Below are 52,409 nucleotides of genomic sequence, written 5' to 3'. Positions count from 1 at the left end.
TAACTCGGAAATAATATTCGTTGGCGCAACAATCCATATTGGATCCGGGCCTTGAAGTGTGTTAGAATACTTCATCCAAGACCGAAACGGTACACTACATTATACTGTAGGAGGTAATGCGGTCAGCATTGCGCTCGCCCGAGATTATTACCCTGATTTGACTCAGGTACTCATTCACAACTGAGTCGACTGGTATCCGACGTCAAATCACGATACAAATTCCACTGCCGCCAATGAGATTTGAACAGAGACCTTCCGTACGATAGCCTTGTGCTCTAACCACTCAGCTATCCGGACACACACACAAAAAAAAAACCCAAAAAAGCGAAAAAACGGCTTCACACGGGATGATTCCTTTAAGCTCGCAGTAGGCACCGATCTCAACAGTGAGACTCCAAGTCATCTAGTATCCGAAAGATATAATAGATTGAAAGAATGAACCTTACGCTAATTGATGTCCGCAACTCATATGTCGTGCCCGATTTGATTAAGGATGGGCATTGAATTTAAACATTTAAAGTAGCATCCTTAGCAAACGGTTGCGGCAATACTCTTCGATTACCAAGGGAAGCTTATGTTAGCCAACACATGCACAGTTTTTCATCAAGACATTGAGGGGATAGGATTGAAAATTCTCCAGAACTTGCACAAGCAATTTAAAAGTGATGAGGAAAATGAATGAAAGGCAAAAAGAAGATCGAAAAACCACTTCTCAAATTCAGCTTCAATGGCATAACCGGGAGAGTGGAAGGGAATCCTAAACGCAAATACCATGCGCCAGATGGGTGTAGATAAAAGACAATGGTGTTTGACAGAGCCGGGAAGTTGTGTATTATCATGAGATATTAAAGCCTGGCGAAATTGGTATTTAAAGCCGTAGGAGAAAAAACCCAACCCTGTAGTGAAAATTAAACGGCCCTCTCAAAATCTCTATTCCGCCTATTTTATTTACATTTAGCATACTACAGTAGGATAAACAAAAAAACAAGGACAAAGGAATATGACTGAAGCTAGGACTCAAAACTGAGAGCCGAAAATCGAGAAGAAAAGAAGAAGTGATTATCTTAAAATATACAAATGCGGCAAGAGGTTAGGTGATTCAAAAGTTGACTTAATGCGAAATTGTGTAAAACGATCTTTCAGAACAAAGCTCAAGGAGTTTAATGATATTCTATAGGTGTGAAATGTTCAGTGACACGATTGGCAAAACCAATTCGGGACCGTTCACATTTTGTCTTTATTCCAAGTCATAAAAATTGAAAGTTTTCTCCTTATACAATTATTTGACTCAAATGTATATATTCTTAAAAACTAATCAGCCTTTTTGCTTTTACTCTTTGACTGTTTAGTGGACGTTTTATTTTGTTTGTTCTTTCCTTGCTTTGCTTTGGTTGGTTTGTTCCAGTAGTATAGCATTTGGGATACGATAACTCCATTTGCGAATGTGGACACTGAGTACGTTAATACCATCATGAAGTCACCAGTTTCTTGAACGGATGTGAATATTCTGGCCACTGAACCTGCAAACAGCATAAAGCAGGTTGCCGCCGATAGCTGGCCGGTGCTTTTATTTTGAAAATTCGTCCACGCTTGCGATAACTGTAAATTTTTTTTCAGATTTTCATTTTCATAGAATTTTATAAAGAAAAAAAGTTACCTTTCCAAGCACTAAAACTGGTATATTAAGTGCCTGCATCGACCATAAATATTCAATTGGAGTCAATCCTCCCATTAGTACAAAACAGGCTCCAACGTAAAGTAATACAAAGAGGATCGATTTGAGGAGAGATCCACCATAGAAGAGGATTAAAGCTGCAATAGCTGCGGTCTGCATTCCGAGAAATGTACCATCGCCCCATGCCGTAAAAGGAAATCCGTTAACAAAACTATACGATACATGGCATGTTATTGCAAAAAGGTCCAGTAAAACGCTGAATAAATTGATTCCTTCGGCGCTTTTATTTGAAAGAATTTTCACTATTTGCGGCACTTTTACCAATAAAGATCCACCAATAATTCCAAATCCAAGACCTTTACTCAGAATCACTTTGAAACATTCACCTGAAATTAAAATATTTGCTTAAATTGCTTCTAGAACAGAAAATGCAAGTGAATTTAATAAAAATAACCAAATGATTTCTTTTTATATATGGTGGCCAATATTTCGTAAATGGGTGCATGCGCATGCACTATGTCTACTCGAAATCGCTGCCAATTTGCCGAAAAGCACTTCACTTCTCTCGGTCTCTCCAAGAAGCCTACACTCTTCCTCTACTGTTGTGCGTCATGTGTTTCTAAGGCGACCTACTCGTTAATGACGCTAGGATATTGGATTCCACTTCATGGCATAGTCAACAATGGAGTTGCTGCCCTTTCATAAAGTGTGAGCTATCTACTGCCACCTCCACCTAACCAACACGGCTATCAGTACCTGACCCGTACACCGGCGCAGGATTGTTGTCGGCGACAGAATGCTAACTTATTAGAATTCGATTTGCATTTGAGAGTTATCCGAAATTTTATCTCGAAGCAACACATAGCATTTGGCAACCAACATATGACGCTCTGATAATAGCTACTAGTATTCCCGGAACGCTCCCTTGCGTAAGGTATTTCAAATACAATCTTTGTTCGCAATGCCGAAGGTTTTCTCGAACTCAATGAGGAGCAGATGAGGTGAATGTTGCTTCAAAATGATCAGTGTTCATGTGGTCATAGCAGGAGGATCCAAAGCGGGAACCAGACTCCTCCCCGTCAATCAGCTTTTCAGGTTTTTTTTGAAAATTTCCAGGATGACTTTAGCTATTCTCTTCGCAACAATAGGAAACACGCAAATACCCCTCCAATTAACGCAGTCAAAACAAGTCACTTTTTCGGAATCTCGACCTTCATCATTTGCAGGAGTTCCACCCTAGCTCACCGTCAATGAAAGCGGTGAAAGCTACAAAAAGCCATAAACCTCTCGCCATTGTCATTGAGCTACCCACCACTGTTTTTTCCCCATCATACGTCCCAGCAAGGTGTTATCGGAGTTTAGGTGGGGTTACTCTGTGCTAAATTCGTTGTGAGTTTTTCTGGTCCTAAGACGGACCAACGTGGAAACACCTTGAATGTCGTCGTGTTGTCGTGGTTATGTCTTCGGAAGATGTCTGGAAAAATACTGGGGCGTCTAGAACAGTGGCCTGGCGTGGCGGGCCCGGTCCTGCAGAGAAGCGTACAATGAATTTTGAGGCTGTTCGAGAAACAAATCATCGAACAGTTTTCGCTGTATAAATCAAAAGAATTAATCCACATTAAGAGATAAACTGAATGAAATACAAAATGTAAACAATCAAAATCTATTGCAACAATTCTTGCCGGGTACTAGCAAAATCCAACAACCATTGCCCAAACAGATCATCAAACATTTTTCGCTTCACGGCAAAATGTTCATGATAGATACACGACACCCGTACAATGCCCCCTTACCCAAGTCAGCGACTTCCACCTTGCACCACAAAACGTGCTAGCCAGGTACGAACAGGTAATCGACCCACATCAACTGTACCTGCAATAATATAGGGAACAAAACGCTGACGGGAGTTCATCACGGTTAAGGCGACCGAATCACAACCAAGAATTTTTGTTGAATATGCAATTTAGCTTTTTGCAAAGAATTTTAAATTGTCGGTTAAGCATTTAAACTAAGAAATAATTTTGTATATAAATCAGAAAGAAATAAATAAAGTAGGCTAGTCATAATCAATCAGGCGCATTGATATTCGCGCGTTGCAAAAAACTGTATGTATGGTGACAATAGTTGCGAAACGGAACGTAACCTGGACTTTGATACTTCACTTATTATGATCGACATTGCTCTCTCTTTAAAGGTTTTCGCAAAGTCGCCAAAGAATAGTATTTATTTTTAGATGACACTGGCAAGTTCACCGTCAATTCCGCTACAAACCATCGGGACGAGGTATTTCATCACCATCCGGAGAATATGTTTCACCGAGCATATAGCTTTGGAACCAGTCCATTGCTTGGCTCTAATCTGGAAATTGTACTGAAAGGCACTATCAACAGGATTTGTAGATTTCAGAGTGATTGTTGATTATCTGAGGTCCTGCCATTCCCATTCCTAAATCCTCACTGGATTTCATATAATAATTTTTTGTAAAGGTACCAGCATTCTTTCAACTATGAGCAATGGCATCTGTACACAAAAGAGATACTCCTCGAGTGCCTCGAATTAGTCGACCTTCAGAATTTCTGAAAAACTAAACGTTGGTTAGTCAAAGTATTTCCCGTTTGCCTTAAAAGGCGACTAGAAAATTGTGGACTAGCAATCTGCTAAAGTGCTACAACTCGACTGAGGTATCGAAGTTTCCCACATTGCTCGCTTTCTCCAATTGGAGTGAGTATATCAAAAATACAAGCTGGACATTCTGGATCTATGTAAAGTGAGATACTCTGGAGAGAACTCCTCTCCCCTTGACACACTAATAGCAATGTGCATTTGAGCTCATGAAAGCCGGTCTTGGTAACCGTAACAATAATATTGGGATGTTTGTAGATTTCTGCAACTTCCACCACTTTGTCATTAGTGGAGCATTGTTCGAGCACAGAGCCTGCCATAAGATCAGTTGGGTTTCAACTAACCGACACCGCACGACCATTAAGATCTTTGTCTCCTGGATACGCGTAAGGTGAGAGGCGCTGACATCGGCCTCAAAAGGAGTCTGATGGTCACTGACCTTTGCTTGCGTGTTGCGTCCGCCACCTCTTGCAGGATTGCAGCGCTGCGACCATGGGGTGCACGCATCAGCGGAAATTCCTGGAGGAGCTGAAGTGCATTTAACGAAACCGTAAATGATGGCGCGCACAATTGTTTTTGCGATTTATTGCTAACGCAATTCCAAAACAATTACTGAGAGGATTTGTCAATGCAGATAACGGATCAGGAAACAGCCGCTGAGGGTAGCTATGCCATTCCAATGGATAATAGTGAAGGAATCTTGTCATTTCATAAGAGAAGTAAAACCAGCGACAAAATAAAAGAATGAATGTTGACGAAGAATATTATGAATGATTTTGCCTTTTCCCAAAAAACGACTCCGACGATAGTTTTACTTGACGCAAAATTAGATTCTTACAAGCAATGACGTGAAATATTTTACTGTAAAGCTGCTATGTCTTTAATTTAATTGGGTTCGATTAACAAATATTTTTAGAATTATGTTGACTTAATGAATATAGATAGTTAAAGTAGTGATCAATACTTTGAAAACTTCTTATATTTAAACAGTTTTTACCTAACTAAATGTATGCGTGCGGTGTTTCCAGCGATTTAACGAATTTGTAGTTTAGTTCACATATAGTGATATTTTGGGAACAGTTCAAGTGATATACATCTGCCCATAGTTAGTTTTTCTATAATTTTGTTTGTACTGCTATTCTAATTAACCCTAATTACAAAACCATTCTAAACTGAGTAATATATCCTACGAAAGGGGATTTTTATTAGTCTGATTAAGGAAAAATGCAATTACCTAGAGCTGAATCCAGTCTAGTGTCCGTATCTGTATTAAATACAATCAACACACTGCATACAAAATTGTATATTTTACCTGAATTTATCACACTCTAAGACGTGTATGATGTCATCATCATTATAAAGGGCGGAGTTTGGAAATACATATATCAAGGAATATTTTGAATTGGAGGTATGTACGAATGGGAGAACGTTCAGAAGATGAACACAAAGCCTACCCTAAACGTCCAGATTCCAATAAGATGCAAAAGAAGTAATGGTAAGTACCATCAAAAACGGTAGTATTTTTGAAGAAGTCGTAGTGGTTTTTGGTGTCACAAAATATGCAATGTGGAAAGCTCATAAATAAGTCGAAAACTAGATGCTCGGTGCTTCAGGTGTGAAAGGTTTTGCGTATTCTATGGATATATATATTGAGTGTATATTCGCCCCATTTGCAACTAGCTCCTAATATCTATGTAGTTACTGTGCCAGACTATTCACGTTAGTGTGGTACTGATATTCAGTATGAGATTGCGGTCAATTTGTACATATAGACAATTTTGACCATAATATAGCTTTCTCAGTAATGTTGTGATTTCGAGGGTTTTCAGCCAATTTCTAAAAATATATTAATATACTCTTATTAACTTCATTTAAACAAATATCGGTGTGCATTGTATTTTGAAGCCTAGAAACAGCTTCGTGATTTTTTTCAAATTTTTCGGTTAAGCAATTTCGGGGCACAAGTCCGTGAAAAAATTAACACTTTCTAGTCTCCGCACTCTCTCGTTGTGCATCAAATGTTAAAAGGGAGACCACATATAAAACAGGAAAGTATTAATCGGGTCCTTTCATTTAATACCTAACATGAGCAAACATATTCACCTTCTTTCGTATGTATGGATACCCCCTTAAACCTACCGCAGACGATGTTACTCACTGCATGCGAGGAGATTCACCATTTTCACCTTTCAACCAAATTTCATATCAATAGGAGTAACCGTGTCTGAGAAATTGCATTTGACAGGCAGAAAGTAAACCTATTTTAAATTTATTTATTTTTAAACAAAACCTCAAAGATGGATGAAGAGAAATACAGCAAAACTTTTAAAAGGAGGTTGACAATAATCCAACTCAATCCATCCTTGTGCGAGAAAATCGTCGCAAATACTGATGCCCGAAAAGAAGCTGCTCTATTCAGTTCAAATATCGACATCAACTGCTCAGCGCCTTTCGTGGTAATGCAACTATGGATTTTTACTAATATTGTCTACTTTTAATAACTTTTAGTAAAAATGGATTAATAGGACGAAAGCCATTAAAAAATTTAAAATTTAGAGAAAATTATAGAAATTGATTAGAGGTTGATTAGGGTGGCGCTATGTGAGGAGACGGAAGCAAATTTAATCCATTTTGAAATGATGGAATTAGATAGGTTCGTTATGGAATTGGGGCCAGAAATGATTCCAAGTATTAATGGTGAAGTATGGGGGTCGAAGTGTAATGGTTTGGGATTAATATTACTTTTTTGGAGAATTTTCAAAGCAAACATGTTTTGTTATAAGGTGATTTTCTCGGAATGGTGTCGACCAATTGATCCAAGTTGAAGGTATTATGAGAACGACAATATATAGTGACATATTGGAGAAGCACGGAGAAGCAAAAGCACGGTAACATACCGTGTACTTATGATAAAATGGCAAATACTGGATGGGGATTTGAAAGCCTCGAGATTGCACCCAGATCAGGCATTCGATAGAGCCAAATGGCGAAGCCGATCACGACGAGCCGACCCCGCTTGTGAACGGGACAAAGGCTGAAGAAAAAGAAGACTAAATTTTCGAACAGCTTAACGATCCTAAATCCACATCAAAATTCGTCTAGAAATGGCTGATTGATAACCAAGCTACAAACACAACATGATCATCTCAAAGTTTTGACTTCAACTCCATTGAATATCTTTTGAAAAGAGTGTGTCCAACTAGAGCTATATTATGCAAAACAGTAGAACAAGAATGCATGCTTTTCAGAAAGTCGTGCAGATAGCTAAAGGATATTAGCCGCCAGCATTTCCAATAAATAATAGGGATAAAGTCAAAATGTATGGAATACTTAGCCATAATGTTCAAAAAAAAGTATTAAAAAATTACATATTAAAATATAATCAAACATAAAGCATAACATAATTGGATTATGGTCACAAATTACACAAATTATCATTATTCATGGCTATATGAATCCCTACATTATCGAACAAGTAACATAAAACGCACAAAACATCTATTAAACTCTCATGGAAATTCCTATAACTTTGCACGAGTGTAAGTTTCACGAAACCGCACTAACGAATACAGAATAACTACAGGTGTCAGGAACTTTCTATGGACGCTTTTTTCGTACATAGCCAAAAAACCAAAATATTTATTTACATATTTCCAAACTTTCACGTATATGTGTCGCGCAGCAGGATTGGCAGCATTCGAAAATTTATTTCGACAAGTAGTCGTTCTCATCCCACCCAAATTTCTCGGAGCCTTTAATAAAATTTTTGTTTGGAATCGGGGGAGCCCGAGTCAATTGGAGACAAACTTACTATCGCTTTCTTGGCCTATAAGCCCTTTTTGAGCTAACACCCAAAGTTAAAAAAACACAAATGACTACGGTTTCGTCCAGAGAAGAGACAAGTCATCAGAGCTGTCTCATCTTTGCTGCTCCCAGATGAGAAGCAGCGTCTGATGTGTATGCCATGGAAGAAATCTTAGTCATCTGTGTTCCTTAAAACAATTTGTAATTATAATGATAATAAATCGTGGTGCAACAATCCATATTGGATCAGGGCTTTGAAGTATGTTAGAGGCCTTCATTCAAGATCGTAATGGTACCCTCCAGGAATACAGTGCCCTGTAGGAGACAATGTGGTTAGCATTGCGCTCGGCCGAGATTCACTGCTGAGTCGACTGGTATCCGAGGTCAGATCACGATACAAATCCCACTGCCACTAGTGAGATTTGAACCGCGGCTTCCGTACGTCAAGCCTGTGCTCTAACCACTCAACTATCCGTACACACACATTATGATAGGCGTGACTAAAATCTTTCTGATTCTACTAAAGTTCTAGAATTAACGGGCTAAGTGCGGTCGAAAACAATGACGTCGCGAAACCTGCAGCTAGCCGCGGTCGCCAAATGAAACGGCAATGGAGGCGTAGTGAGTGCTAAATGGAATGCGCTAATGGGATTGGCAAGCAAGAATGAACAGTACTTGGGCCAAACATTTGTTCGACGCCTTGGATTTTGATGAATCAACATACTTGCAAATGTATAGCCATAATTCCCAATTCCTCATTGAATTAACTTTTGAAAATATGCCAGTCTTGTCTTCCTTACAATGGTGATATAATCCAAGAACTGTCAAACTCTTTTTTTCGGTAATACGATCCCGATTATATTATTCTTTGGGACAAACGTTTCATCAATTTGGAGCCTTGGGTGATAAGAAAAATAATTCTTGATAATAGAAGAATGCCGTACCAGAGCAGAGGTGACTCATCAGATGTTACCTCATCCCTGCCCTAGGAGTAGCGTGACTGAAGCGCTTCCCAGGTGTTAAACGCTCCTTTATATATATATGCAAAATACGATGTGAGTGTGAATTATGTTGAACGTAAATCATTCCATACTTCAGACATAAGTTTGGTTGGAGCTAGAAATTTTTGTGAAAGGATTTAAGTTGATTTCGGACCGGATTAAAAAAAGTCCAATTTGCTCTCACTTTTTCTGTTCCGTGGGCATCTCTTTTCGAAATTAGTACCCAAGTGATCCAAATTCAAGAAGCGAGGAAAATCGATTACGGTTCCCTAAACAACAATTTAATCGTTGTAAAATGTATTTTTTTAGATCCGTACGCAGACATTCGCCATCTTATGATACAAGAACGTTCTGCCTAGAGTTTGTGCCTGCCTACTTTCTATACGTTGTGTTCACTCCTTTGTGGATTGTGCACACCCTTCACTTTTCGTTGTTGTTTTTCATTTTATTTTCAATGAGGCTGCGAATCAGTTTCAGTACCATCATACTTATTGCTATACAAATGATAAGCTTACAGTAACAAGAGAGACAAAAATGTCTATAACGACCGAATTTCGAACCCGAAATAACGAGGTTGAGAGACTGACGCTCAAATTCGACAAAACACAACAATGTATTTTATAAAAACTTTTGTTTGAATTGTATAGAAAATGTGTGACGTCAAAGTCGTAGTGACAAGTAGCAGGGACACAAATTTTATGTCTGAGGTGCGCGCTCAGAGTCAGTCCAGTTTCAAAAAAAAAAAAAAACATTACGCGTCAGTTATAATTTAATTTTCTATAATGAATTATTTAATAATTATCTCGGGGAAGAATAAAATAAACGAACGAATGTATTCACTATCCCTTCATTTGCATATACATTCGGAATCTTCCTGTGGACGAAGACTGATCTGGAAAACTTCCGGAGGCGGACACGAACTACTATGTCCAAATTCCGAATGAGTCATCCAAATTCTGCATTGAAGCGGATGAACCTCCGTCGTGACATCGAATACAGGGACGTGTTTGACGTCGCGGCACAATGTCAACACCAAGTCGGATCGCTACGCGCTTATTTTTATAGCAAAGAGCAGGCGAGTCAATTGCATACGACTGTTTGTGGTTTGACTTCACTTTTGAAGAATCGTTTGTTAAATCCTCTGAGTGGAGTGAAGTCAGACCAAGCGGGTATCAATGAATGGAAGTCGAGTATATTTTTGATGTTATCTCCCATGATAACAACATCGAACCGAAATACGTGGAGAAGAAGGTGAACTATGTACTACTGGCTCGGGAAATCAAAGAAATTTGGCATTTCGAGAGGTTGGTTGTAATTCCCATAATATTATCGGATCCATGCAGGAATTCACTTTTTTGCATTCGACTTTGAAATGTTTTCTGTATTTGTTTTGATAACGCGTTCACCCCGTTTTTTGTTAATCCGTTAGTGGTAACACCTACAGCATTCTTTTATTTCAAATTGTCCATTTTTTGGACCTTTCATAAATAAATTCTAGTTGTTTTTGGCAGTATATGTGATTTTAGTGATTATGATTATAATACACATTAGTAGACTTTTGTAAAACAATGGGAAAAGTGCGTTAAAAGAATATGAGAAAGACCAAATTTCTGCGCCTCATGGAAGCCAAGGAATTGTGCGTAATGATTTGATACCATATTTGATCTACTAAGCCAATTTTTATGCATGATAATGCGGCAATCTATATGTCGGGGTCCACAAAAGACTAACTGTGATCATAGTTCAGCATATTTACGACGACTGTCGTTTAACAGCTTTGAAGAGTGTCTAACGATCAATAATCTTGTTTCTAGTTTGCCAACACTTACCTACTTAGTTATTAAGAGAAATATTCGACGATAAACGGACGACGATGTCCGGATAGCTCAGTGGTTAGAGCACTAGGCTGTCATACGGAAGGTCGCGGTTCAAATCTCACTGGTGGCAGTGGAATTTGTATCGTGATCTGACCTCGGATACCAGTCGACTCAGCTGTGAATGAGTACCTGAGTCAAATCAGGGTAATAATCTCGGGCGAGCGCAATGCTGACCACATTGCCTCCTAGTGTACCGTTACGGTCTTGAATGAAGTGCTCTAACACACTTCAAGGCCCTGATCAATATGGATTGTTGCGCCAACGATTATTATTATTATTATATTCGACGATAATACAGTGGTTCTATTGTTATTTGATTATTATATTAAAACATAATTTATTATGATCAGTTATATTTTTCTTAATTAAAATTTTTACAACTTTAAGTGGTCAATTCTCAGAGAAGAATTCACAAAAAAATATGGGGTTTTAATTTATATTATATTGGAAAAACTTCGGGTCGGTGTTCCAAACTTGACGGCAGAAGTCCAGAAATTATTATTTTCAGACATTCTGCCGTCAACTCATGGCACTCTGCTCTCCACTCCTGTGGCGAGCTGTAAACTGAGTGAAGAGCGCCGGTGGCGTCATCTGACCGCTCGCATTCGCAACATTCGAAATAAATTTCGAATGCCGCGAATCCTGCCGCGCCACATCACTCCGCCCCCAGATGAAACCGAGGGGTTTCAGCGACCGGATCCGGAACTGTGTTCCCCATCAGTCCGTGAAGCGAATGCGCCGCTGTTTTAGGGCGTGAACGGTGATCGGCCTGGACGATGAGTCCAGTCTACTGGTGTCCGACGTAGTGAAATCGGCTTCGTACTCGCTGCTGAAGATCGAATTGATCAGGCGCCTGTTAGTAAGTGAGTCGGCAAAACTAGATCACTTGCTGGCTGGCCTAACGTTGGGAGATCGAACTCCCAGCCAATTGCTGCGCGAAATGAAGCAATTGGGTGGAAGTATGATCGACGATGAATTGATGAAGTCGCTTCGGCTGCGTCGGCTCCTGGAGGGTACTGGAGCGGAAATTTCGGCTCTTCCCGTACCCCAGCACCATCGACTATTTCCACAACCTCTGAAATTAGCAGCGGCAAATACCTCCCGTATCAACACCTACGGGTATAGGCAAGTGGACGTGACTCTTGGCTTGCGTAGGACATTTTCGCTTCCCCATACTAGGTGCAGACTTCTTGTGTCAGTATGGATTGCTGGTCGACCTGCAAAACAGGTCTCTTATAGATTCCACGTATTTATTTTTAAGTAGGTAGCATCGTGCGAACTCAAATGCTTGGCACTTAGTGTGATATTCGATTGTGAGATTCTGACAACTCGGAAATAATAATTGTTGGCGCGACAAACCAATTTGCACTTCATCCAGGATTGTCGACGAAACACGATATGACTACGATACACTGTAGGAAACAATGTGATCAGTATTGCGCGTTCTCGTGATTATTACTCTGGTTTCAGTTAGGTACTTACAGTTGCGTCCACCGGCATTTGACATCCAGTCGGGATACAAATCCTTTGCCAGTATTCGGATTTAAAACGCGACTTTCGCTTGTAACCGCTCAACTATCCGAACACTTGTAATAAAGTTGTAGAAAACTTGTAGAACGTGTTTCTTTTGCAACGTCCAATGATATGAATTCACGGGAATAGTGTTAAGTTTCGGCGTTTCATTTAACAAGAGGCTCGGAAAGCCTCTCAGAGTGTTTCAATAACCAGTTCAAGTATGAAGGCTCAGTTCCAAGTAACGACACACCCAGCAATATTCTTAATCCGCAATGATCACCCAAGTTTCACTGGCCTAATAGGCTGGAGACTAATTTTGCGGCAACATATTTCAGATAAAGGCTACAATCTTGTGGTACTATCTGTTAATTCAGCATGGCATCAGTCAGCCTGCAAAAATCGAATTGTACGAATGTGTTTTCGCGAGCAGTCCAAAACATAACATATAAAGAAGTTGGTAACGGAATCTCCGAAGATCCTGTGTATTCGGAAAATCTAGAAAATGCGGAACATGAAAGCATGCTTTGAACCTTTTTATCAATAAAGTTATTTTTTAATGCTGTTAAGAATATATCTTCCAACTTTTTAATAGTTTCTTTAGTTCTTCGTGAATATTTAAGGGAATGATCAGGAATATAGAATATGTATGTTATTTATTTTATACGTAAACGATATTTGCAAATGCAATCTTTTTGCAATATGTAAATTTGATGAATTTTCGGACAAATGGATAGTCAGTCTTTTATTAAAAAAACAAGTTCGTCTGTCCGCCCACACGCATTTGTTTCGCAGTGGGCCTTCTTACTGTTGGCTTGTAGCCCAACCGACAATAATCGAACCATTTCCAAGCACTATATTTCCTGCATCGGATCATGTTGATTTCCCCCAAGACTCAAAAACAACCCATTCCCACAATTGGAATTCCAACGAACCCTTGAATGCACATTTGTGTATTTTATTAATTCTTTAGAAACTAAGTGGCCATCGCTTAATAATATACTTTACGGAGCAAATTAGATTTTCCCGTGTAATCACCAGATAAAACCTAACGCGGTGAGTATCGAAACTGCTGCCACAAGAGGGGTTAACTAATAAGTGCACAACTTTTAGGTTCTTGTACCGAATTTGAATCTTTGATTTGATATGTGTAAAGTTATCCGGTTCGAGAACCCGCTGTCCGGTATCTCAGCGCATTTCCTACGTGTGCCAATCAATTAGTTAATCAATGCAAATGGGATTACGCGTTCACCATGCCACAAAGCATAGTGAGGCACTGAGTAGATGTGCGCCAGATCCTTAACGTGGTATCACTAGAAGTGCCAAATGTTTTCTATTTAAATTCGAGTTCTGACGCAACTGCGGTCAATGTGTTTTAATCTAAAATCTCTCAGACAATTACCATCGAAAAAATCATAGTCGACTAGATAGCGTTCCGTGCAGTTCTCTCCGATCACTCGGGACAAAATACCATTCATTAACTCCACCATTTCCAATATCACTATAGAAAGCAACAAAACAGATAAACAGTTAAAGACGAGGTTGTAACTTTTCTACATTCACGCGAGCCAAAAAAAGCCAGCATAGCATGCAAACCGGGAATAATTGCAACTTGACAGCCGGGGACACCTGCCGCTGATATAAGTCAAAATGACATTTAGATTCTATGTTTTTGGATAGATGTCAACTCAGCACTGCCAGAAAAAATGAGCTGATAATCGCGGTGGGCAATTAGTAGTCTCGCGTTCACGAGACTACTAATATTTATGAATTTCACTTGTTTTTGAAAATAAAATCTAATCTAAAATATTTTGTTTTTGGCTTTAGCTACTTCATGGAAGTTCCATTTTCTATGTTGCTCTAGCATTCTCCATGACTCGTACTCGTAGTTCAATGAACTGCATCACAAGTTCGCTGAGTGCCGTTTGGCCGTTTGACCCGTTTGACGTTCACGACACTCGCCAAGTGTGTTTGCGGTTTGCGTCTAACAGCGAGCATTATGTTAGTTTTTGATCGCCTTCGCATTGCGACGAAATGTCAAATCAACTGAGGAACAAAGAGAATATTCCATTAAATAACGTTGCATACAATGTATCCAATTACATAAAGTATTTGCTAAGTAATTACCTCTTCAAAATTGCGTTTTGTCAATTAAACGCTCAGACGGCAAAAAGAACGACATTCGCTGCGCTTGTCATCGTGGGCTTCGCGAGGCTCGCAAACCCCATACGTCACGCAGCTGTAATTTAACAGTGACAAAGTCCAGAGCTAATTGTCAAATCTTCGTGAGTGCACCGTATGGTTCGTTTGGAGTCGTCGTGTTTGTTTCTTGTTGCTTTCTATTGACCTGTCATGGCGTTTGTCATTAGACAGGGTGAAAATGTCAGTTGGTGCAGTCGTGGGTATTGTGTCTGTTTTGGATAAGTGAAACTATTGACGGGAAAAACTTTGAAAACGCGCGGTACAAACAAGTGGAGCGATGGTGTCAATCATTAAGAATCAGCTCTTGAAGCATTTGTCACGGTATGTCATGGGATTGGCGTCATTTTCTGGAAAATATTGTGTGACTCGGGAACATACGATTGATTTTTCCATAAAGTCGGATCTTCGCCCTGCTGAGTGTCAAATTAGGAATAGACCAACTAGAAATTATACAGTTTGTAAGGGTATGACTGCACAACATCTTTGTTTTTCTTGGTTGGCATCGCAGTTGAGAAATTTCTTTGTTCAACGCCATGTCTTGAGAACTTATCGCCTAAATGGCATAACATTCCTCGAATAATACCATTTTATGCATTGGAAATAGCTTTAGGGATTCCCCGTGTACTACGTGCTATGTATGCAACAGATGAAAATTCGCATTTTTATGTAAATTTCTTTTCCTTTGACTGAATTTTCAGGATTTACAGAATAACGCTTTACCCATAGATTGCTTGAGAAAATCAGATAAGGTCAAAAGTAATTAGCGTGTATGAAAATGGGAGCGAAGAAGAAATGCTAAGTTAACTATGAGTGTCGCTTCCATCTAGGTGCCCTCACTGATGTAATTCCTCGATCGTTGGAACAAGAAATGTAAGCGAAAGGGAAGGGCTCATTCCATCCCATCCCGTATTGGTTGCTGCGAGATAAGCTTCAGTTCCGTCAACTTATTTGCTCTGATAAAGAAAGATGCTTCTCTTTATGCATGAGTCATTTCAACAGCAAACGGTTTTTAATCCGCCAATGCACATGACAATAAAGTAAAATGATAACCCACCCAAGTTGTAAAAAAACGTCAAAATCAGAGAATGTTATATTATTGAGTATGGAATGAGTTTATCATCTGCAGCAGGTTCAAAACGGAAACTTCTCTGTGAAGAGAATCAAATGCTTCTGAAATTTCTATTTTTTGATGTATTTCAAAATTTTTTTTTGCACTGAAGCTTTTTGCATATTTTTTCGCATATATGTTTTTGCTGTGAATTTAAATTTTTAAAAAATAAAACAAAATCAAGAAAAATTAAAATCGTACAAATTTTAATCGGTCAAAACTTTATAAGCTTTTTTCTTTAAGTTGGATATTACAGTTTTTAAAAGATGCCTCGTACTAAAATAATTTCAAATGAGATAAAGGAACCTATGATAAGTGCAATCGAGAATGGTAACACTTTATGAGAAATCGGAGTGGTTTTTGGTGTCACAAAATCTGCGCAATGGAGAGGCAGTGGAATTTGCATCGTGATTTGACGTCGGATACCAGTCGACTCAGCTGTGAATGAGTTCCTGAGTCAAATCAGAGCGCAATGCTGACCACATTGCCTCCTGCAGGCTATTCTGAATTACGGTCTTGAATGAAGTGCTCTAACACACTTCAAGGCCCTGATCCAATATGGATTGTTGCGCCAACGATTATTATTATTATTAATGGAGAGTCCATAAAAACGCAGGGAAAGCCGTACGGTGGATCGTTCAAAAGGAGGTGGATGAATAACTAACTTAACGAAATCAATGCGCAGATCCTTGGTTAACGTTGCGCGAGACAATTTGCACAAAAATAGTACACATGTTCGAAAGAAGCTGCTGAATTTTACAATGTTTAAATATCGACACCAGCTGCTCAGCCTCTTTTGCGGTTGTGAAACAGTTGATTTTTACTAATATGGCCTAATTATAATAACTTTTAGTAAAAATGGACTAATGGAGCGAGGACCATCAAAAAAACCTTGTATTTCGAAGAAAAATATGAAAGATAGATACTTGCGGAAACTCATAAAGATTGATCAGTCGCTGATTGGAGTCGTGTTTTGTGGAGCAACGAAAGCGAGCTTAATCTCTTTGGTACTTATGGGATTAGATATGTTCGCCATCCAGGTGGAGTCTGCAACTATCCAAAGTACCCATAAAGAAGCATGGGGTAGACGCGTAATGATCTGGGGCTGATATCACTTTTGCGTGAAATTTTCGGCACTAACATTTATTATAAGGTGCTTTTCTTAAAATGGTGTTGGTCCGTTAACTCAAGTTGAAGGAGTTATGAGATCGTCAATGTATTGTGACGTTTTGGGAAAGCACATGTTATTATATGCTCATAACAAGATGGGAAAATACTGGGTCTTTTCACAGAAAAGCGGTCCTAAGCAAACGTCCAAGTTTGTTCAGAATGACTACCAAGTTACAAAAATAACCTGGTCTTCTCAGAGTCCTGAACTGAATCGTAATCGTGATGTAATAATGAACTTAGCTCAATCTATTCCGCGAAGATGTGAAATAGTAAGAAAGACTAAAGCCTATTCAACAAAATGTTACAAAAAATTACTCCATTTTTCACATTGTTATAGTTGTAAACTGCTTTTAAAACAAAAGTTTCCAAAGTTTTGACGGGTTGAAAAAATGACCACTTCGGTTTTTTAACTGAGAGTTTTTTATTTTCATTTTAAATTAACAGTAATGATATTTACTTTTAAAAAGATAAAATAAAGGCCCACTATAAATTTTTTTTTTAAAAAAACCGAAAAACAAAAATTTTACAAGTATTTGATTCATCAAATGTCGGGTGTGACCACAAAACCATTAAAATGTGACGTGTAAATGAAGAAACTAATAACTTCACTCTCACTGTTGCCTGTATTATTATTATTATTATTCTGTTAAGGGAAAGTCGCACCGCGTCCTTGAAGAACTATTGTGCCCCTTTTACTGGTTATAGTGTACCTATTGATCATAGTATCTCAAGCAGGCCTGTAACCGTTAGGAACTTTAGTATGTTCCCTACTTCCAGATCTTTCAGCTTTGCATCTGGTATTAAGTGTTCTCCCAGATGTCTCGACCTACTTCGCACAAGTGACACTGTGACACTGTCCCAGGACGTGTATAAAGGTTTCGTCCTCCTTCTCACAAAACCTGCAGGCAGTGTCCGTAGATATCCCTAGCTTCCCTAGGTGATAGTTCAGCCGATAATGATCAGTGAGAATTCCCACTATGATTCGGAGGTTCTTTTTGGTGAGGTTTAAGCAATCCTTTGTGCGCATGGGTTCGTATCCCACAATAAACACCCTGGACTGCTTCATCACTGGTAGGCCCGCCCAATATAATTCCCTTAACCGTTTCTCTTCATTTCTTAGATTCATGGCTATGAAACCGTTTCCGATTCCACAGAAGGGTTCTGGCCCGTGTAAAGGCGTCCCTGCTCCCTTCTTGGCTAATTCTTCCGCCTCCTCGTTGCCTTCCAACCCAGCATGGCCTGGAACCCAAAGTATTGAGACCTTGTTGGACGAGCCGAGTGTATTCAGTCTCTTAAGGCATTCCCATACCAGTTTAGAGTTCACCTGGTTGGACCTAAGTGCCTTGATCGCTGCTTGGCTATAGGTCAGAATAGTTATGTTCTACCCCCTGTAGTTCCTTTGCAGATTAAAGTAGGCACATTTGTCTATGGCGTATATTTCCGCCTGGAATATGCTAGTGTACCTGGCCATTGGCTCAAAGTACATTTTCCTTGGCCCAATGACACCGGCACCCGCTCCTTCTGCTGTGAGGGATCCGTCAGTGTACCAAGTAATCAGTTGCTGGTTTAAGCTGTATGTCGCAGCCACGCTCTCCCAGTTTGCCTTGTTACTCGAACGTGTTTCAAACTTCTTATCGAAGTGAAACCTCGTTGTCATGTTATCCCTTGGTATCAGTAATTCGGGATACCGCCTAGAAAGAATATTAATCTTCCTTCGATTTAGGCAGCTCCCCGCCTCACTCATACTACCGGCCATCCTGAATATTGATCTCCTTGCCTGCATCTGTATCTGCAGATGGAGAGGGGTTAATCCCAGAAGGACCTCCAGGGATGCCGTTGGGCATGTCCTCATTGCCCCACTGATACACATGCAAGCCAGCCTTTGGAGCTTATGTAATTCCCTGGATTGTGTGCTGAGTTGGGTTCTTTCTGCCCAGATTACCGCTCCATAGGTAATCATTGGCCTTACTATTGCAGTATATATCCAAAGTAATATCTTTGGGCTACAACCCCATTTTTTTCCTGCTATAGATCTGCAAGTCATCAGAGCCCTCGTGGCTTTCCGACATGTGTCTTCCAGAGTAATTTTTGGTCTAGCGTAATTCCCAAATATTTGACCTCTGTTTCTCGTTTCACCTCCATATCATGTAATGTTATGGCTCTCAGGTGATCCAGCTTACGCCTCCTAGTGAATGGTACTATGGTGGTTTTGGTTGGGTTGATCCACAGTCCCACCTTCCTGCACCAGGCACTAGTAACCCTTAATCCAGTTTGGATGCTATCACATAGGGTATCTTGATATTTGCCCCTACGGATTAAAACAATGTCGTCCGCGTATCCCTGGACTTGTATTCCAGTATTTGTTAACACGTCCAGGAGTTCATCCACTACCATACTCCACATCAGCGGCGATGGTACTACTACACCCTGTGGACAGCCTTGAGTTGTGTTCATGATAATAGAATTTGTACCTGTCGGTACCTCTATTTGTCTGCTTTCTAGCATTTTGCCCATCCAGGGTGCCAGGGTGTTTCCCATTCCTTTGCGGCTCAGGGCATCCTGTATCTCTGTGTGCGATGTGTTGTCGAATGCTACAGTGCCATTTCTTTTGTTTCTATGGCGTCCCATAGTACCTCTGTCAGCTGATACAGAGCAGTTTCAGTTGGCCGTACTGCCCGATAAGCGTGTTGACAGTGATGTAGGGGATTACGCTTTAGAACGTTAGTTCTAATATAATTGTCTATGACCTTCTCCAGCGTTTTGAGTACGAACGATGTAAGGCAGATTGGTCTGAAAGATTTAGGGTGAAAATGATCCGTTCTACCCGCTTTTAGAATAAAGACCACTTTTGCCCGTCTCCATGCCATTGGTATGTAACCCAATGCTATGCTCCCCCTTACCACCCTCAGAAGAGACTCTAAGATAATTCCTAGGCCTCTCTGGATAATTGCTAGGAAAATGCCATCTACTCCGGGAGATTTCATTGGTTTAAAAGTTCCCACTGCACATCTTAGCCTAGCTTCTGAGCATACCTCTTTTGCTAGTTTCCAGCTCTCCTTCCTTCCCCTTTTATTCGTTGTTGGGGTGTCAGGCAGACGGTTGTCGCCTGCCACCGAGGGGTAGGACCCCGGGAAATGAGTTCTGAGGAGCAGGTGTACCCTGTCCTCCTCATTCTCGGCAAATGTCCCATCTTCCTTTTTCAAGCAGACAGAGGAAATTCCCCCGTCTTTGGCTATAGCCTTGTACAGCCTGGTTGCTTCTGTGATCTGTTCAATCCCTTCACAGAATTCCTTGAAGCTGTTCCGTTTCGCTTCCCCCCAGTCCCCGGTTTGCTTTGCCCGGTTAAAGAGTTTTCGTGCTTCTGTTTTCATTCTGGCTAGGTTCTTGTTCCACCTGGTACATCCCTTGATGACTTGACTGTCTTAGCCGGACAGCTGGCCTCATATGCGTCAATGACGATTGTGTTGAGGTTTTTCACCACCGTTTCTAATTCCAGTTCGCTCTTGATGTCACCGCCCCCTTGAAGGTGGGCAATGTTGTTGCTCAAGTGCGTTGTGTAGGATTCCCAATCCGTTCTCTTGGGATTCCTTATTATTCTTTTTATTTCGGAGTTACCCTCAATGTCGAATCTGATTATCCTGTGATCAGACATCACTGCTAGATCCCACTGTTACCTGTAGGTAATATCTCATGTCTTACGAACCAAGATATTTATTCTATCAAAATCCTATCCTATATTTTGAAATTGATATCAATTCACATTTATGACTCATAACTGCAAGTATTTAACGAAATTTTAGCCTCGTGCTAATTAAGTGTCCGGATAGCTCAGTGGTTAGAGCACTAGGCTGTCATACGGAAGGTCGCGGCTCAAATCTCACTGGTGGCAGTGGAATTTGCATCGTGATTTGACGTCGGATACCAGTCGACTCAGCTGTGAATGAGTACCTGAGTCAAATCAGGGTAATAATCTCGGGCGAGCGCAATGCTGACCACATTGCCTCCTAGTGTACCGTTGCGGTCTTGAATGAAGTGCTCTAACACACCTCAAGGCCCTGATCCAATTGGATTGTTGCGCCAACTATTATTATTAGTTAGGGACGGAGAAATCATAAAGCTGCAATGGTGTCAAAAAGATACTACATTAACACAAGCCGCGATCTTCCGCTGCGGCAAATCTGCGAAGCACAATAACTTTATAAAGAAAATATCAAAAGACTAACGTTCTCCCAATTTGAGGTCACCTTATTTACCTGTTGTGAGTTGCAAAATTGTGTGAATATCAGAATTCAATCACATTAAAATTTCAAGCGTGAGTTTAACGCAGGCCGACATTTTTTCGCAAAATAAAATCTAAGTTTGAGAATATATATGTATATTCAGGGGTGGTACTTTGAAATTATTTGCGGCTTAAAAGGGATTCATGCTAACTATGCTAAATACTAATGAAAATCCAATAAATTCTGTATTCTTACGGCAAATAGATTCAGGGTTTAATTTTTTTCATCCCCAGTTATACAAAAAACTTATCGCCCGACAAAATAAACCTAAGTACGTTCCGTGGAGAGGGCGACCTGTCCAATTTGCAATTAGATGAAAATGTACTGACTGAATTACTAGAACTTCCGTCATGGCTTCGATTAACGTCAGCTTGGTGCAATCATGTTTCGTTCCGAATCAGTTGGACCAAGCTGAAAAGTGTTCCGATTACTTTGGTGAGTACTGAAATTCAAGGAACAGTTATTTTGGAGTTCATAATTACCGTGAATAATACAAATGTTTAAAGCTTCTAGACGAAGTTAATATAACAGTAGAAACATGTGAAAGAGCACGGGTTGAAACGCCTGGAGTTGCTGGGTTGCAAGGACTAAGTGTGCCACAAGGAAAATATAGTTTCATACATAAAGTCATTGATGGAATCACAGTAGTAGTGAATACGGTGAACGTTAAATTTAAAAGTCCTGCATTTACAGCTTCGATTCAGGTGAATGATTTCGAAATTACTCTGTTAGAGAAGGAAGTATCGAATTTCAATTTTCTAGATGTCTCGTATTCGTGTTGAGTCAAAAACGCCAAAATGGATGAACGGAGATTTACGAATGACTCGTTTAAAAGATGCGCAACGCGGATTAATTTTGATATTCAAAGAGCTTTCCTGGCAAACTGTTCGTATTGAAGCAAGTTCCACACAGGATACTTCACTAACTCCTTTAAGACTGTTAACCAATCAAGCCCGATGTAGAATTACGATAAGGAAAAAGTTGTCCGGTAAGCCAACAGTACTGTAGTTAGTTCACCATGCTAATGTCATATTCTAGATTGCAGTGTTTTAGCGTCACGACTAGTATTAATTCTGGATGATCTGCTATGGGTGTTGACGGATTCACAACTAAAGGCAGCTTTACACTTCGTGGATTCTCTCTATGACTTAATCAAAACATCAACTCATGTCTCTCAGAAGACGAAAGCTCAGAAAAAGTTAGAGGTGAAGTTATACTCCTGACTAGTCGGACATTCAACACAGTTAAAGTGATTTTAAATTTTCTCTTCAGACTCTTCCAGAATATCAGGCACAAATAGCTCAACAACATCGGCAGTCACATCAAACGGCTGTCTCCTCATCACAAAAAATGTTCAACACATTTGACGTTCACGAAACATCCTACCATTTTTTCAGTCAGCGAATCGATCTACATTTATGTGACGATGAAGGAGGTATGTTATGTTCTGTTGATGTTCATGCATATTGTGCATTCTTGGAAATATTCGTAGAAGGGCGTTCATGCTACCCTGAACTGGCTGATGGTGGAGCATTGCAAATATCTGTTCAAGGATTCCAAGTGGATTACTATCCATATCATTTGGCGAAGTCTGATCGAACACATTGGGCGAAGTAAGAGAAAATGAAAATTAGATATAAATTGCAATTCTATGAAAATATTATATTCTTAGATATAAAGAAGCGACTGTGCCTCCAGCGCTTTGGTTGGAACAATCGTTAAATGTATTCCGCGAAGCTGTCCTTAACTTATGTCAACCGAATCGTCCTTCGTCACACGCACCACTGGAACGAACAACACCTCTTTCTCCTCAGCAACCTCTGTCCCCTTCGCAATTGCTGCAAAGTCAAGCATCGCAGTCGGGCGCATCTACTCCATCCAATGGTGTTTCTTCATCAGCTTCCAATGCCAATAAAAATGTGCTAGCAAATTTGGCGAAATTGATGAGTGCTTGCGCCGTTTTGCGAATTGAAGATTTTACTTTGTACAGAGTGACTACCTCAGGGAAAAAGCAAATGCCAAAGGAATTTATAGCAGGTGAGTTGGTGATTAGTATAGGGCATGCTATATGACTATATGATATTTTGTTTGTTTTGGAAAAAATATAGCAAAACAGAAAAGGAAAAGTAAATCAGGTATTGCTAATAAGATATAATACAGTTGCTTTCGATCGCTTTAGGGGTTTTATAAAGCTTTGAACTACTGTTGAGTATTTTGTTAGTTTAATTCAATTACTCGCACAATCAGTAAACGCACGACAGGCACACTAGATGTAGCTTTACAGTAAGGAGCGAATGTCAATGAGAGAAATTCGATGGAATCATAGAAGTATCCAATAGTTTTCGGGGCGACTCCAATTATAATATTTCAGTTTAACCCATGCACTTTCGAGAAACGAGCGTATTGCTTCTGAGTAACAAAGTCTAAAGTCTTTATCATACGGTGTTGAGTCTGTAGTTTAAACTGTGATAATTTTTGATGCATCACATCGATCTTATACTAAACTGGAGATGTCTTTTTAAAGCAAACTTTCGAATGTACGCTATCGATTTATGTTGCTTTGGTAGTTAAATATGGGCTCCGTTCAGCTTTTAGCTATCATAACGTTCTGTGCTTGCAGTTAGTTCTTTCGTTTTGCTGGCGTTATGTTTTAATTTTTATTGTATATGTTAATATGATTACATACATAACCGTAGTTGTTACATGACCTAGTGTGATATTTCCAAAGTACATATTTGTCTTAATTTCTTCCAAGATGATGTTAATTTCAATGGAGCATGGAGAAAGTTAATTTTTTGAGATGTGCATGAAAATTGGGAAAGATCCTTACTATTTGTCAAATAAAATTAATTGTTATTTACAACAATTTTTCCTGTAGGAAGGAAGAAACACCAATAAAAAAATCTTCTGTTTATCATTTCTCTTCTGTTACAGGCGACAAAGATCGATATTCATTTCCTCCCGAAATGCCGATTATTCATGCAGAATTCACTTATTTTTATTACCCAGGAGATTTTATTTTTCCTCGTAAGTTTACATGGGAAGGTCGAATTCTCTCTAAATATTCTTCTTATATTACAGTACCTCCGTCCAAAGTATTCGTTTATGCGAATCCAGTGCAAATAAATTTCGATCTTAGCAGCGTTATATGGTTCAACTCCTTTGCTTTGAACTTACATGAAAGTCTTCTCCGTACAAGCGTTGTAACGAAAACAAATTCAGCTGTTCCATCAAAATCATCATCATTAGCTTCGTCGTCATCAGTTTCGGAAGAACCGAGTCTGCTGTATATGGATGTTAAGGTGGAAGCTATTATGCCGCGAATTATTATCGAAAGTTCTGTGGACGTTTCAAATCAACGCGATAGGCCGAGGACAATGCAAATTCAAATTTCTCGTTTTACGACGACGAATATTCGTGAAATGGGCTCTTCAAGAGCTGATTTGGCGCAGGCATTGCAGTCTTTGCAAGAAGGAAGTTTAGTGTTTGGTTCGGGCTTTCCGAGTGCATGTGGTGATATGTGTATTGTGACTGATCGAATTCTTTCACATGTCGCAGGTGGGTTCTCTGCTGAAAATACAGCGTATTTTATTGTTTTTTCTCCACCTATTTTACAAGCATTCAAAATATTATGTTATCAAATGATATTCTACTGCCGGTACATATATCACACTTTTGCAGCGAGCGATGTTACGCCAATGTCACAAGATGATCTTACAATAAGCAGTTTTTCACGATATGCTATGTGGGCGGAACCGAGGGACGTGTGGTGCATGAAATTAGATCCTGTGTGGATTGAGTTTTTGGGTGCGAAATCATTAGGACAGGGCAAGACCATCCCATTTGTCGATGCCGTGCCTATAACACTTTGGATTCATGGCAAACCAGAAACTGTAAGGACTGAGTCCATATGAATAGGCTTAATACTTTATTTTCTCTCCTGACAGGTAAGAAACCAATCTACAAACCCTTTTGCTGATTTAGGAGATGTTCCTAACGCTACGCTCGCTGGTGTTGTACGTCCTGAATACTCGCCTCAAATTTCTCTAGACTATCACCATAAAACAGTGGCAAAAGAAGATGAAAACGTGGCAGACTTGCATGCGATTGCCCATGTGTCGAATTTGGTTAGCGTTCAAATTGACCATTATCAATTCTTGTTTCTACTACGGTTGGCTGAAGAAATGACTGAATTAACTACATTTTTATCATTGGATTCACAAAGGATCTTGCAGAAGGTAATTTTATTTTTACTTGATTAATACTATAATATTAAATTACTCCCATACCCTATTCAGCAAGACGTGAATAAATCAATTATATTCGGTTGTGTTATACCACAAGTCGAGGTAACTTTGGTGATGCCGTCCCAAACACCTGGTAAGGAATCAAGTGGTGGTGATGCTGAAAGTGTCTTACCTGACTCGGCTAGTTTGGGTGATGATTTACACATGAATAGTAAGATTTTAGTTAGCTTCATTTTTTATTTACCTTTCTCGAAATTACATCTTATTATAGTTTATCTCAATCTTCGTTTTCTTTGTGTATTAGAGCTTCAATTTCCAAATTTCACATTTGACCTATTTTGCAAATCGTGTGAATGTCTTGTAGATCTTAGCGTGTCTGAGGGAACTTTTTCTTTAACTTTATTCCACACTGAAATTGTAACGTTGCTTACAAAATCTCTTTTGCACTTGAATCTATTAACGAAAATCAATTTAAAATGATAATAATGAAAGCAAAAAAGGCATTGATTTTGATTCAGTGTTTTGCCTCGGGAAAGTTAATCCACAATTGGCAAGGTATAAATTAAATTGTAATGATTTTTCATATATCATAATATATACTTGCTGACAGTAGTAATATATAGTATAATGCACGCTATGAATTTTTTATCCGATAAATTCACAAATATACATAAAAATTATATTCAATAACGTGTGCATGGTGTGAAAAAGAAATTGTGTCCAGATATTACATATTGAAAAAATGAAACCGTTCATTCAAGGTGCGAATACAACATGGCAAACACCGCTATCTTTAGATCAAGTGAAGCAAGGAAACAATTATGGTAGTGTTGAGAGTCCATCTCCTATAACCAATGAACCACCGTCATCATTAGAAGTTGCTCATGTTTCCAATCCAAATACTCACGGGTAGGTATCCATTTTATTTTTTTTTACTATTGAGCAATTGAACTTGGGGAATATCCATATTTAAATGCTTAGTTGCATTGAGGAAAATGGAGTGGTTTGTGTAACCACCTTAGACATGGATAATGTTCGTGCACTTTGAAATTATGCACTACGATTTAGGTACTGTATCCTCAACTTACTGTAGGCAAGTTTAGTGAGGACGATCGTTAGAAACTCGTTTTATTAAGGTTTTGTGTGAAACAAAACCTTATTAGAATCGATTCGATGTCTGTCTGTTTGTTTTTTTTTTTTTTTTTTTTATGGATGGAGGTGGAAATTTTAGAAAGACACTGCCGCGCCAGGTTGCAGCAGCGTGTGGGATTCTCACCCACTAAAACCACCCCCACTTTCTCCTTGTTCCTTCCCCGCGGGACCGCCGCAAAGCATTACTTCGCGGGGTGGATTGCGCTTTACGCGACCACGCCTTCCGTTCTTCGCGTCCTCCTTGCGCGCTCCGCTCTTGCCAGTTCCTCTTGTATTCGTTTGATGGCGGTGTTCACCGCACACCAGTTTCCCTCCGATTTCAACATTTCCCGACGATGTTCTGCGGGCTTAGAGTGGTTTTCAGGGAGTTTCCAGACTCCTCCTTTCTGAGAGAAATCGTGGACAGTGTCTGTCTGTCTGTCTGTCACAGCTGATTTATTCGAAAACGGCTGAACCGATTGTCACGAAAATTGGTAGGAGTATGTGACCTGCCGTTCCCTTTACATGCAGCGACTGGCGCCATTTTGTGTTAAGTTTAAGGGGGGGGCTCCCCATACATGTGAAAGGAGGGTGCAACATTTTTTTTCATAAAATGTGGCCATGTGGGGTATCAAATGAAAGGTCTCAATTAGTACTTTCCAAAACTGGTTCAATATTTGATATTGGGCGAAACATAGAGGAGTGAGGGTTCAAAATATGACTTCCAAAAAGTGTAACAGGTCTCGTTCTCAGAACCTATCCAACCGAAAAATCTGAAAAAAATCACAGTGGTGCATCTCTACGAAATCTAGGCCTCAAAATATATCCGGTTCCGATATCTGCACCAATAAAGTTAATAATAGTGTATTTCCACATTTTAGAAATTTACCCGGCACCCCCCTTATGTTCATCCCAGAAGTACAAAATTTGGCATGCGTGTAATGAACATAATGCACAATTTGGTCAAGTTTGAAGAAAATCCAATTATTATTAACAAAGTTATAGGGGGTGAAACTTTACAATTTTTTGTGAATTTCGTGCACTCTACAACCTGCATGACGTCATCATCAGATATCAATTAGTCAATACCACAACGAAATGAGTTCATATGAATGGGGTCGCAAAGAATTATTTTGTTTTAGTTTCTTAAGCATTTGTATATGAATATCAATTACTCGAAACAGACATATGTGTATGTAGGCTATATAGTATATGCGTGCTAATGAACTTTGCGGGTAGTGCCTAATTCAAATAGATATAAGAAGTAAATCGGAAATATGGGTACGATCAATTTATATACGTGCATATATGTGTACAGTATTCGGAAATAGGCAGTTTGATTGTTTAGGGTGAGCTTAATATCTATGGCTGTAATATGTGGGTATGTCTCGTAGTTTGGAAAAATATGAAGGAGTATGTTGGATTTGTAGCTATATACAGATAGAAAAATGTGCGTTGGAATTTCATACATAAGATGAACACAGAACCTTTATATCCGAAGCGCGAGCTTCCGGTATTCCGACTTGTTCACATTCAATGGAAGACCGAGACGAACATTCCACTTTTTTATACGTTACTTGAGGTCACCCTTGTTGCGAGACACTAAAAAGACATCATCTGCAAAGAGCAGCGTGTTAGTGTCAATGACAAGAACGTAGTGGAGTGGCGAGAAGAGACTTGCACCGATAGAGACATGTTGGGGTTTGTATATACTTGACTTTTTCTACTAATAGATATTGTTGAAATGCACACCAGATGAGTATGTGCGACACATGGTGGCCGTTATTGTTTGGATAAGTATCCAGCCAGAATTTTGCTTGCTAAGAACCCAAGTCTCCGAAGAATACATGAAGACTGACAAGATCATTGCCTTGTATACTAGGAGCTTTGACTAGTCGATGAAGAGATGGTGCAACTGATGTCCGCATTCTAACAGTTTTTCCATTGCTTACCGCAGAAAGAAAATCTGATCTGTTGCTGATTTGCCTGGAGTGAAGCCCCTTTGGTATGGGCCAATGATGGGGCTAACCGGCCTAGCAAGATAGCGGAGAATATCTTATAGATGGTACTCAGCAACGTGATACCTTTTTATGTATGAGACAAATAATGCCCCTTTGCTAGTCCTCAGGCATTGATTCGCTGTCCCACACCTTGAGCACAAGTTGATCGCCTCAATATTTAACCAATTCGGCTGTAATTCCATCGGTTCCTGGTGACTTATGATTTTTAAATGATGAATTGCACGGTCTGCTTCTCCTATACTTGGTGGTGGCAGTATTTGTCCGTCGTCTTCGCCGATGTTCCGGTTATTCAGTAGTTCATCAAAGTACTCAACCCATCGCTCCAATATGCCCATTCTATCGGAAATCAGATTTCCCTCTTTGTCTCGGCAGGATGAACAGGTGCGTAAGGCGCGCCTGGTGCGGTTGCTCCCTGTACTTTTCTAGTTCACAGACCTGTTGGTTTTCCCAGGCTTCTGTTTTCCATCTGTGAAGTCGTTTCTCCGCTCGACGGTGTTCGTGATAAGTCTCCGCGCATGCCCGCGTTTTTTGAGAATGCAACATTACTCGGTATACAGCATTCTTTCGTTCCGTTGCTAACTTACATTCATGTCGAACCAGCTGTTCCGACTCCTTTTGCGACTGGGGCCAAGTATGTTTGTAGCCGTATTTATGATAACGTTCTTCGGGGGATTATGAAGATCATTTGTTGATGCTTCATCTCCAGGATCTCTGTTGACTGCGGTTATTGCGGCATCCATTTCCCTTTTATAGGTGTTGCGGAGCGCTGTGTTGAGAATGGCTTCGGTGTTAACTCTCACCTGATTATCAGTGGGGATTCTAGGTGGTGTTGTTTTTCGAGCTCGGAGCACCATGCCAACGAGATAGTGATCCGAGTCTATATTGGCCCCCCTATATGTTCTGACATTCATCAAGGCTGAGAGGTGGCGGCGTTCGATTAACAGGTGGTCAATGTGGTTGAAAGTGGTCCCGTCTGGAGAGGCCCACGTATGTTTGTGCACCGCTTTCCACGCAAACCAGGTACTTCCAACAACCATTTCGTGTGACACTTCTAATTGAATAATCCGCAGTCCGTGATCATTTGTATTATAATGTATGTAAGATGTGGGAGTCAACGTAGCGCCTGAATACGGGCTCCTTCCCTACTTGGCTGTTAAAATCCCCAAGTATGATTTTGATATATCTGGGACAGGCTTCGAGGGTTCGTTCTACTGCCTCGTAGAAGGTATCCTTCTCCGACTCTGCAGTCTCCTCTGTAGGGGCGTGAACGTTAATTAGGCTTATATTTCTAAATTTGCCTCGAAAGCACAAAGTGTATAGCCTTTCGCTTATGTTTTCAAAGCTGATAACAGACGGTTTCATTTTTTGGCTGACTCAGAAACCTACTCCGAGCGCTGGATAGCCGCTATAATATATGGAATATATGGACCAGGAAACCGGTCCCTGTCCAACGCATCTCCTGCAACGCTATTACATCATGACTATGTTGGGACAGGGTATTGGTTAGCTGCTTGGGAGCTCCATCTCTATACAGGCAGCACACGTTCCATGGGAAAATGCGCAACTCGTTATTCCTTTGTCGTTGCCGGGTTCGTCATTGTGTTATCGGTCCAGTCCTAGACTCCTGTTGTGGCTTCGTAACACGTTGTTTTCCGTGTCCGTGTGTGGGTTGTCAGCCCTACCCAACCCCCTACTATGTGAGATTTGTGTTTGTATTGTAATTGAACTTTGTTCGTACTAGCTCGACGGCTAGTGAGCTAATGTTCAATTCAATGATCCTAACAACTTGGTTGAGTTCCAATAGAAGTGCCCGGTTTGATTGGTGTAATTCGTGTTGTTATGCATGGTATGATACATGGGTGGATGGTTAATTTTTGGACATTCCTTCTCTTCATAACTTTATCGAGGCTAGTGAATTCGCGGTAGATGGTGGCATGGTCGCTTACCTTACTGTTTACGAATTTCGTACTTTCGTCCCGCACTTTGGGACACTCACCTCATGTGGGCATATATGGAGTACATTTTGCTATAATGGGCTGATGTGGTGCAATTTTGGGTACGACAAAATTGTGAGTATATACTTCCCGCGTTGAAAAAATAACCATATGTTTTTTTATGCCGAAATAGTAGTTTCACCTGCCTAATTACCATAATGGTTATAATGGTTTAAAAATTGAATTCTGACAAGGCGGAAAATTAATACGGTGATTGGTTCACACTTCATATGACGTCAAGGAGCGAGGAATTTGAATCTTATTTACGTGAAAGTGTACGGTTTAGTGTTTGTTACTTGTTACTTTTGAAGCAGTCAATCAGTTTTTAACAGAAAAGTGGGAAATTGTTATGTGAAAGGAAAATCCTTCAATTTACCTTACGTTTCGGCAGTAATGGTAACAAACTATGTTGCAAATTCTGGCAGGCACAACGTCCCCGAATAAAAAGGTGTCAAAACGGGAAGTTCAATACGTTGTTTACTGCATATTCATTATACTAAGTAGAATGATAGTATTGTAGCGCTGATTAATATTTGCCTCCATCGATTGTTTTAACACATTTTGTATTTCACAAGTGTGAGAAATTAAATTGATGCATATCTTCACCATATTGTTACATAATTGATCTACATGTGCCAACGAAAAACTTATAGAGACAATGCAGTGGGGGGAGTGCAGTTAATGTGTAAGGACAAGTTTACGGCTTTGTCGAAAATAATGCCCGAACACAGGTGCAGAACTTTCACTCGCATCTGTACCTGAGTGGAGATAAAACGTACGTAAGAACCTTCGGGCGGTTCCGGAATATTCCGCGGGATCTCTTCTCTTCTGACTTAATTTGAATTGGGCCCATTTGTCTGCTGCTTCCTTTGCAATTCAGCAGCTGCAGGTCGAATTTTCTTAGGATGAGCCGTTCTGAGATTTTGGAAGTGGGATCTAATGAGAACTGCATAAATTCCCCAAGATCTTCTTTCAACTGAAACATGAAAAATGAATAATAATGACACGAAATTGTACATTCTAATTCTAAAATTCAGTCATATATTTAAGATTGTTTATTAAATGTTAACTCACATTGAAATGATCTCCGCAACAATATAAACCTGACCGCAAAGAAACCGTAGTTCGCCGGGCGGAGGCGATCCACTTTTTTCGAATATCTCCTTCCGGAACAGCTAAAAAGTTTTTGATATTTCGCGAGTGAAATTAATTTTGACACTTTTATATTTTTATGAGTAACTGCCAGTTGCCGGTCTACTGGGCTTGGTGCGGCGTGTGACGCCATACAAGATGATGCGGGCTTTTCAGTGCTTTTGAATTTTATTGGAATTTTAAATGTTAATAATTTCAAACAATCATGTTTAATTTAAAAAATAGAGAGTTTTGTTAGGTTTAGAAGTGATTTCCGTCATGTGCAGTGTATGTGGATGGATGGATGGATGTAGACATAAAATTACAGTGGGCTTCGGTTGTTGATAGAGAGATCAAGTAAGGGAGGTCGTTTTTTTCGACTTCCATGATGATCTTTATCCTGCTATGCATCGCGTTTGATCGTTTTCGAATGTCTTCTAGTTCGTCTTTTTTTGCCAATAGTGACGACTTTGTCCACATATCGTATCCATTCCCTAGATAGATGGTATTCTTCCTCCCATCAGTTTTCAAGGTATCCCACAAACACCTCGCAAATGGTGGAGAGGGGATTTCCCAGGATTTTTGTTCGATATTTCGCCAGGCGGCGACCCTTTGACTATTTTTGCACATATACAATAACACCGGCAAATAATTCGCTTTTCGTTTTTCTGTCATTTTCACTTTGACTAAGTGAAGCACATGCTGCCTTTGCGTCGAAACTTGTGCTCCCTCGCTTTATTCCTCAATTACATGAAGCTTTTGTGCGGAGATGTATTTCTGCTTGCTTGGGCTGGACAATACTTTACTAAAAATCGGTCTGTCTGTCACAAACACTTTTCTCGAAGACAACTACATCAATTAAAAACAAATATTAGTGTTGCAAGGATGCAGGGGGGGATTGCCGCTCCGGGGTTCGAAAAATGTCAGTTACTTTAAGGACCTGATCACAGATACTACTCAACTGAAAAAAATTGCGATGGTGCACACATATGGTGTTTAAGTCTCAAAATACTCTCCATTGCGATATCTTTTCAAATTAGGTTGATAATAGTATGTTACTATACTTTAAAAATGTACTGCGAACCACCAAGTTGATCCTAAATTCGTAAAATATACTTTTTAATATTAAATTAAATGTAGGTTTCAATATAAAGCATTATACTGGAAAGTTTGATGGAAATCCTACTATTAATAACAAAGTTATAATCGGTCAAAATTGCCGCCTTTCCGTCGAATTGCTACTCTTTAAGAGCTAAAATATCAGTGCAATATCGAATTGAATACCGGATGTATTCAACGTATATCCACTACGAGCTATGCATATATGGAATCATAATGTATCCAAACACCTTGCACAAAAGGTCAACAAAATATTTCATACGTGAATCGTTGAGCCTCCGGTTTCCGACTTGTTTTTCTTGAAATTCAGGAATAATGAAATCGAAACCATGTGGTATTATTGATTTTATGCGAGTTTTATCTCTGATTTTAGGTATAATGTACAAATTCAAAATAGTCCAGTTCAAAACCAAAAACCGGAGCCTCAAGGTGTATCATCCACTTCGAAGGGTACCCGAAATCGGAACTCCCTTACGGATACAAATTTTTCGAAAGAATTGAATTCAGGTTGGGCATAATATAAGGCAGAGATATTTATGAGATATTTGAAGGCAGCTCTCATTTCAGGGTTATTGTCTATGAAAAAAGGATTCTCTAACTTCATGACATCAATTGATTCTGCTCTAAAGCAAGGAGGACCTGATGACGCCAGTGACACATTTTCCGTTTATAGTGATGTGAGCTCGGATTCTGAAAGCTTTACTATTATAATGGGTGAGGATAAACCGGCAGATTGTATGGATGTTATGTTCAGGTATATATATATATTTGGGTTCTTTTTTTGTTTTCTGAAAATATTGTGTGGATGTTAATGGTACAGGTTAAATCCTTTCACAAATGACGTAAACTTAAAAGTTTCGCCTGTGGAAGTTGCCAGCGAAGTTTGCGAAGAGCCGAACATAAAGACAAACATGTCGTCGCCATCAGAACCTTCAGAAGGAAGTAGCTGGCGTCGGCGAGATTTGGTGTCAATGGCAACATTTAGGTGAGAGTTAGTTGAACAAGTGATTAGTATTTCTCTTTAAAAGCGAGCATTCTTGAAGATTAACAACAGTAGAAGTGATAAAGGAGAACAAGGGATACTCATCTTCTATCCGGCTACAAGTATCGGCACTATCATGTGATGAATGTGGTGCTATACCCTGGGATGAGTTACAGGTAATGTCTACTCATTGCGTTAATATTTATGTTCGGAAAGTGTAAATGTCAGAAGCAATTGAATTCTATGCTCTTAACTTTTAGATAATATACTTAAAAATATCTAATATAATTAATTTATTTTGTTGGAGAGCCCAGTTCTCGTTTTGTTTCATTTTCCAAAGAAAGTGCTTCCAAGTCTTTGCTTTTCAATCACATTTCAAAAAGAGGTTTGAACTGTATCTCAATCATTATCTGTAAAAATACATACAAGCAACCAATATTTCCCTGGACCTCTTCAAAGCTATAGGTCAAATGAATGGTGGAATTCGTTTTCCCCTATTTCGTCATAAATGACTCTTGAGTATTTCCTCGATGCATAGTTGCATCCAATGATTACAGGGAAGCTTTCCAGTTGAGATCATTCTTATGGTCTTACAACAAAGCCTTCTCTACATTGTAAATATTTGCCTCTTTTTCGAAGAATCCACTTTCCTTTTATATCTAATATCACGAGAACCAAGAACAACTTTGCTCTAACTTTATCTTGTTCATTTCTAATTTTCTTTTAAGTATATGTCTTATCTTATAATATGTGTATCACTCTTTTAATAATATAAATATTTCCATAATAAGTAATCGAGCAAATATATTACTGAACCATATGTTAATGTGTTGCCATATATTTTTTGCATGCTTTCTCTTCTCTTCTATAACAAATATGCATATGTTAAAATAAACTCGAAACAACAAAATTGACAAATAAAAAATAATAATTTCTGCCACGGAAAAACTATCAATCAAATATTCATCCATCGCTCCCAATTTGACTGAAATGCGAATCGAAAATTTCTGCTTTAACAATATTTGAAAATGTTTTAATCACAAAAACCGAACACACTAAAGACTGCTCACCAATCAACAAAGGTACATATATTAGTTTTAATTTCTATAATTTGATTAAGGAAAATGTAGTTGGTTATTTTCGGTTGTTCATTCTGTTGTTTATATTCTACATTTGGTTCGTCATTATCCTTATGAAATTCAACTTTTTCAATTGCTCTTTTTGCTCTTCATATATTTTGCGAAATGCATATTCTGATTCTTGAATACATTCGTTATTCTTTGGGTTCAATATGATGTTAATTTGATTTGATTTCAGTGATTACAATAGTTTTAGCATGAATTGAAAGTCAATCTGGAAACCTGAATATACGCGAATTCATCTCTTTTGTGAAGTGTTCAAAAACCTTTGATATATGTGTGGAATTAGTGGTGGAAAATAACGATTGTATTGAGTATATGGTATCCCGAAGTCACTATTTGTTGGTGATGGTGTAGGTTGCATGCACAAGTTACACTACCATTACGTATCGACATGGAAAGCATGAAAGGATTATTATTTTGAACATCAAGCCTGAGTGTTCTTGGAGAAGAATAGTTTCGGTGCACAGAAACGTCGACGAGTTTATAATAATCATGCAAATAAGGATCAAGTCAATTCAGTTGTGTTTTTATGCATCTTGTTAGTCCAATCCAAAATCCGTGAGTGAATAATCTTATTCTCTTTCCACAAACAGATTCATTTTTCTTTTTCTTCAACACTATTCTACACTTCAACACTATACTATTCGGTAAATTTATTGTCCTCATTTTTATTAAAGCCAAAACCTTATAGTATTTATGTCACGACCTGCCCCGCTTGATTGTTCAAATTGTGCTGCATTTAAGTAAATGCGTAAATGCAGAGGGGGACTCCTCGTATTCTTGCGATGGAAATATTTTAATTAAAACTACTTTGATTTCAGAAAAAATGACTGTTGCCGAGACTTGGTTGAACATATTCCTCATTAAATTTTTAGAAAAATATGCCTATGTATTTGCAAAATCCTTGAATGAAAAAGTTTCGAGTGTCTTGATTCACAATCTCATGATGACTATGTTATACATCGATCCTGGACTCATTCAAAAACAAATTAATTTATGGCGATTATATGTAGCCCAAACATAGTCGAATGTATGTTTATCAAAAGTGTGAAGCATGTTGTGGGGCAGAGAGCCTTCTGTAAAACATAGTTGGTTAGTCATCGTAACATGTGGATACGGACGGTTCCTCCAAGCAGAAGAGAAATAATTTCGGACATATATGAGAGAGAGTGGAAGAAGCGGATTATCGTTAAGATTCCAAAAAAGGGCACCCGTTTTGAGTGTGATAAATGTGTGGCAAATATAACAACTAAAATAATCCTGGATCATATCAAAGAACATCTCGAAAACTTGATCGACAGACAGGCTCGTTTCCGCTCCGGATCCTCCTGCATTGAGCACATCAACACCATACGGATCATTTTAGAACAATGTGCGGGGTTTAGAGCTTCGCTGCACCTGCTCTTTTTCGATTCCGAAAAAGGTTTCGATGCCATTAATAGGGAGTCTACCTGGAGGGTTCTGCGCAGGAGGGGCATACCGGAGAAACTAAGAGCAGCTGGTTTAGAAAAGTAGAGGAGGAATGTGGACGTCTCAGGTAGTGATAGGGGAGACTGAAAGGCATTTCAAGTAACCAGGAACGATGGCGCATAAGTGTGGTTGATGTGCTATACCTCAACAGGGGGTAAATGGTTACCATATATATGAATTTCCTATAAAACTCAAAACCTCCTCTTGCCCATCGTGCTCTTCACCGAACTTGGGTAAAGTCATACTTTTTGTTGGTGATTTGTTGTAACGGCGTCATGGATTTTCTTGACCATCTTGTTTGTTGAAACGGTTGTTAAACAGTAATACATGGACGATTACGCTGAAGAGGAAGCATTTTATAAGTGCCAAGTACTTCATAGCACCTTAAACTTAACTTTTTTTCATCTTCCATGAATTACGAAAACGCGTTTGTTATACCGTAAAGGAGTAAATAACGGAGCAAAAATCTAATTTGAAACTTTTTGATGACGAATGACCGTATCATTTTTCGAGTACGCAAGTTTGATAATAAAATAGAATTATGTCATTATTGCTAATTTTGTATTCCACCTTGGTCTAAAAATTCTCAGAATTACCACTATGTGGCGCTCCTACTGACCCGATTTAAGTTTTATTCCTTTTGATATTTGCCACATCTGTTACTGATATTCCCCCAAAATTTCAGTGTAAAAGCTCAATAGTTATAAAAGTAACGCTGTGTTGAAATCAACGTTAAGTTGCAGGCAGCGATTGACTATTTTCTCTTATTACAATTGACACGGCGCGGAGGCTGCCTTGGTTGGTCGTCACCCTCTACATGTCATTGTCCCGGGTTCCAATCCCGGATCATCATAGATATTTATATTCGATTTTTGCTGCCCCATAATAAAACTGAAGTGCAGTCTTATTGAAAATCAAATAGGAAAATAAGGATATTGAAAAGAGATGCTTCTCTATATTCCATATAGAAGTGAACAGGAGACATAAAGGATTTGACATTGTTTGTGAGGTAATGCAGGCAATTTGGAGTAAAATCAACTTCTTCCTATTATAGTGACCTGAAACGAATACCTTAAATAACATTTCCCGTAACATTTTTTATGTTTAATATCAGCTCTTAGGCCTGACCTATGACTATGACTGCTCGAATCAATGTGTTTTTCTAGCGCCTCTTGGCCCCCTTTTCTTCCTTATTTAGGTTTTTCAAGACTTCATTCAAAATTTATTTTATTTCATTTTCCATGTATAATCTATGTGAATAAAAGAATGACTTCACAATAGACGACAAATGCACTTGATAATAAGCATCAGGTTAATCGACATTATATCATCTCATTAGTCTGCTCCCATATCCATATCTTGATAAGTAGGCTGCTGGAAACTTAACTCAATTCACAATTTCCCCTATACTAGTTATCATGGCCGGCTTTTGCTTTAATCTAATTTTTCTATAGTCCTGAGAACTTTGAACAATGACAGACGGATGAGTATTCTCCCCATCCAATCCCCTATCCTAAGAATTTTACGGGGCTATAATTTTCTTCAATTTAGTTCTCTGAAAACCTCGCTTTATGCATCCGAAGAAAAAGATATAGGAAGGAAGATCTCCTGTATTGTAAGTTTTTATTAAATAATGAGTGATTGGTTTCTCTCTGTATATTGTCTATAATCAAATCAATAAGAATCAAGGTTTGATCGATTTGTATATATATCTCAACACCAACGTCAAGTTGAAAATGTTCTGGGCTAATGTTCTCTCGTTGCTGCTATATAGGAGCAATGTGACATGTAGCCATTATTCGAAAGCTAAAAGCTCTCATCAACACCTGTATGCATCGTCATCCGGTAATCCGGACCGACTAAATTTCGAACAAACAATGTCATGGGCGTACGGGCCATATATCCGTAAAAAAATAAGTTTGCTTGTTGGTTTTAAAATTTTGCCAGCTATTATAAAGGTCATTAACGGGCAATCATTTATGCTACAAAACTTTTTTTTTTGGTTTTTGTTATACGGCTTGTCAATACATTTGGGCATTGCAATTCTGCGTGCAAGATTTTAGTGTGACAAATTAACTGGGAAAAGTCTTGTATCGAAAAGGATCTATTAACATGGACCGCCTCTGTATCTGACGCTTTCCACGACATAACCTCAAAATCCTTTTTCGGATGATTTTATTTTCCAGTCCAAGCCCTGATATGTTTAATGATAAGCCCACACCACGGTCATACAGGATATCTTTGTCTCGACTAAATATTATCCAGTTATTTTTTAAGAACAACTTTACGATCAACTTCTTCTAATGTTTCGTCATCGTTCGTTTTCGCCTCTCGTTCCTTTTTCGTCGATATTACCTAACTTATATCTGGTGAAAGCCTCTGTCACGGTAAATGAGGCACGCCTCGAATATGTGATACAAAAAAGGGGGCGGGGCAATCGGGTAATTTTCCAGTTTTTCCGATTATGTGATCATACTTTTTAGTTCCGCAGTTTTTTTTATCGAGTCGAGTCGAACTCTCTAGATGGATATTGCGAAACGAGTTCTTGAGTTTTTCATTTCCCCAAAACGGCGAATATTTTAAATAAATATTCCATAAAACTGAAAAAGTGTGGAATTTATTTGAATGCACTTTCGGATATGCAAGAATCAAATGCTTAATGTAACTATGAATGCGCTTGAACTGCTTGTCAAATTTTCGATATTCGCTTTTTATCTTGAGTTTTTCATTTCTTTTGCATGGTGATCTCTTTTTTACCTTGTGCTTTAATTTGAAATGTAACTAGCCCCTATCCAATAATATGTTGCATATGATTAATGCCTATTGCAATTTCAGATGAAATTTGGGGCAAGATGTCGAGCGTGGAATATTGCTGCTTACAATCCAGAGGCTTCTCCCTGCATTCAAATGCGTCTTGAAGAAGTTCTTACGCCTCCAGATAACATAGGTCCAGTGAAAGATAAAAATATATTTAAAAGGTACAACATCGATCATATTCGAGTTAGAAATCAATTTCAGCAACTGAATTACTTCCAGTTGGTTTTCCAATCATGCTGATATCCGCGTGAAAGACTTAAGTATGGATTTATCGATGAGCACAGTGATTGGGCTAGGAGACTTAGTTGAAGATGAAATTATAACGAAACCTTTGCCGCTTAACGTAAGATAGATTATATTATTATTTTGTATGAATATACTAATCAATTGCTGATCAATATATTTTTAGATTCTTTTGGATAATGTCAAAATAAATCTGATCGAAGACAGACCACCGGTTAATATAACGTCTCCTGGTCCGGTGCCGATTAATTTAGCTATCGGTAAAATGAAATTGATTCGTGATGAATCGGGAATCATCCATATACAACCAGAAAAATCACCAAGTGAAAATTCCACCGCAGGTATATGCTAAATATAATAAGCTTTTTACGCCACTTACTCATTCCGGTATTTTTCACTACAGATAAAACACCAAATTCCTTGCAAAAAGAAAAGGAACGTGATAGAGAATTGTTATCTTTACAGTTGGTGATGCAGCAGCTTAAATTAGATAACGAAAACTACAAGAAACAATTAACGAGCGCACGTGAAAGTTTAGAGTGCAATAGGTGGAGCAATCAAAGAATGTAAAAGAATTAATATGTAATATTGCAATTTTTTCAGACTGAAAGCAAGGCAGGAGAACGAATTGTTACGAGCAAATTTGAAAGCAGCTCAAGATGAGAGAAATATGCTACTAGAAACGGTTAAATCCTTGCAGGTGAGAGAGAATTTGTATATTGGGTTCTCAGCAGAAAGGTAGATTTGCATGAGAAAGTGCACTTGGTTTTTTAGTTTCGGATTGGGCGATGATTATGTTAATATCTGTCCTTTTATTTTTGCTGCTGATATATATTTGGGTGTATTCAGTGTGTCCCGAGCTCGAGAAGGGCGAGGTGTGAGGATGAAAATTAAGTAAAAACTTTCAATCAGTTTGATAAAGCAAATATGACTTTCTTCGATTACGAAATTGCAACAGAACGTGCTACCGAACGCAGCGATGCTTCGAGCTTTTATCTGTGTAGGCTATGAATGATTTGTCCTCGGGGATCCTCTGCTAGTTTTCAATTATCGCGTAGTTAGCCAGAAGCTCGCGACCTCAGGTGCTATAGTGTTTCCTGAGGAACGTGCGGGCCGCTTCGAAAAGAGCGACGTTGCAACGGAGCAAGGAAGCGTTTACTTCGGGGATCCATTTGATCTCACTTTTTTTTTATTTTCTCATGCGGAAGACTTTAGAGCAGTTCCTTGGGCGGCGTGAAAACATTTGCTACGCTTGGGATGCATCGTCGTTGGTAATTCCACAGTTCCATATAAAAGCGAAGCTGGAAGCTGGAAGCTGTGGACAAGGAAGCTTGATAATTGCCTTAAGTAGTGTAGTGTGACGGGGGATTTATAGCTACTGGGGAAAATACTTTTTGGTGTTTATGCGGGATTTGTATTGTGGAGGAGTTGTAAGAGTTGACAGAGATGTTAAAGAAGTATTTGGTATTCATTAGAAATGATGATGATGTGCGGGTAAATTCCGGCGAAACATATTCGGTTGGATAGGGTCTGCGAACGAGACCCGTTGCACTTTCTGAGGGTCATATTTTGAGCCCTCACTCCCCTATGTATCACCCGATATCAAATATGGAGTCAGTTTTGAAAAGTACTAATTGAGCCATTTCATTTGATACCCACATGGCCATATTCTATGGAAAAAAATGTTTTACCCTCTATTCATATGTATGGGGAGCCCCCTAAAACAAAATGGCGCCACTTGCATGTAAAGGGAACAACAGACTGCATGCTCTCACCAATTTTCGCGATAATCGATGTAGCCGTTTCCGAGTGAATCGGGTGTGACAGACAGACAGACAGATATCAAATAAACAGCACAATAGGGAGGAGCGGATCATTAAAAAACTAAACCAGAAACCAGTTTTTTACCTCAGAGCAGATAAAGGCAACAAACTGGTAATACTAGATCGAACGGCCTACGAAGACCTGGCACTCCAGAAACTAAATAACGGCAACTTCTTCAAACTAAGAACAAATCCTCTACCAAAGTCGATCAAAATAGTGGAGAAAACACTAAGGGAATATGTTGACCTTGTCAAGAGCATAGCCGCATTATGCATGCCTAATCCCTCTTTGCCTAGGTCCAGAATACAACCCAACGAAACACGGGAAATTAGCGCGGACACTAATTCCCCTACCTAAAATATTGCGAAATGGTTACTACAAGAAGTGAATGCTGATGAATATCATAGCAAATATGCCGTAAAAAACAGCCTGCACGTGATCGAGAAGCTGAAGGATAACATGACAACATGAGATCCTAGTTTCGTTTGATGTGAAAACACTTTTCCGAGTATCCCTATTTTTCTTAACCGTTTGAGTGCTAAATGTTTTGGCTAAAGGCAATTAAAGATGCTATTAGAATTTTGAAAAAAATAATAGTTTATAATAGGTTTACAATAAATAACATACTTCAATCATACTACTTAATTTACTTCATTAATAAGGTTTTGGATGGAAAAATATATTATTTTTTCGTGATTTCCAACAAATGTGCCATGCACTCCTTTTTTTGTACAAGTTACAAATCAATCTGGAACGCTTTGGAATTTTAGCCCCTTTCATAATACACACGACGCATTTATGCAGTTTTGCACCCGGTAATTTTTCCAGATTGGAATTTGGGTTAGACGCGGATGATATTTTATTACATTTTTTCGTCAGCCATTCTATATCAATTGATTCAATAATTTTTTATGTAAACTGTGGTCTGCTCAATGATTTGCTTTTATTGTGGCTGTACAAAATATAGACGACATTCTCCTGAAAATGATGAAAACCACCTTTTTCCCGAACTTTCATTGTTATACACCTAGAGTATTTTGTCCGACTCATCCATACCTCCCATATACTTATTGTAATAATGAATTATCTTTGGCTTCTCCTTTACATATGCAAATGTACTGTTCTTTTTCTTAATCGTGATCACATCCGCAGTGCTATTAGTGGATAGTAGAATTACTGGTTACTTTTTAGACTTCTTGCCTCCGTAGGCACACATTAAAATATTTTTGCTCTTAAGATATTTCGTTTCCAACTTTAATATTTTTTTGTTACATGTCCGTATGTATGTGAGTGTCCGTGATATAAGTTGCTTATATCATGTACATGCAGAGCCTTAGCTAGGGAATACTTGTGAAAAAATTATAAACATACAGATTGTACCCCTTATTTAAATTTTTCAACAACTGTATAACCGAACCCATATTTTTTTAATACTTTCCATATTGTCTTGATGTCGTGACCCTTTATAGCAAGCAAAAGAAAAACAATACCTGGACACTGCACTGCAATAATGATAATACTGCATTCTGCACACGTGCTCGATGTTGCGGGGAGTACTCGACGGATTCTCCTACTGACCTACCACCGGCCACCACCACCAGTGCCCCTTTAATTTTTAAGTAGGTCGGATCGTCCGATCCTAAATGCTTGGCACTTAGTGCTAGTATTAGGTAAAATCCGGCATCTGCCGAGATTGTGATAACTCGGAAATAATAATAATAATCGTTGGCTGTTAGCGGTTGTGATGCTTTTTGTTTGGCATGTATTTTTTTATTTTAGTATTGCAATGAATTCCAACCAATGATTCATTAATGGATAGTTGTTGATGTGAGACATAATAAAGGAGAAATATTTCAAATGTAGCACATGGATCATAATTTGGATGGTCACATGGGAAGAGAGTAGTATTGTCTACCATGTGAAAAAACTTGAGAATTAATTGGAAGCGATCTCTCGCGAACATTTTTTTAAATCATGAAATATTTCAGCTGTTCTACTGCCAGTAAGAATAAATATTTGGCCTTTGTGTATTTCCCATCTCCAAAATAACCGCTAAAATGCTTTTAATTCTAATAATGTTAACAATTCCCAAGCAAGTGCACCTGACTTTGGTCTGGTAAATACTTGTAAGACAAAGAGTTTGTAAGACAAAGAGAAATTTTTTTTTTCAAGCTTTTCAATTAATTAAAATCTTTAATATGATGTTAACTTTTGAATAAACTCGGAAAACAACAAGTACCGCGCGACCGTCCCCACTCATCGAGCGCCTAATACATACTGACACAATCGTCGTTATAGCTCCTTGCCACAGTTTTAGAATAATACCTATCCGTCGCTATACCGACGATTCGCACTTAAACGGTTAATATATCGAATACTGGACTCCAGCGGTGTTTGCAACTTCACGCTGCATGCATTGCAAAGTGCAGTATCATCTAAATTTGGATCCGTTTGTCCTTTTAGGTTAGATCAAATATTGCCTTTCAGTACAGTCTTTACTATAAAAAGAAGCTAGTTAAAATACGATGAATGTATAAATGAACGAAGAATACAGAATCAAATGTCACTAGGCCAATATTCTGCTAACAGAACACAAAATAATAGATTAACTTATTCATTAAAATATGAACACAGTACAAAATTTAACGCCTTCTCAGCGCAAGCATTAAATCCTTTCGGAAACGACGGTACCACATGTTTCCAAACAGCTCGTAAGGTTGGCAAATGGTATATTTGAAACGAAAGATAATTCAAATTATTGTGAAAGTATTGATGATTGTCAACAATTTGAGTTACATATTTTTTTTAATTTAATTTGGTTTGGTTACCTACTGTACTCACCGAGAAACACTGTGAAAAACCTCACCCTCTATATATTGCATTCCCAGATCTACAGGCATTGGAGCAACAGCTAATACCACCAAAACTTGTGGTTGGGTAAAATCACTCCACTGCCATCCGAAAAGTAAAATATGGTAGATATATCAAAATTGTTCGTATCTCTTCCGATGTTCATCAAGGAGGTATCTCTTCACTACTTCTCTTTATTCTTGTTGTAGACGCCCAGCACCCTACACTCTGCTCTATACGGATGATGTTTCCTAGCGTTTCATAATAATACTGATCTTGGATATCTTGTCCAAAGCTGGGATAATCACCTTACGTAACACGGTGGCCCACTGAATCTGAATAAAGCAGACAATAGAACAGACATCAGCCAAAAAATGAAACCTGCTGTTATCGGCTTTGAAAACATAAGCGAACGGCTATGCACTCTGCGCTTGCGAGGCAAGTTTAGAAATATAATCCTCATTAACGTTCACGCCCCTACAGAGGAGACTGCAGAGTCGGAGAATGATACCTTCTACGAGGCAGTAGAACGAACCCTCGAAGCCGGGACAGGCTTGATATCAAAATCATACTTGGGGATTTTAACAGCCAAGTAGGGAAGGAGCCCGTATTCAGGCGATACGTTGGCTCCCATATCTTACATCAAAATACGGGTTATTCAATTAGCAGGGTCACACGAAATGGTTGTTGGAAGTACCTGGTTTGTGCGGAAAGCGGTCCACAAACATACATGGGCCTCTCCAGACGGGGCCACTTTTAACCAAATTGACCACGTGTTGATCAAACGCCACCACCTCTCAGCCTTGATGAATGTCAGAACATATAGGGGGCCAATATAGACTCGGATCACTATCTCGTTGGCATGGTGCTCCGAGTTCGAATAACAATACCACCTAGAATCCCCTCTGACAATCAGGTGAGAGTGAACACTGAAGCCATCCACAACACAACCCTCCGCGACACCTATAAAAGGGAAATGGATTCCGCAATAGCTGCAGTCAACAGAGGACCTGGAGATGAAGCATCAACAAATGATCTTCACAATCACCTGAAGAACGTTATCATAGATACGGCCACAAACATACTTGGTTCCAGCCGCAAAAGGAGTCGGAACGGCTGGATTGACGATGAATGTAAGCTAGCAACGGAACGGAAGAATGCCGCATACCGAGTAATGTTGCATTCTCAAAGAACGCGGGCACGCGCAGAGACTTATCACGAACTCCGTCGAGCGGAGAAGCGACTTCACAGACGGAAAAAGGAAGCCTGGGAGAACCAACAGGTCTGTGAACTAGAAAAGTACAGGGAGCAACTGCATTAGGCGCGGAAGTTTTACCAACAAGTCAGCAGGATGAAGCCTTATACACTTCGATGCTTATCCTACCGAGACAAAGAGGGAAATCTGATTTCCGACAGAATGGGCATATTAGAGCGATGGGGTTGAGTACTTTGATGAGCTACTGAACAACCAGAACATCGGTGAGTTGGAGGCCCCGCCAACTGAAGACGACGGACAAATACTGCCACCACCAAGTTTAGGAGAAACAGTCCGTGCAATTCATTAGCTAAAAAATCATAAGTCGCCAGGAGCCGATGGAATTACAGCCGAATTGGTTAAATATGGAGGCGACCAGTTACACCAAGTGGTTCATCAACTTGTGCTCAAAGTATGGGACAGCGAATCAATGCCTGACGATTGGCAACGAGGCATTATCTGTCTCATACATAAAAAGGGAGATATCACACAGTGCAGCAATTATAGAGGTATCACGTTGCTGAGTACCATCTATAAGATATTCTCCACTATCTTGCTAGGCCGGCTAGCCCCATACGCCCAGAACATCATTGGCCCATACGAAAGAAGCTTCACTCCAGGCAAATCAACAGATCAGATTTTCTCTGTGCGGCAAGCAATGGAAAAACTGTTGGAATATGGACAACAGTTGCACCATCTATTCATCGACTTTAAAACCGCTTATGATAGCATAGCCAGGGTAAAACTATACACGGCCATGAGAGAATTCGGTATCCCGACGAAATTAATAAGACTGACTAGGCTGACCCTGACCAATGTGCGAGGCCAGATAAAAGCAGCAGGATCACTCTCAAGAACATTCAACATCAACAACGGTCTACGACAACCTGGCCCTCGAGAAAGTGATCCGTGATGCTGAGGTAAATGCAAGAGGTACGATCCTCTTTAAGTCCACCCAACTACTGGCCTATGCTGACGATATCGACATCATGGGAAGAAGCAGCCGAGACGTACAAACTGCCTTCATCCAGATCGAGCAGGCGGCGCGAAATCTTGGGCTGCACATCAATGAAGGCAAGACAAAATATGGTGGCAACGTCAGCACCGAAGACGAATCAACCAACAATATCAAACCGTACTGGTGAAACACGAGCACTAAGAAGAATAAGGATAGGAGAATACGACTTTGAGACCGTTGACAATTTCTCTTATCTAGGGTCGAAAATCACAACCGATAACAGCTACGATGATGAAATCCGCGCACGGTTGTTGTCCGCCAACAGAGCCTATTTCAGCTTACAAAGACTGTTCCGCTCGAAACGTCTCACCATAGGGTCAAAGCTCTTACTGTACAAGACTATAATCTTGCCAGTCCTCATGTATTCCTCGGAAAGTTGGGTTCTTAGCAAGAAAAATTGCGAACTCTTGGCCGCGTTCGAGAGAAAAATCCTCCGAAGAATTCTTGGCCCCCTACATGAGGATGGACGATTCCGTAGCCTACACAATGACGAAATCTATGAGCGATACCATGACCGTCCGATTGTGGATAAAATCCGGCTCAATACGTTACGGTGGACGGGTCATTTAATCCGTATGGATGAGGATGATCCCACCCGGAAAGTCTATAAGAGCAATATCTATGGTAGAAAAAGAAGACGAGGCAGACCCTGCCTAAGATGGAGCGATGGCTTAGGTCAGGACGCCAGACAGCTTTTAGGGATACCAAATTGATGGACCTCGGCGCGAAACCGGGATGTCTGGAGTTCCTTATTAAGGCAGGCCTAGACCGGATACCGGCTTGATGATGATGAAAACAGACATCGCTGACAGTGATAGCGACTTGTTAGTTCCCGGCAGTTCAAGTATCTCAGCCAGTGTAGTTCGCCCTTTGAGTTGCAATGGTTACGAGTGCTGATCGGCCATCAAACACAATGAACGCGGCAGTGGTAACGAAAATGTTACATTGGATCAATGGCGTAACATGCTATGATCGTATCCGAAATGGCACCCGCGATCTGCATGGGGTTGTACCTATTGTGGACAATCAACTATCACTAGCTAAGGTTGGCCTGAACATAGAAATCGACGGAAAATGACCCAAACGCTGATCGATACCACGACGAAAATTAAGACCGAAAAAATTGGTAAGTTCGATCTAGATCAGTTGACTTCGCTACAGAACGAGATAAAGGCTTAAGAAGAAGATGCGAAGAGTAACACAGACACAATTTCTTATCATTTGAAAATAAAATTGACGGATAACTTTGATAAACTCTGGTTTGAGGAATCCTCCATTATTAGCAAGAGAAATCGCTTAGTATGTATTTAGCCCTTGTTTTGTTTTTTTGCATCCGCTGAGCTACGATTTAATCCGATTATTTATTACAAAGTGTGGGGACCCATTAAAAGTTGATATTCGTATTCAGATATACGAAACAGGCCAGGTGACCAGCGTATTTCCTGGGGGTTTATAAAGTTCGCAAATAAAATAGTTGCACTAATATATAAGAGACGGAGGAACGTATTCCAATTAATACTGCTTAAAATGAAAATAATTTTTTTTTTTCAGCAACAGATCAACGCCGCGGAAATAATCAAGAAAAGTGACGGCAATAGATAGCACAATTGTATGGATTGCATACAGTGCTGCGGCGAGAATAACAACAGTTAGTTGATTTGAGCGACTCCAGTTTTAAACGACTAATGTAATTCCTTATGTTATGTATGCGCCACTCCATAATTTCTATGGTGACTACTTTCTATCTTTATGTGGTTGATAATGTGATATTTGTAACCGGTAGCGGCGTTGGAAATTTATTTACAGATTTATGACTTCGTTAAGCGGAAAATATTTTGTATCGATTATATTGTTTATATGTCAATGTTTTTGATGGATTTAAATTGTTCCCCATTTTGAATACTTTTACATGTTTGCATGGATATACGTAATTTTCATAATTTTATGTAGCTCCTGCCATGCTTATAAAGATGAGAACATTTAAAATTTAAAAATTTGCGAAATTATCAAAATTTTCTTTTGACGCAATTATCCCCACTACAAATTACTAAGTTTATGGAAATATGGAAGCAAACTGCATACAGACTAACGCATTCAATTTGAATGGACGAGCCAAATGAATTTCTAAGTTCAGTTCCTAGTTTTACACTTGTAAGCAACATATGCTCTTGGTTTAGGCTTCTTAGAAAATTGAAAATAAGTCAATTATCGCTCAACGCTGGTCTCTACAACTTTATGTGGTAAGTTCCTGATTATTTCGGTAACTCATTTACATTATTCACATCATGAGCTTATTTCCTGCAGAGATTAATATAGAATTTCTGTTGCGACATGGCTTTATGGCCAATTTTGTGAGAGAATCAACTACAGTAAGCAAAGCACCATTGACAAAAGGAGGCGCTTCTGAATTATTAGTAGAAGTTCATCGATTGTGCAATATATTTGCTGAAAACATGATGTACGCGGACAATGGAAGATAAGAATAATTAGCTTTTACATTCCATCATTTCTCAGAAATGCTTGTTGCAAATCTGAGTTGTAATGAGGGGATAGGATTCCTTCTCTTTGTTGGGTTGAAAAGTCTTGGCTTGCAGAATCGGTTCATTATCGGCATCCTTACAAACAATAATAAATCCTATTTATTATCGATAGCAGCCGTTAGGGCCAAGGGCTGCATAACACCGTACCATACTCGCTTCATATCAAACGCCACAATTTGTTCCACATCGGTTTGAAGAGATCTACTTTTATTCAAAATCAAATTCATCAATATTTGGTGCTGAAATTCTGATTTATGCATAATTGTTTGGAAACGAATTTAATACAAATATGACTGAGATTTTCAAAAGAGCAAAATGTAGAGTATAAACCTATATAGATGTATGTGAGATATTTTTCATTCAAGTTTCGATCCTTAGAATATTCAAATATCTGCCTCTTTGCAGTTTCCGTTTACAATTGTAAATAAGTTTGGTGTATTTGATGTTGCAGTGCAATGATTGAATAATGATGTAAATGGAGAAATCAAAATATGAAAAAGTATTTAAAATGTATTATATGGGCCATATTTCTTATAGTATATCGTAATATATTTGTTAAAATGTGATTAAGTTCCTTAGATAGGCACAAATGTTAGCGTATTGAAAGAAGATTGGAAATGTGAAAGGAAATGATATAAAATATAAATTTAAACCGCCTAATAAAATGATCCAATGTATTTTCAACAGTTTTTTTTTAATTGAAAAATCGACCATTACCACCAATGGCATCACCATGCTTTATAATTTACACATATATGGTTTCCATACTCCTTCGGCATCTGGAAATGACCTATCGAAATTCCCACACCACTGGTTTGCAAGGCTGAGCCAGTAATGCAGTTATTTTGTGTTTCTTTTACATGACACGTCAAAAACAAGATGTGCCTAAGGACGGCGGGGTAGATATGTAACTAATTGCGTGAAAAGGTTCGTAAATTCCTGACGAATGAGCAAATATCCTGTAAAGAATATGTCCCACCAGAAAGTTTGAAAAAAATTAAAATTTTTTGCAATTTTTCACCAAGACTTAAATATGCCCTTTTCGTCAACCATACGACGATTGGTAGGTGTTTTCAGAAGCAAGAAAGGAAACTATTTCCTTGGAAGGAATACAGAACGAGGAAAATTGATTCCGGTGCACAGTGGGTGAAATGATCGATCTAAGTCTGGCCATTTTTGCGTCAGAATTTGTTATTTGTTTTTAAAACCACATTTCGCATTAACCCCTCAGAATCGATTTTGTCTGTAAATTAGCATCAATTGTATCTAGATATAGTGTCAAATACTCGTATATGGGCAAAGCGGTTTTTTGATATTCGGAGTCGTTCGGAAATTACAACATTAAACAGGTAAAGTGTCGTATGTCAGGTTTATGTCGAAGTACGAATAATAAAATACGAATTTACTGGTCCGAATGCCGCTCGAATCACTTCGCTAAAAGAGCGAAAATTGAAGTCAAGGTTTATAGACTAGGTGTAGCAGATTAATGACCATAGTTTTATAGTATATAATCACATTCTAATTCGTTTTGAGAATGAAGGGGGTCCTAAGTCCGCATCAACTTAATGCAGGACCGGACCAACTGGGGAGCAACTTACTCCCTCTTTTCTGGTCCACGGACCCCTCGCTTAGGGCTTGCACCCAAACTTTTAAAAAAAGTCAAGCGACGACGGCTTTACGGTTTCTTACCAGGGCAGAGGCAAATCGTCAGACGCTGCCTCACCTCTGCCCTGGGAGCAGCGTGACCGTAGCGGCTCGCAGATGTTGAATGCTCATTTATATAATTCGTAGAACGCTGCTCCCAGGGCAGAGGTGAGGCAGCGTCTGACGATTTGCGTCTGCCCTGGTAAGAAACCGTAAAGCCGTCGTCGCTTGACATTCTAATTTTTAGATGCGTTTCTCTCAAAACTGCATAAATATCTGCTGCCACCATAAACTAAAATCTATCCAACGAAATTCTCTGAAATTTTCACGACTTATTTAGAAAATATTTCTACGGTTAGCAAATTAGGGTAATTCATTGGGCCGTTTTTTATTGATTAGGGAAGCCGTGAAAGAACACCAAAATTTACAAAAAAAAAAGTTTAACAAGGCATCAAAAATTTATCTTTCCATATTTTTTAATAATCCTAGTTTGCAAACCGCGGTTAAGTTCGCACGTTAAAATGCCGACCTTTTTTTTTCTTTAGATGATCACAGCGCTCTCTAGCGTGGCAGCAGATTTTGTTCTGTACTTCAATAATGGACTATGCTATCGAACTGGAAAAATCATTGCCCACAGTATCACAGTATTAACAAATATATGACGAAAAATCGGTATTTGTATCTTTATTTTAGTTCTTCACAAAAAATTCCAAAAAAGCTAAAAAAAGGCCTTCACACGAGATGACCCCCTTAAAGAGACCCCCCCCCCCCCATACATGCAAAAAGAAGGTGTAAATTTGGCTTTCGTCGATATATTCAAGTCAGGTATCAAATGAAAGGTCTCGATTAGTTAGTTCTTTCCGAGGACGATCTTAGTTTTGATATTTGTTTGAAAGGCCGGCAGTGCGGGGGTTGAAAAGGGATCTTTTCCTTAACGTTAGTCTTCGATTCATAGAAATATGCAATAATGTAGACTAGAGCATGAAGCATTATCCCCAAGTTTGATTAAAATCGTACAATTATTGCTAAAGTTACAGTAGCTCAAAGTTGTCTTTTCAGTGTAAATTTACTGTAACCCAAAGTACTAAATATCAATATTACACTAAACTGAGTAGCCTGACATGCCAAATATGCACATACACTACGGGTTACAGGTAAATGGGAGAGTTCTGCTCTAAAAATTTACTTACACAAAAAATATACAAAGCCTTTCATACCTGAAGCATCGAGCTTCCGGTTTTTGATTAGTTAACGGATAAATAAAAAACCGAGCCTTCTTGTTTGAACAAGTGCCAACGGTTTCATAGTATTGAGTATATCCATTTCTTGTATATTTGCGATGATACGAACTCTTTGCAAATAAGCGCATATATGGGTGGGTAAAAAATTTAAATTCATTTTGAACGTAGGTAGTATAGCCATAATTTCTGTCAGTCAAGCAAATCTTTATTTCTCAAATTCATCGAAATTAAGGGGGTCTTCTCGCGTAAAGGCCGTTTTTTTCGCTTTTTTAAAAAAATTTTGGTGAAAAACTGGATAAAGAGACAAATACGAATTTTTCACCATATAGCATAGCATAGTTTAGTATTGAAATACAGAGCAATTTATACACCCATCTCCAAAAAAAAGGTCTTTTCTGCGCTCCAGGGCACTGTGATCATCTTAAAGTATGTGTTTTTAAGGCTTCTTTAATGAATAAAAAAAACTAGTGAATCAATCGCAATTATTCT

The 52,409-nt window shown here is 39.0% G+C and overlaps 2 protein-coding genes across 2 annotated transcripts; one reads left to right on the top strand and one right to left on the bottom strand.

The window, feature by feature from the left end:
* Positions 1-1,111: 1,111 nt before the first annotated feature.
* On the bottom strand, positions 1,112-14,226 carry LOC119646556 (mannose-P-dolichol utilization defect 1 protein homolog). Its single transcript, XM_038047033.1, has 3 exons — positions 13,894-14,226; positions 1,658-2,061; positions 1,112-1,599 (listed from the first exon to the last, which is right to left on the bottom strand). Exons 1-3 carry the CDS (start codon positions 13,979-13,981, stop codon positions 1,312-1,314), a joined length of 780 nt encoding a protein of 259 aa, XP_037902961.1. The 5' UTR covers positions 13,982-14,226; the 3' UTR covers positions 1,112-1,311.
* Positions 14,227-14,588: 362 nt separating this feature from the next.
* LOC119646554 (UHRF1-binding protein 1-like) lies at positions 14,589-49,719 on the top strand. Its single transcript, XM_038047032.1, is given in 24 exon segments — positions 14,589-15,014; positions 21,485-21,686; positions 21,758-21,955; positions 22,014-22,239; positions 22,290-22,456; positions 22,524-22,686; positions 22,744-22,864; positions 22,924-23,288; positions 23,360-23,386; positions 24,186-24,278; positions 24,333-24,809; positions 24,933-25,489; positions 25,550-25,709; positions 26,260-26,407; positions 33,268-33,401; positions 33,462-33,648; positions 33,715-33,879; positions 33,938-34,052; positions 39,324-39,466; positions 39,525-39,648; positions 39,715-39,889; positions 39,952-40,096; positions 40,152-40,248; positions 48,047-49,719. Coding segments are annotated over 24 exon segments (4,284 nt in total). The 5' UTR covers positions 14,589-14,970; the 3' UTR covers positions 48,098-49,719.
* Positions 49,720-52,409: the final 2,690 nt, after the last annotated feature.

The sequence above is a fragment of the Hermetia illucens genome, chromosome 1 (assembly GCF_905115235.1).
Source record: "Hermetia illucens chromosome 1, iHerIll2.2.curated.20191125, whole genome shotgun sequence".
Lineage (NCBI taxonomy): Eukaryota > Metazoa > Arthropoda > Insecta > Diptera > Stratiomyidae > Hermetia > Hermetia illucens.
Note: the sequence above shows the minus strand (reverse complement) of the source record. Positions and strands in the feature narration are given on the sequence as shown.

What these genes read in the sequence shown, in the direction of transcription:
- LOC119646556 (XM_038047033.1), bottom strand. Translation starts at nt 13,981, where the DNA reads ATGGTGGAGTTAATGAATGGTATTTTGTCCCGAGTGATCGGAGAGAAC. An exon ending in CGACTATGATTTTTTCGATG is followed by an intron (nt 2,062 to 13,893) that starts GTAATTGTCTGA and finishes TTTTAATTTCAG; the next exon opens with GTGAATGTTTCAAAGTGATT. An exon ending in CAGTTTTAGTGCTTGGAAAG is followed by an intron (nt 1,600 to 1,657) that starts GTAACTTTTTTT and finishes AAAAATTTACAG; the next exon opens with TTATCGCAAGCGTGGACGAA.